We start from the raw sequence: 71,102 nt of genomic DNA on the forward strand, positions 1-71,102 counted from the left end.
TCCGATAAACCCACTGGTCGATACAGGGCGTCACTGCCCCGACTCTTTAAGGGGGGGAAAAAAATAATAGTGAATGGATGAAAGTATTTCCAGAGAGGATGATTATTTCATATACTTGGTGCGTATTTCTCCAAAGAGTGTGTGAGGCAAAAAAAGAAAAAGAAAGAAAGAAAAAGGAAAAAGAAAAAAAAGTTATATACGTATATTAAAAAAAAAATAGGGAAAAATTAATCGGAGAGAGTGGAAGTAAAATGCCTAAAAATTTAAGGAAAAAAAAAAAAAGAATATTCTTGCTACGGGGGAGTTAAATCTATGGGAAGAAAAAAAAAAAAAAAAAAAAAAAAAAAAAAAAAGCAGTGCTCGCTTTCTATGGGCTCCGGGCGGCGAGCACAGCGCTGCCGGCCCCGGGCGCGGTCTCTCCCGAGCAGCAGCGGCCGAACGCGGGGACCGATCGCTGTGCTACCGCCGACCCCAGAAGCGGTGTTTTAAAGGGTGTGTTCAGGGGTGGGGGGAGCGAGTTCACGCTCGGCACTATTTCTTATTGCTGACATTTCGACCCCACTGCAAGCCGGCACCCCGGCCACCCCCCTCCCTCCACCTCTCCTGGGTAAAACCCGCAAGGAGAAAGCTCCAGGGCAGCGAGCGGGCGGGGGGTTGCGGCCATGCGACCCCACGGTGCGGGGGTTCCTCCGGGCAGGAAAGCTGGGGCCGACCCTGCTGTCCGCATCGCAGCGAGGAGCCGCAGTCGCGCACCCCCCCGCGCACGCAGGTAAGTGGCCGCGGGGCGGGCGCCGCAGGATGCGGTGCGGGAGCCTATGGAGTACGTTTGTACGCGGCCGTGCCTTTAGGTGTGCACGGGTTTGCACGCACCCGGGGGAGAGATCGGGCTCTAACGCCGTGCTGAAGGTGAGGGCGGATTTATGCCTGCGCGCACCCAAAATGTGGGCGTAAAGTATGGAGGAGGACGTAAGTAGCCACGGGTGTGTGTAACGGATGGGGCCCGTGTGCTGCTGTGCGAGTGTGCACGACCATCTCGCTATTTGCACGCTCACGAAGTGCGCGTGTTTGTGATGCGCGCTCTGTACTCGCAGAAGGACACGCCAACATTCACCCACCTCTGCAATTCCGCGCTGAGGCGCGCTCCACGCGCAGGGCACTCACACCGTTTGCACAAGGCATCGCGTGCACGCGCGCTGTTGCAATCCGCACGTGTTCTCACACTCATCTGCGCGCACCCACCCACACGCACGAGTGTGGATTTCCCCGTGCGGGGTGCGTTCGGCTGCCCCAAAGCAGAGCAAAGAAAGCGTTGCGAAGTGCGCGGTCCTCCTTGGGCTATCGGGGAGCTATTGGGGAGCCGCCCCCTAGCAGCATCCCGATGGGGTTCGGGGTTTTGGGTTTTTTTTGTGTGTGTGTGTTTTTTGTTTGTTTGTTTTTGGCTTTGGTTTTGCAGAGTGACATGGGGCTTCTCCTCTCCGCCCCCCGTTTGCCATCCTCGCTGCTGTCTTGCGCCAAGGCCTGGCTGTCTGCAGGGCTGGGAATGGGGCAGGGAGTGGCATGGGGGGAATGGTGGAAGGCAGGCAGCAAGGGGCACCCAGCCGGGCCTGTGCCAGGGGGGAAAGCTGCCCGCAGCCCCTCGGCCGGAGCCGCCTGGGACCCTGCTGGGAACACTTACCCAGTCCTGCAGCAACTTCTCTCTCTTCCTTAGGTGATGCTCTTTCTTTCTCTCCCTATTTCTCCTCCTCCTCTTCTTCCTCCTCCTCTCTCTTTCTGTTGGAGGAAACAACGGTTGAGCATCTTTGGCGAAAACTCTGCCGCAAAACCCGCGCAAGTTGAGGGAGCAACGGGAGAGGGGAAGAGGGCGGTGGGAGCGGCGGCTCCTCTGCAGCCACTGACTGCACTCGGAGGCATTTGGGGATTTGCGGCTTTTCTTTCTTTTCTCTTATTTATTTATTTATTTATTTATTTATAACTTGTCAATCTCGTCTGGCAAATAATGGCTTCGATTTCCTACTTTCCCCCCCCCCCCCCCCCCCCCCCTTAATCAGAGCAAACAATTGGTTCCCGAAGCACACTTGAATCTGTGCAAATAACCAGGTTATCATTTACTATATATAGCCCAGAGTGTGGTTGCTTCCAGAGGCGCCTGAGCATTCATTTGACAACTTTCTTTCCAACACTGTTGTTGTTATTATTATTATTAATTGATTTCCTAAAAAATTAAGCTAAGTAGTGTCAGTACCGCTGGATTAAGCGAGTTGCTCCTGGTGAGGCGGGAGCTTTTCTACTCGTTTCCCTCTTTTCCACTCCAAGAGCGGATTTTCCCGGAGTTTCCAGCGACTCCGTGCTCTCTTTGGTGATGCACACTCGTGCAGGACACACACTCCCTCACTCCCACGTATGTACGTGTGCCTGCGTTGTGTGATGGATTCGTGTCTATACGTACACGTGCAGAGGGTGCGCGCAGCCTCGGTGTATTTTGCATAGAGCCGAATGGTTTCTTTGGAGGAAAAAAAAAAAAAAAAAAAAAAAAAAAAAGAAGAAGAAGAAGAAAAGAAAAAAAAAAAAAAGGAAAGGAAAAAAAAAAAACGAAAAAAACCCACAGGAATCTCACTGATAGGGCTTTAAAAGAGGAGAATAATACAAATTAACCTTCCATTACTGCTGCAGTCAACCATGACAGAATAGGCCAGTTGCGTGGTTGGTGACGTCTCCGTGTCCTATAGGAGCAAAGCTCGTGAGATAGCAGCTATCGCCTTGAACTCTCTTTATTTTATTGGAGTATGGCTGGTAATAAACAGTAATATTTAATTTGTCTGAGACCACAAATCGGCTTCTAGCTGGAAGGCTCCCTCGTCTTGACATTACAGTCCTAGGGAGCCTGGGCTCGAGCTCCTTTTCCCAGCTTTTTTTTTTTTTTTTTTTTTTTTTTTTTTTTTTTTTTTTTTCCTTCTTCTTCACCCCCCAACCTGCGGACGGAAATAAATTCGATTTATTTGCATCGTTTTCAACTTGTCTTCGAGGTGTTTGCGAGCCTCTTTGGCGCTGCGGAGGTGAGTGCGCGACCCGCGCCAGTAGCGCTGCCCGGGCGGCAGCCGCGCTCGAGGGCGATTCCGCAAACTTCGAGATTTCCACTTTTGCCTTCTTTTTGGCGAGGGGAGGGGAGGGTCGCGTTCTTCCTCACTACGAGCTGCGGGCAGCCTTTTTCCTCGATGCAGGCAAGCTTTTACCTCGTTGCTTGGATATATTTTAATGAAACAGTAATAATTATTAATAATAATAATTCTCCTCTGGCTTGCTTTCAGCAGGGGCGCGTTCCCAACAGTCGCGTCCCCCCGCTTCGACCCGGCTTTCCCGCAGCCCGGCCGGGCTCTGCTGCTTGTATTCCCCTCTCCGTGGCGGTGGGAGGGCAGCCGGGGCCGTGCCCGCTCTCTCCAAGGCCGAGGCCGGAGCGGCCGCGGCACCGCGCGAAAGCACGGCGCGATTTGTTCGCTCGTTTGTTTGTGTTTGGAAGGGTTCCTCGGCTCTCTCCCCTCTAAAAATAATGAAAGACGGGACAAGCTTTGTTCTGTTTGTTTAAGTAGCGCTCGCTGGCTAATTCTCCGCGGCTACAAGTGCAGTTATTTTATTATTCTGATTTGCAACAGTTTACCGTTCGCTGTTTCTCCTCGGTAGAGCGCACCGGGGGGGGGCCTTGGGAGATGCCAAGCTACACCCACACACGCCCCCCCGGCCGCTCACCCCCCGGACTTTTCGCCCGCTGCTTTCTCCTGCAACTCGCAGACGCTGCGGCGTCCCCGAGCCCCGCGGAGCTGAGCAGCGCTGTGGCTCTGCTGAAACTTCCGCGAAATGCAAAAGGAACGGCCGAGAGTCAGAAAAGGGTTGAGGTTTGGGGAGAGTTGGGGGGGGGGGGGAGTCTAGAGCAAAGGGGAGGGGGTGGAAGGAGAAGGAAGGTGGGCAGAGCAGATCTAAAACATGCCATTTATTCCGAGTCTTATCAAAAATCCGACTCGCCAATCTGGTTCTCTTCAGGCTGCAGAATGCCACAGGAAGGCTGTTTACCCTGCGCTGACCTATTCAACTTTACCCTCAAAATAATACATTAAAAAGAGAGCGAGAAGAGAGAGGAGGAAGACGCAGATAAAGCCACGTCCCCGCTCCTCGCTGACGGTTTGATTATTTGAGCAGAGCGGAGGCTGCGGGACTGCGTGCCCTGGCCGGGCAGCGAGACGAGGGGTGGGGGAGCGGATGGAGAGAGGGGCTCGGGGGGACGACATGCACTGCAGGGTCCGCCTTGGTGGGTTCAGTCCCTCTCCGCCGTGTTCCATCCCTTTTCCCTGCTTATACGGAGGGTCCACTTGAAGGGGTCTCCCCCCCCCCCCCCCCTCCGCTTCTCATAGATTTGTATTATTATTATTTTTTAAGGCCTATGTAAGCAAAGATAGAGATGGGTTCGCATCCACACCTCTGGGCAGCCTCTGAGGGCGGGGGGGGGCTGGGGGGGCGGGGGTGGTGTGAGGTTAGCGGAGCCAGCGATTTATTTAAAGGGGTGAGGGGGAAGGGGGATATTCCCAGGCGCTGAATTTTCTCTTTGGTTGGGAGAGATGGATGGAGGAGGGAGGGAAGGAGGTAAGGCAGAGGGGGAGGGCTGCTGGGGAGTTTGGCGATTGTCTTTGTGCCTTGTTCTTGTTTGCCGGCCAGAAAAATAGGCTGGAAAAGGAGGTTTGGGGGGGAGGGGGCGGGCGGGAGGGTTGGGTGAGGGAGTCTCTCCGGAGCAGGATCCCAGCTGGTTGGGCAGCGGGTCCCGGCACTTGGCGAGCGGAGCTGGACGGGCCCACGTCCCCTCCACGCTCCGCTCCGCACCCCGCGCTCGACTCTGCGCAGCCCCGCGGTAGCACCGCGCTGAGAACCTGCCCTGAGCGGTCGCCGCCAGCCCGCCCGGAACTTTTTTTCCCCATTTTCTTTTCGAAGGGGGTGCTGTTGGCTTTTTCCTCTCTTTAGCCCTCTCCCCTCCCATTTTTTTCTTTTTCTTTTTTTTTTTTTTTAATGATTGCTTTTTTTTTATTTTGAGGGGGGAGTAGAAAGATTAGGGTGGGGAAAAGTGCATCTTCCAGATCAGGCTGAGAAAAGGGTGGGGGTGGGGGCTTTATCTTGGTCTCAGGATCCTTTCTGGTGCGTCTGACAACCTGGAAGTGTTTGGAGAGAGCAGGAGAGAGAGAGAGAGAGAGAGAGAGAGAGCGAGGCAGGCAGGCGGCTTGCGTTGGATAGAGCTTTTTCTTCCAGGCTGGGTTTTCACATGCTGATCCGCAAATAAATAAATAAAAGGAAATATGCACACGAGAAGCCTGATCCCATTGTAATTTCCATTGCCAAGGGGGAAAATATACACATATATATACATATGGAGATGCATTGATTGCATGGAATTCAACAAGCAAGGTAACAGCTCTTCCATTGCCATGTATGTCCGTCGGTGTCTGTAGTGCGTGTGCGCGTGTGCGACCGAGAGAGAGCGAAAGTGGCTGTCCGGGGTCATTGTTAGACACAAACTGTCTGTGCCGAGGAGCGGCGAGGCCTCGGGAGACGCGGGATGCGGGGGGGCCGCTCCGCAGGGCTCCACGGCGGTGTGCGGGGCCGGGGGGGTCGGGGGGCGCGGGGCGCAGCGAGAGCAGCCTGGAACAAAAGGAGAGGGTGGGCTGGGTTTCCTTTTTTTTTTTTTTTCTTTATGTAGATATATATATTGCGAACCAGCTCAGTGCTACTTTAGCGAAGCGGGATGCGTTTTTCATACAGCCATCGCGGCCTGGTTCTGTCAAGCTCCATTTCTTCTCAGAAGCTCTTTAAAGGGGAAAAAAAAAAAAATCAGCAGCCGTAGCTCGCCGATTGCTCTTAGCTTAGTAGTTGGGTTCTTTTTTTTTTTTTTTTTTTTTTTTCTTTTCACCGTCACCCCTCGGTCTATTATTATTTTTAATCTGCTTAATTATTCCCTGACCCGCCGACACGGGGAGAGGGGCTCGTCCCCTGCGCTGCCATATCTGGGTCCCTCTTTGTTTTAATAAACGTGCCTTTTCTCCCCCACCCGCCTCCTAACTTTGCCGGCTCAAGGGGAGGAATAGATCCTCGCTGGAGGAAGATCGATTCGAAATTGATAGCGAGGGTTTCCGAGGCTGTAGCAAAAAGGAGAGGGGAGAAGAAAAGGAAATAATAATTATAATAAAAACCCAAACAGCTCGAAAAAAGAGGAGGAGGGGAAGAGAAACCCCTTACGGTCTATGGCTCGGCAGCTGCGGGGCTGCACTCGATGTCCGCGGGTTCCCAGCCGCGCATTTTCCGCGCAGTCCCACCGGGCGCGGTTCTCCTGCCCCGCAGTGTGGGAAGGGAGCGCAGGAGAGGGGAGGGGGGGTGGGGACCCGGGGACGGGGGCCTTTCTGTCAATGATCTTTAGCTCCGGAGGTGTGGACCCGCAGTCCCTTTGCTTTTTGTCCTCTTAAATTATATATACGTGTATGTATACGTTACCCACCACTAGCAGGGAAGAGCATTTTCTCCCCCTCCTTTCCACTCCCAATTCTCCTCTGCATTTAAAGGAGAATTGCCTTTTTTATGTTTTCTTTTAAAGGCTTTTAAATATTGTTGCAGGGAGAAGGAGGGCTCATTTCAAACCGTTCTCGTGTACTTAAGACCAATATTGTCTCCATATGGCTGGCCTTTCAAAACCGAATCCTCTTCTTTGAAACACGCGAGAGAGGTTTTTTAAAAGCTATTAAAACTCCGAACTCCTCAAAACAAACGAAAAAAAAAATACTTACAGATAATTGAACTGCTTTTATCTCTCTCTCTCTTTTTTTTTTTTTTTTTTTTTCCTGTTTGGAACTTTTACCAGTCCTGATAGAGCCCTCAAAGCTCCACCAAAACACCGCCTTTAAAACTCCTCTTGTTGCTCGCATCAGATGTAAGCGGCGGATTTCTCAGACTCTGCCGGTGCAGTTTTCCTCCCGTTAGGGCTCAGCTCACTGCATGTGCAGTCCATGCGCACGTTACTTTGCACCATATCGGACTGATTCGCACTTTTTAGATGTTTTTTAATCGTCTCGTCCGTCCAATCCGACTTGATTTGCAACTATTCGGGACAGCGTTTTGAGTTTGGGGTTTTGGAGGATGGATAAAAGACTCGTTTTATTTTACTTTGGCGGAAAGGTCGCGCTTCACAGGGGTGCACGAAGTTGAATTTTCTTTGGAATTGGGGTTATATAAACGCCGTCACGTGGCGGTGGCATTCGCTTGCTGGAAAGCGGCTCCTACCTCTCGGGGAGGACGGGGGGATCTTCCAGCCTCCCCGGCCCAGAGAGCCCGATATCGGCCCGGGGGATGGGGAGGCCCAGCCCCCCCCCGGGACACCCCCACCTCGCGGCCACGCGTGTGCTGAGCGGTTCGGTCCCGCGGCAAGGTGCCCCGTGCGCGCTGCCGGGCGGACTGCGGGAAGGCGGCTGTTTACCTTGTCCAAAAGATGCATTTAATAATACCGCCTCCCCTCTCCCCATCCCCCACCCCAAATCCTATCATCCCTTGCGGGCTGCGATAATAAATAAAAGTCTTTATTTCTCCCTCTCCAAAAGTTAAAGGGCCTCGTCCTCTCCCCGGGCTGCTGGAAGTGAGTTGCGAGCAGCGCTGCTTCGCCCTCCCGCCCTGCCCAGCGCCGGGCTCAGCGCATGTGTATCGTTAATGTATATATATTTGATTGAGCGTCAGCCTTGACTTATGTGCCTCTTATCTCTGCTCTCTCCTCGATGTGTGCCTGCAGTGGGGGATTCGGCGAAGGAAGCTCGTAACATGGCGGACACCGAGGAAGGCTTCGGGCTCCCGAGCACGCCGGCTGACTCGGAGGCCAAGGAGCTGCAGGCTGAGGCCAAGCAGGACCCCCAGCTGGGGACCACCAGCAAGGCCCCCACCTCTCCGCAGGCAGCCTTCACCCAGCAGGTAAGGATCCGGCCGCAGCTCCCCTTCTCTTTCGTCCCTCTCTCTCCTTTTTTTTTTTTTTTTTTTTTTTTTTTTTTTTTTTTGCCAATTTTCTGCGTTTTCCCCCCGATCCCAGCTGTAGTTCTACTCCCGAGCTGGGCAGGAATGAGTCACTTTAGGCCTCACGGGAAAGAAAGCTCTCACCTGATGGTCAGGGCGGTGGGCTCTTTCCTGCTTTGCTGTTCTTTGCGGTGTGTTTGAGTGCTCGGGGGGCATGCAGGGAAAAATCGCAGTGAATGTCACAGGGGGGGACCCGTTTGTGCAAGGACAGGCACACACAGCCAGTGCTTGGGCGTACAAATGCACATGCAGATGCAAGCTTAGTCAGCTGTGTATTTGCTATGTGCCTGTGTGGATTGGTTTAAGACAGGTATGAGCATATATACATATGAAAATGTACACGTGAACACACTGTGCCTGTGTACCCCGGCTACACACTACACTGCCCGCCATTGGGCTCCAGGGCACGCTGTGGGTGTCACGCGTGGGCAGCCCGCAGCCACTTGGGGGTTGGGCACAGCCGGGGTCCCCTCGCACATCCCCACCAACCCTCACCCGACGGACGCCCCCGAGTCGCGGTTACACACGTGGGCTCACCGGCAGGCCGCAGCAAACTGCTCTCCCCACGCTGCAGAGGAGGGCAGGGCCGGGCCAAGGAGCCGGGCTGCGGCAGCGCTCAGAGCTGGCCCCGGAGCTCGGTGCCGGGGTGTAGGGCTTCGCCGGGATCCTTAGGCGGCCGCAGGTAAATCCCTGGAAGGAGATCCCACGGCCGGTTTTCGGTTCTGTTATCGTTAGGGGTGTACGTGTCCTCGGTTTGGGGGTTTTGCCAGGCTGTGGGTCTCCCTCCTGCCCCGCTCAGAGCGATGCCTCCGGACTGGGCTAACAAGGCGAGGACCGAGGGGTGCGAGGATCGCAGCCATTGGGCCCCAGCCTGAAAAAGCGGGTGTAAATCACTCATCAGAAGGATGTGAATCTCCTCCGGCCGGCTCCCGACCGCAGCAGGGGGGATTTCTCCCAGCCGGCCCCGGCCGTCCCGCTCCCGCAGCACCGGGGCCCGCAGGATCCGGCGCTGCCCGGGAAGCGTTCCCCGAGCTCCGGCCCCACCGCCCGGCTGCTTCCCTCCCTGGTTTTTTCTCCTCGGGGCTCGGTGCTCATGGCTCTGCCTTTCTCCTTTGCAGGGCATGGAGGGGATCAAAGTGTTTTTGCACGAGCGGGAGCTGTGGCTGAAATTTCACGAGGTGGGGACGGAGATGATCATAACAAAGGCTGGAAGGTAAGAAGCAGCCCCAGTGCAACGGGGGGAGGCGGCCGCACGCCCGTTGTGTCCGTGGGGCCGAATCCTCCTCCTCCGTCGGTGTTTGCGGGGAGAATTTTGCACAAATACACACCCTGAGCTTCTCCACGCGTGCTCGTGTGCGTGGGGAGTGCGTGCCCACGGCGGAATGGAGGTGCCCGGCCTCAGCCCCGCTGCTGCCCCGGGTCTCCGTGACACCCCTGCGAGGATGGATTGAGAAGAAATTGTTTCTTCTGGCTCCTTTCTTAACCAGAACAGTTGGATCGTTAATCCCAATTTCAAGGCCTTTGGAAGCTTTCCAGTCAAGAGCCGAATTGCAGCCACTTGGCCAAAAGCTGACCTTGTTTAGAGCCGTTCGCTGGGCGATCTCGTTAATATTACCATTATTTTTAACTAAAGGAGCAGCTCTGTCCTTCCGCGATTTTGGAACGCCTTCCTTTTTTTTTTTTTTTTTTTTTTTTTTTTTTTTTTTTTTTCTTCCAGACCCTTCTAATTTCTTACGCGCTCATTGAGGCCAATATACGCGGAACACCCACACCATCCCATTTAAAAGTATATGTGGTCTTAAGCTACTGTTTATATACCGATAGCGTAACGGTTTAGATGCATAAATAGATGTGCCCGCAAATAAATAGCATGCGTGTCTAACCGCGTCCAGATACACATTTCTATATGTGTGCTCTCGCCTGCGTGGGTGTGTAGAAAAATATACAGCCTCGCAAATCCAACTTTATTGGGACTGTGCGTAATGGATTCCATGGCCGGCTCAGCAAACCCGATCCACAGATATTTGTGTGTGTACGCGGATGTACTGCAGTGCGTTTGAGGTTATTCAGCTTTATCCTTAATAGTAGCGTCTTTGAGGGTTGCTCAAGGGAGATCCAGCGCAACGATCACCTGCGAGCTCGGGGCTCTTTTCGCTACGGTTTGAAACGAACTGCCGTACCTGGCGCTGCCCGAGGCTCGGTCTGAAAAGGGAAACCCCTCCCGCAAAGAGAGAATGGCAGCGTTAGGAGGCGAGGGCACAGTAAGCAACGCCAAGTCAGACTTTCATTTTGCTCTGTCATCTGGTATTTGTTGTGGTCTTCCAAAATTTGCCTGGAGAGGGAGGAAAAAAAAAAAATAGAGCCGGCTGCAGACAGCGCTGCGAGTGGGTCTGTCTCAGTGCTCGCCTTGCTCTGCTGCTGGAAAGGGCGACCTGTGCGGGAAATGCGCGGCTGCGGAGCTGCTGGCAGCGCTGCCCTTCCGCCCCCAGACCCTGCGGGGACGCGGGCTGCGCGCTGCCTCCGCTCGGGGACACGGAAACTTCGCGAAGAAAAGCAGATTTTTTCTTTTTTTTTTTTTTCCCCCTCTCAGAAAGCAGCGCAAGGAGGAAGACGGACAAAAACCACCTTGCGGAGATTTCAAACAAATAGTGTAACGCATAGAAACGTCGTCTGGAGAGCTATAAAACCGACATTTATAGAGCGGGGTGTTTAGGGGAGAGCGCACGCAGCACCGGGGCAGGCACAGAATAGTTGTTCTTCATAGAATTCCTTATGCTCATTGCTGCAGAAGCCCGGGGTCGCGCCGTTGCCCATCAGGTGTTTGAGGTGGACGCGCAGATCCGTGTTCGGGTGGAATTTGGTTTCTTCTCCCTCGGTCTACCCCCGTAACCCCCATCAATCACCGGCTTCCCCCCTTCATCTCTTACCACGTGAATTTACACACCGGCCCAGATGCCCTATCGCACAGATAAGAACCCGAGCCCCGGAGAAGTGCGCAGTATTTTTAGAGGTGTGGGGCTTTTTGTTTATGCGTGTTTTAAGTCAAGGGCTACGTTTTCATCTGCTTTATTTTTAAATATTTGGAAAGCTCAAACTAAAATAACATCAGTGTTTTAAGTCCCTGCCTTGCAGTAATGGAAACTATTTCGAAAAGCCGCTGTCCTCAGTGTGTATCCGCGTGCTTCCAAGTATTTGTCAGGTGTGTTTGCTGATGTCTCTGTATGCACGTCCTCGGTGCTACACCTGAGCGCGTGTGTTCCTTCAGCTTCTGGGAGCGGAGAGGTTGATACACACGGGAGCTTTGGAGAAATGTGCACATTTAAAACGCGTACTTTTGCAGAAATATATATTTTTTTACTTTTTTTTTTTTTTTTTGGCATATTTCCTCTGCTCTTCCAGCAGTTTAAGCAAACAGGAAAGTCAGTTGCTTCCAAGGGATCTCGCGGCCAGATTTGTTTAATTTTTTATTTTATTTTATTATTATTATTTTTTAAATTGAAGCATTGGTGAAAGAAATGATAACAAATAGGCGAATTGAGGGGTAGGTGAAGAAACCAACCCGCTGGGATCGTAACTACGATTGCGCCTCTACAAGTCCCTTGTCCCCCCAGGTCCCCCTCCAGTCTCCCCCCGTACAGGATGTGCCCCCGCCTGGCTGCAGGGCCCCTCCACTTCTGATAAACCGCACACAACGCACAGATCCACCTTGGGAAACTTTCCCTTCTTCGCTTTTGTATTTACGCACTTCTTTCTTTTATAGGCGTATGTTTCCCAGTTACAAAGTGAAGGTCACTGGCCTCAATCCAAAAACGAAGTACATACTGTTGATGGATATTGTACCAGCGGATGACCACAGATACAAATTTGCAGATAATAAATGGTACGCACTAAGGGGGGGGAGTGAAGGGAGCGCTGATTCGTGTCGGGCTGCCCGATCCCGGGGCGGCATAGGGTGGGAGATGCTGCTGCTGGATGCTGGGCTGTACCGGAGGGTCTCGGGACGCACCTCTGGAGAACAACACAAAAAGAAAAAGAAAACAAACAAAAGAGAGAGCCAAATCTGTTGCAATTAGAGAACAGTGCCTGTAATCCTGCTTAACGATGAGATCGTTGGCCATCCTGGTGCCAATAGTTTAATTACCCTTCGGGCAGCAGCGTCTCCGGGCGGGGGAGATGCTGAAGGATGGATACGCGGTGTTTTCTTTGCTCCTTGTTTGGGTGTCCGCAATTAGGAAGGAGGAAGGATGGGGTTAAATGGGGAAACGGCCACCTCGACGGGAAAAGTGCCAAAGATCTCCATTAATTCTCCGCGCACTGTGTGTGTCCGTAAACGTCTTTTTTTTTTTTTTTTTTTTTTTTTTTTTTTTTTCGAAGACCGCCGGGCACCACGGTGCTGGGGGCAGGAGGGGGGACCCCACGGGTGGGAGCTCAGCGCCTCTGTCCCACGCAGGTCCGTGACCGGGAAGGCAGAGCCGGCCATGCCCGGCCGCCTCTACGTGCACCCCGACTCCCCCGCTACCGGAGCCCATTGGATGAGGCAGTTGGTTTCCTTCCAGAAGCTGAAGCTCACCAACAACCACCTCGATCCCTTCGGACATGTGAGTACCGTGCTGGGATAGGGCCGGGAGACGCGGATTTGTGCTTCACAGAGCGACCGTGGGATCCCACGCGCAATCGGGTCCCTACGAGTGGCATCGCATTGCCCAGAGCCACCGAACCTGTAGTCTAAATCCATTATCTGATTGGGGTGCCCCCCTGGTAAGACGGGATGAGCCCCAGTGATGACCTCCTCCGCCCCCCTACCCCCCCCTCCCCCCCCCAAAAAAAGGATACGTAGCCCATGCTTTAAAGATCTATTTCACAACACTGCGTGGGAATTGATTACAGACCGCAGTGCCTGGCTTCAGTGATACCTCAGCTACCTGGTTTTAACCCGAAGGGGGTCTGAAAACCTTAAAATCTGCCCGTAGCTTCCATGAATTTGGCTAACAGGTAAAAATCAATCAGGCATAATTATTGGAGGAAATAGGACCTACAACCACGTGGTTGAAAAGAAAAAAAGTAAAAGCCAAATCGTACCACCAACCATTGTTGGACCCAAGGGGCCGTGAAAGCTTGTGTGAATTCTGCAGCCAGAAGCAGCCCACCTTCGGAGGTCTCCAAAGACATGTTTTTTTTCTGAGCAAATGTATATATGCGTCTATGAATTATAAATATATATATCTATAAAAATATATATAATTACTTAAGCGAGTATATGAATCCAGATCCCACCATCCTTTTCCAAGAGCCCATTTTTCTCCAGTCTCATTTCAACACTTCGGTTTCATTTTTTTCCCCAAGCTTTTTTTTTTTCTTTTTTTCCTTCTTCTTCCTTCTGTTTTCACTTTTTAACACTGAAAACCTCGTGTTCCTAAACCCTGTCTGGTGGGGGCGGGGAGTGGGAGGAAACCAGCCGAGCCCGCAGCGCACCTGAGCGCTGAGCATCGCTGTCCGAGCCGCGCTTTCCCTCTCCAATTCAGGGTTGGTTGGTTTATTTATTTACTATTTATTTTTTTCCTTTGGGACCCGAATTAAGACGCTTTGCAAGCGCTGCTGCTTTCGCTTATTATTATTATTATTTAATATAATTTTGTTTTGGAGGGGGGAGATTTTGGGGGAGGGATCCGGCCGGGTCCCGAGGCCAGGCATCTCCCGCTGCGAGCAGGCGGCTCTGGGGAGAAGTCCCTGCAAGCAGAGTCGGGCTGCTGGGTCAATAGGGACTTCAGAGGCGGAGCTGCACCGGGAGCCTCTCAATTAGAGTCGCGGTAATGAAATTAAAAACCATTAGATCGTTCACCGTTGATGTCTACGGCTTTCCCGGATGTCAAAGCAATTTGCCTAAACCCCCGGGAAGGGGGAGGCGGCGAGGCGGTCGGGGTCTGGCGTTGGGGCGCGCTGCGTCTCGCTGTCGCCAGGGTCCGGTCATTATCGGCGCGGGTCCCCCCCTCCCCCACCGTCCCCATCCCCGCCACTGTCCCCGGAGATTAACCCGGTACGGAGCAGGGGCCGCTTTTTATCTTGAGCGCAGCGCTTCCCTCCCCACCACCCTCCTGCCCCATCCTCTGCGGGTGGCATGGTGGGGGGGGTGGACACACGAATTCCTCTGCTTCTCATCCCTTGCTTTGTTGGATTGCTGGGAAGATTGAGGTACCCTTGCTGGGGGTGCTGCAAGAGAAAGAGAGCCCCCTCCAGCTTTGGGAAATGTGTTAGGGGCCCTAATGGGCTCCTTGGCTGTGGCAGAATGCTTCTCTGGAGAGGTGTTTCCTCCTCCATCCTTTCTGAGGAGCTCTGATGCGGGAGAATCTTTTGGGGAAGGGACTGCAGTTCCCTCTCTGCCTCCTCTCTCCATGAGAAGGTTGCACGGGTTGGGAATGCGCGGAGTTGTGCCCCCTCCATTCCCATGGTCTGTCCTCTCTTTCTCCCCATGCCCAGATCATCCTGAACTCCATGCACAAGTACCAGCCCCGGCTCCACATCGTGAAGGCAGATGAGAACAACGGCTTCGGCTCCAAGAACACAGCCTTCTGCACCCATGTCTTCCCAGAGACCGCCTTCATCGCTGTTACATCTTACCAAAACCACAAGGTGAGAGCTCGGCCGGGCCTTCGCACCGGCAAACTGTGTCTCCTCTTCCTCACTCCCTCCTGACACAGTTTCTTTTCAGGTCCTTCCCACCCCACCATCATCTCTCTCACCTCCCCACTTGCCACAGTCCTGGCTCCCTTCTGTTCCCCACACCCCTCCCCATCCGTCTAGATCTGTCCTGTCCCCATCCCCTCTGTTATTCCTGGCAGTACGCACAAAGCATCCAAAGAAGGGGCTCAAGGCGCGCCAAGGGGGAATGAGCTCAAACAGGATGGCTTGCTCAGAGTGGAGGCGACCAACCGAGGAAGTTGGTTTTATCTTCTTTCCCCACATCGGTCAAAGGCTGTAATCTGGTGCTGGAGAAGGGAGCTGGGCGCTCCCCTCTGTGGCCGGGGCTCTGATAACCCCAGCTGGCTGTGCTCTGTCCCTTTGTTTGGGGACGGCTCCGTCCCCACCAACCGAGGGCAGTGAGACCCTGGCAGGAAGGGAGGCTCTGAGGCTGGAGTCAGCTCCTGCCTGAGCAGAACAAAGCAAAATGTGTGAAAATGTGTCAATTTAGGCTTCTTTGGGGTGCCCCCAAAAGGGCTCCCCTAATGGCATTGAAAGCAGGGTCTTTGCTTGGATTTGTGGGCAGGTAGAATGTCCCTCTTATGCTCAACTGAGTGAAAGCATTCTGTTATTTTTTCAGATGGAGAAAGGTCAGATAAGACCTTAGTTGAATTCTGGATGCTTTCCTGGAGATGTAACAGGGAAGCTCCTAAATGTGCGTGAAACGGTTGTGTTTCCTCCATCCGTTGGTTGGACAGGGAGCTGCAGAAAGCAGAAGCGGGCTGGAGAAGAAAGAGTGTTTCACCGTAACTAGGGAGAAAAGAAAATACTTCCCTGCCCTTTAAAATAGGAGCTGCTGGCACAGCCAGGACAAGCAGACTGGATCCAAGTTGAGCCCTCGCCAAATTATGCCTTAAATTATAACTCCGTTGTGGATGCTATAAAATCGAGTTTAACTTCTGCTTGATGGATTCGGAGAAAGAATATAATATTAATAGAACAGGGAGTTAATAAAACAGGACATACTGCTTGCTTTAAATGCATTTCCCTGTGAGAAAACAGGCCTGAATTTAATTGCTTTCCTTTGAAGAAAAATAGGACTGTTATGTAGGGGGGGGGGGAATTACCACGCAAATAAAACAAAGCAAAGCAAAAACATGTAAGTACAGTAGTTTGGGAAAACTGCCATATTAGGAGGAGCGGGGATATTTGATTGTAAATCAACAACATCTGGTTGATAAGGAATGACATCTGCGTATCCGTCTCTGTCAAAACACACGCACTGACGAGCGCATGAATCTCTACAGACGCACACGCGCTCGCATCCCTGCAGACACATGCACATGCACACAGACACCACTACATATTTTACACACCCCCTACACATTTTACATGCTCTCACATCCCTCCCCCCCCAGCACACGCATTCCTCTCCTTGCTTGCCTTGAGTCATTGGGGGAACAAGAAAAAGAATGGCTGTAGCCCCAAGATAAAGCCCCAATTGAGAAAGATAGGGCCGTAAAAATAAACCAGGGAGTGATCTACCCTAAATGGCATCTCCCTCCAGGGAAGGGAATAAAATCTGCAGCTTGCCCCTGTGTCGAGGAGGCGCAGCACCAGGGTGCAGCTGGTGCTGGCAGTGTGGAATGGTGACGTCCGTTGCGTGTAGGGCTGCTCTGTGGGCACAAGCCCCAGTTCTGCTGTCACAGTGGGATGTTTTTGGGGCCAAGAGTGTTTTTGGGTTGTGCTTCCTATTGCCATAAGTGATCGCAGGCTGTGTCTGTGGAGCTCAGCAAGGAGCTTTGGTCTGGTTGTCCATCCTCGTGTGTCTCTGCACACTACCTATTCTTACCCACTTACTGCCACCTCTCTCACTTCCATCCATCAGCCGTAGAGCACCCTTCACGCAGATCCTCCTGTCCGTGCAATTACACACCATTATTACGCAGTGATTCCTTTTACATGCACAGTTTCATGCACAGGTGCACACACTAGCTTACACACGTGTGTGCTTTCGAAAACTATGTTGTGCTTGCATGATGTTGCAGCATGTAGTATTCCCTGCACGACTCATCCATAACTGCATGTGACTCGATGCTTACACAGCCCACAGAAATACCTGTCTGATTGCGGATCAGTCCGTTCATTTCAAGAGCACAGCTGCAATCCCAATACAGGCCTTGTGCTTATTTCCCCTGATATTTTAGGCAGCCTGCAAAGATATTTAAGCCCACTGGGCTCTCCCTCTCCCCAGCCTGCTCCCCAAAAGGAGGGCTCAGCTACGAGGAACGTTTTTGTTAATTTTTCAGTGGACTTGTCAGCAGCTGGCTCGGCCACCTCCCCCGTCACTGCAGCCCTGAAAAAAGACCCCAGAAATATTGAGGTGTTAAAATAGGTCACATGCGCATTTCATTTCCTTGCCATTTACACAATGGGTGCTTGCAATCAGGTTGATTCCCAAATATTAACTTCCCCTACAGTTAAGTACCATTTTGCTGTAGCTTAAATCATTGTGTTACTTGTTATTAAGTACTAGGTCTCTACTTAGGACCAGGAAATGAACCCTAATAGACAGAAATAATTAAGGTTCTGCCCTCTCGAGGGTTCTTTCAAAAGCAAGAATTCACAACAATTATTCTCATTAATTTTTACAACCTACTTTCCCTGTTAGCTGGACTTGGGCTTTATATTAGTTTTCCCTCCCTCAGGATATCCGGTTTTATGCTGATTTTTTTCCCCCAAGTTATTCATCATTCTCAGGAGCCCAAATTCCTTTTGGGTAACATCAGCACTAACTGGGATGCTGCAGGCACCACAGTGATGTGGACAACCAGGGAAGGCTCTCTGTTCTTTTGAGGAGGGCAGCTGCTGGGGCTCAGGATGCTTTATTTCAGAGATCGGCTCTCCTGGTTGGATTGCAGGGAACTATATCCATCTCTTCAGGATGCCGGAGGCTATGGATAGGTGGTGGTCCAGCTGGCATTCCATGGAGTGCCTCAGTGTAGGGGCTGGGCCCACTCCTGTCCCCCAGTCTGTCCCTGCTCAGCCTGGGGCCCTTAGGGTTGTGCCTTCCCTCTCTGAGGGGACCCTGGGCACTACAGCTCTCCCCACTCTCACCCTCTCCCACCTCCTGACCCACCTCCTCCCCACCCAAGCACTGTGCAGGGTCTGTCTCTTCTTCTGTCTTCTGTCCTTGCCTCCCAGTTCAGCCAGCAGCCTCCTCAATGGGCCCCTCTGTCTCATACCAGTAGCTCTGACCAGTCACTGGCTCACAGTCCCTCCTATTTCCTTCACTGCCCTCTGGGTTCAGCATTCTCTCCCCCCTGCCAGCCTTTCCCTTGGGCTCTGAGTCCCCGTTCCCCATCCAGCTGCTCTGCCTGCCCCAGCCAGATGCACACAGCCTCAGCAGCCACCTTGTCTTCATCCAGTCCTTTCCTTCACACCACTCTGGTTTGGCTTTCTCCTCCATGCTGAGTTGGTTCCCACCTGGGGTACGTGACAGCACAGAAGAAAAAGGCTCTGTGCTTTCAAGCCTGGAGCCCAGCCTCCTGGTTACTCCCAGCACCTGTGGGGATTTTCCAAAGTGTCCGGCTTTGGGATGGCTTTGCAATAGCCTCCAGAGGGTCAGAGCGGTGTGCTTCCCTTTGGCTATGGTGCTCAAAAAATATGGGACTGGTTTGATTGATAGGAAAAGAACATAAACAGAAAGGAGACCAGAACGAACTGCTGGTGTGGGACACCTCAGCCCTAACAAAGTTTAATGGTTAGAAATAATGGAGAGAAACCTTATCAATACAGAGTGGTAATTTGACCCTTGCTGCTCGTGAATCTAGAGACATAAACCCGTGTAAATACAAGGCTGGGCAAGAACAAAAAATGCAAAGATGGTGCATTTCTTCCACCTAACTAGATGCAAAGCTCAATTTTATCTTGCTGGAGTGAGAGATGCCGTTGGAAATGTCTCAGCAGACATGCTTTGTGGTCAGTTAGCCCAGAGAAAGGCGCGGAGGAGCGGCGCTGAGATTTCATTGGGAACTGTCTCTTCCCGTTAAAGTGAAGATGAACCCATAGGTCAGACAGGCACAGAGAAGTGCAGATTGGGAAGGCTGCACTGGGAAAGCGCTTGACACTCAGGGGTCTGCAACAGCACCAGCAATCAGAGGCTAGAACATAACTTTGCCATCAATTTCTTCTAGTAACAAATCAAGAAACAAAACCCCATGTTTTTGTTGAATCCGTGCTGTGTGATTTAGCCCCAAGTGTTCCATCTTAGTGACCTTGTGGGACGTGGCATTCATTTATTTATTTATTTTAAAATGATGTCACTGTCATTTGACTTTCTGACAGCTTTTTTGTCCCCACCCCCAACGAATTGCAGTCAATTAAACAGAGTTTTGCTGTGGCAAAACCGATCCAGAAGAAGGCAATTTCCACCCATTTGTTTGCTTTTCCACTTCTGAATAGTTTTGAAGTCAGACAAAAAGCAGCCAAACAAAATACCTTCCAGAGGCTGTTTTCTAAAGCAAATGCTCACCAGCTTGCTCTCTATTTTCTAATTTGTTGCACTTTTTTTTTTTTTTCCTTAAACTGTCTTAGACTCAATGCTAGGGCTGATGCCCCTAAGTGTTATCCAGAGAAACCAGTTGGAAACCCATCTAAAGACTGCCCACTACCGAGCTCAGACCTAACTTGGAGCCTTCTGTACCCAGAGCTCTTAGACCCCTCCAACGCAGCAGATCCTTTGTTTTAAGGTGTTCTCATTTCCAGGTGATCTACTTGGGGCTTTCTGCTAGCAATACGTACATTCATCCCATTGTTTCTAAGCATTCCCAAAGAGAGTTAGGAGGTTTCTCTACTAGTAAAGCAAAGTTTTTGCAAGATGGAGGTCTTGCATGATATTTTGCCAACATTCTGTGGGGACTGAAGGTTTGATTTGTCAAAAAGAGCAGTTAGCTGAGATGCTTAACTAAAGGGCTCCCATGTTGGCCTCTCCTTCTTCAGTGAACAGAGTGAATTTGGGCAATGCTGCCCACCCCAGAGCCCGCCTGCCCTCTAGCACTCCCCATCTCCTCCCTTGATTCCAGCAGGAACACTGGGAGCTGAGGTCCTCTGTGCAGGCTCCTTGGTTAAAGAGCCTTCGGTTAGGTTGGGATGAATCCGCGCCTTTGTACGGTTGTGTGCTGGTGCCAATACTGTAAATCCTCACTCCATGAAGGACTTCTCTTATGCAAGCAAATATTGCCATTGGGTTCGGCAAGTGAGGACAACCCGTACATTTAGTGCATTTCAGAATGCAGATTAAATGGAACCTTCCACAAGTTGAATAATGCCTATTATTCACTACTGAAGTGCCACCACCTCAGCGGTGGAAACTGATAGGCAGTTACTTTGCAACGTACACAGCTGCTTTCTAACAGTTTGGGGCTTTTAATTATGAAATATATCACTGGTTTACTGCTAGACAACAGCTCAAATGGCAGGTTGGTCCAAATGGGTTGTTTGTTCAGCCTCTGCTTTGAAATCGGAAATGCGTGACAAAAAAAAGCAGCGCCTGTTTATGTGGTGAATTAGGTCCTGACTTAATGTGAGTGCCTGTGGGGATGTGCATACGTGGGTGATGGGGGCTGTGTGAGATTTGGGATCAAATTAGGCAAAAAAAGTCAAGTAAACAACTAGCCTTTGGAAAAAATATGCTATACGATGAGAAAAAAACAAAATGAGCTGGTCGTGCAGACACCTGGCGGTGCTTGTTATTGACACTGGCCAGGCCAGATTTCTCTCTTTGAATTTTGGCAAAGAGATGGGTCCAGTTGTGCGTGCTCGACTTGGTGAGCATGAACCTCTCTCTGTTCTCCCGCCATCAATCCCAAGCGCTTCCCTTCCCTTTGGCCCACCGGCAGTGTGAAGGAAGGATGGTGAGTGCACGAAGCTGCTCCAAGCTCAGGGCTCTCCTTGCTTCTGTCCCTGTGCTCGGACTGCCTGGCAGTGATGGAGAAAGGGAAGAAGGGAAACTGCAGCCTTTGCTGCCTATGTATTTGATATAACATAAGCTGAAGGTTGGTATGGGGCTTTGAACAGAGGCTGGCCCTCTCCTCTCCCTGCAAGGCTGGTGCTCCCTGGTTGCTGACCCTGGCTGCGTGCTGCAGACAGATTTGTTTCATACAGCAGTGAATTTATGGCTGTATTTCTGTCAAGTGAGCCAAAACTCATGCTGCCTTCACTTTGCCATGCCAGCTCTGGAGGAGCAGCTGGTGCAGGCTGGCTTTCAGGGCAGCGCACACCTGATCCAGCCTGAGCTCTGCTCTGCAGAGCCACCAAAGCACTTGTGGCAAATGTGGCACAGCAATGGGAGCTCGTAAAAGATCAGCAGTGTGGTGGGGAGTGTTGCTGGCCAGATGATATCTGCTTTAACATCAGCCTGAGGGTGAGAAAACCTGTATATTTGCCTAAGTCCTCAGGGGAGGTATCAGTAGGAGAGGACTGCATCTCTGTGAGCAACAGAGCTCGCTTGGATAGAGGGACATTCTCTATAGGTGATGCTTTAAATGTTTAAGTTTGGTGTTGCAGGAGGACTGAAGTTAGGTGATTGAGGAAGATTCATGCTAGCTAACTTCAGATTCTCATAGTAGCCAACTAGTAGAGCAAAGCAGTCCCCCTTAATTCATTCTATAGTTAACTGGGAGATAAACATTCCTAATCTGTTGCTGCAAGTGTGCATCTGGCAGGGGAAGCATGTCAACTGCAGTGCTCTTGGAGTGCGAATAGCTGCTCGCTACCAGACAGAGTAACCAGACAGGGTGAACCTTGGCTGAGTGGGCTCTAGGATTTAAGAGTTTTTGGTTATAGTTATGCACAGGTGAGATAATATCTGTTGGTGTCAGTGAAATTTGTTCGGGTAATGCCACCTTCATCACCAGCCCCTCTGCTCAGTGCAGCCCTTTCTATCTCAGCTGTAAAAAGACAGTATGGATCTTTCAGAAAGCAGCTTTCCTCCAGTGAGAGTTGTGTGTGTTAGGTATGGGGCGAGCCTGAGGGAAGTGAAAGGCAGGAGATACTATTCCAGTGGAGAGAGCTGGAGGACGCCCTATCTAGAGTGCTCAGAGCTTGAGCTGAAGGATGACTTGAGTTCCCAAAAGTGTCTTTCCCCCACCATCTTAACTGGCCTGGGTTTAATAAACAAAATCCCCTCTCCCCCTGACCATGCCTTGGACTTGCAATGAACCCATTGCTCTTCTTCCCTTTCAGATCACTCAGCTGAAGATTGAGAACAACCCCTTTGCAAAAGGTTTCCGCGGCAGCGATGACATGGAGCTCCACAGGATGTCCAGGATGCAGAGGTAATGCATGCCACCATCATGGGTATCTCCAGCCCCATGAGAGCTCTGGGCTCTGTTTTGTGTGTCACTGGTGGGTGAGCGAACAAGGATGTGGTGACAGTCCCTTCTCTGGCATCTTCTTGTGCCTTTTACCTCAAATTGGTGAACTACCATTCCAACGTGAGGCCAACATCCACAACTTTCCACTCCAGTTTTAATGCTTGTGTTGCAGAGGCAGGGTTTGGGCCACGGGAACACAGAGCTATTGCAGAAGAGTTGGAAGATATCTTCTTCCCAGCTGGTAGTTCTGTAGAGCCAAAGGCCTCAGCCCTGTTCTGAGAGCAGTTTTGTTAAGAGTTCTCCAGATGCCTCTGGAGACTTGGTGCATTGTGTTGGTTTCTGACGTTCAGAGGGTCTTAGGCAGAAAGGATGTGTTTTCCTGGTCAGCCCTGGATTCTCGAAGCAGGGGTATAGATATGGTGACTTCAGGGTGAAACAGGAAGCTGTTAGAAAATGTTGGGATCTTCAGGGCCAGGTGGTGGCTGAAGAGGTCTTTTTGGATCTCCGTTTTGGATGTAAATACGTAGGCTGAAACTTATGCCTAAATCCTGTTTAAAAATCCTGTTTAAAGTCCTTTTCTAAATGTCAGGCTCTGCTGGTAATTAACTTCATGCCTTTCACTTGACTTGGAACTTCATACATGTGTCAAGTTACTTCCTGGTGCAAATGTTTTGCAGGAACTTTGCCATACCCGTGATTACACCTAAGACAGATGTAGAGGCTCAATATAGCATTTTCCATCCAGGAGAGCAGGAGTGCTTTAGATCCCTTATTCTCTGGAAACAGCAAAGCTGGCTTTGAGCGGAGGGCTGTAGGGGCCATGCTGTCGCCTTCTGGAGGCATCCACCCACGGGCAGCCCAGGAACCTGGAGCTGATCCCTCCAGGCTGTAAGTGGTTGCTGCTGCCTTGGGAGCTGATGTTTATGCAGATCCACAAGTCGTACAGTTGCTGTATTTGGTGTCCTATAGATCTTACAGCCATGCAAAAGGAGGGCACCCGATGATGCCTGTAATCCTGCAAACCCAGAACCTTATTCAATACACCCATAAGCTTACCCAAATGGAGTGGGCAAGTGTCTGCTTGCGTGCAACCATTCTCAGGATCAGATCAGAAAAAGCCTCTGTGTATATATATATAAAGCACTTACTCTTCTAATTCCATGCCATCCCTGAAGGTGATGTTCCCTCTGCCCACCCTCTGCACAGATCCTACTGGCACAATGTCTCAATGTCTCAATTCATTTATTTATTTATTATTCTGGGGGGTGCACTCAGTTGAAATAACTTTGCTCCCTCCCCCAGTGCCAGCCTTCCAACTTTTACTGGAACTTGAGTAATGATGTCCCGGCACCTTTTTTTTTTTTTTTTTTTTGCTGCTAAACTACCCTTTCATTATGGCCAATGGGAAGATTTGAAGGTTTACATTCATTGTGGGGTTTCTGAAGGGAGGAGGGAGGAGGCAAAACAGTGAGGACTATTAGAAGGGCTTCATGACATATGAAGAGCATGGCACCTAGCCATGCTGAGCTTGTGCTAAAAATGGCTTGGCATTTTTCTGTGGGGCCTGTGGTCATACTCTGATACAGTGAACAGAAGCACTTGGAATATATAAACACACATGCCCAGACCTGACATGGTGGAAAGGGTTAAAATCCACAGCCTTGACTTAGTAGGACAATTTCTGATGCTTGTTTCCTTAATAACTTATCCTCTATACGGATTACACAGAAATGATTTTGTACCATTACAAAGATATCATTTTTTTAACAAGAGAGCAGGATTGGGTCATTCTATTATGATGAAGACACACCCAGGGTTGTAAATACAGACAAATCAGAACTCACGTTTGTGGGCTTTTTCTGTATCGCAACCCATACAAAATATATTAATATATAAAGACATGTAAGTGATGTATACATGAGATAAATAGCCATTCAGCACTGGGTATGTTAGAGAAGCTCAACCTACGTTTGTGGTTTTATGTTTCATATATAAATATATATTTAAGTACAATGTATGTGTGTATGCACACGTGTAGTGAGGCTGTTTTCTCCACTGGCTGGCAGATGTTGGTACATGGGCTTTGAGGGAGTGATGGCTGCGTGTGCTCCCAGAGAACATACTTTTAGGGCAGTTTCTTCATTACAGAGAAAAGAAGGTAGCTGGAAAAAAAACCACGCTTTTACAAAACAGTGCACAGCCTTTAGTACTGGGAAGCGGTGACCTGACATTCATCAGGTCACTGATCATCTCATTAGGGGGTGTAGCCATGGAGGGAATGAATTTTTCATGCTGAGGAAAGCCTAAGCACCTTTGTTGTCTTAACTGTGTCCTAACTTCAGTGCAGAGGGACATTTCATAGCCAAAGGCAGAGCTGAGAACCATGCCAGCAGGCTGTGTGGGTTTGAGGAAAGCCATTCCAGCATGGTTGGAGTGGTCCCCTTCTCACCCCCATCACCTGCATGCCTTGGGGCAGTGTTGGAGAGAGGCCTGAGCCCTGAGATGTGCTCCCAGCACAGATCCTACTGTGTCTCTTGGGGCATGGACCCAGTGGCAGCTGAAGATGCCATCCAGAAGCAGAGACCCCTGGCTGGGTTTCTGGGCTTTCTCTGTGCAAAAGGGGCTTCCAGAGAGCAGAACTGCTTTTGAGAAGGTGGTGAGATGAGTGTCGTGAGTGATATGGGTGTAGGTTGGGCTGAGGAACCCTTCCTGCCTTGCTTGTAGTCTGAACAATGTGCTTAGAGTAAACGTCTGCCTTTCAATAGCTGCAGTTATGAGAGAGGAGCTCCACCTGGACCTGAAGAGCTGTGGCTGTCAGCAAATGTGAGCACAGGACAAAGGCTGGCTTGCTGGGTCCAACATTATTTTGCTCAGCTAAGGTCTTGCAGTGGTGTATAGCAGCTCTCAGTGATGGCAATTCCTCTGCTGAACACCTCCCTTTGGCAGACGGCAAGGGCTGGGGGAAGGAAGACAAAGTGAGGAAGGAAGACAACTTATAGAGCCAAGTGTGAGCTCAGAGCAAGGTCTCAGGTGCCTTGTTGAGGGCTCTCCCTCCATCTCCATCTGCGCTGTGGCCAAGAAAGAGCAGCACGTTGTCCTGAGCCCCCCAGGGATGGGCGTTCTGCGGGGCGGATGTGGATGTGTGTGAGCCCAGCCCTCTCCATGGCTCCTTTTTGCAAGACCTCCGTGGTGATTTTTCCCCCTCTGGTTTCCTAGAAGAAAAGTTAATAAGTCGGTGTAGGTAGAAAACTTCATTCAGGAGTGTTATTGAGCCTTTCAGCAGCAGATGATTTAATTCAGAACAAATAGCCTGGAGCTTGAGAGATCCCAATTCCAGCGCAAACAGACTCCTGACACAAGTTCACTTCCCCCCTTTCTTTCCTGAGGCACGTGGGACCCCATAGCTGTTTCTCTGATGGGATAAGTGCGCTGGGACAACATTCTTTTTTTAACTCTCGATTTTTTTTTTCCAAGCATGAAGTCAGGTTGTTTTTTTTTTTTTTTTTCTTTCCTGATTATTTTAGGAAAAAAAAAAACCAAACCAAACCAAAACAAAACAAAACATACTACAGGAAAATGCATAGGGAATATGTTCTACTACATCTGCATCCTGTGGTCGTGCTGCAATTGAAAGGCATAAATCAGGTGAATAGAACCACGTGGTTGTGGTGCTGGGAATATCAGGCGAACTAGTTCTTTCAGATCTGTTGCTGTACTGCAGAAATCCCTTCTGGCTAGTCTGCCTGTGCCAAAGGGAATTTGGTGCGGGAAGAAAGAGCAAAATGCACAGCAGAAATCCTCTCAGATGATGAGGTCTGCATTGCAGATGCCAGCGTGGGGCTTCACCCTTAACAATTTTCCATGCATGGCAGTCAGAGGAGCTGTGCTAATAGATTGTGGCTACAGAATGAGCTGGGAGATTGCATGCAAGTTGTGGCTTTTATTTATCTTTTTAATCTGTAATTGCCAAGAGACAGAGGGGGAGAAGTGTCAGTGGGTCTGGGACTAGGGCACTGTGACAGAGCAATTCCGTTCAACCCTTTAGCCAACTTTGCTGATCATTTGCAATTCCTGTTGTCTGCTGTGATTGCTACGGGTGCTGAAGAGCTTCTGGAAATCTCAACCCCTTGTTACCGTTCATTGGAATTGCTGCAATTAGTCCTGGAAGCTCCTCATTGGGAAAGCTTTTGAGTGGAAAGACAGTGAGGTGGAAGGGTGGCTCTCAGCCCCCGTGGTGGCTGCCCTGAGCCTTTTCTGAGTGAGGCCCAGAGCAATGTGCTCAGCGAAGGGCAGAGCGGCAGCGTGATTCACAGATGTGGCTCAGTGCTAAGGATGTCTTTTCTCCATCAAGGACCTTGAGCCATAGCTTGCTTCCTTTGGCATCAATCGACAGTAATCTTTGGAACTATTCCAAATATTTCCTGGTGTAACTGAGAACAGAAACTGGGCGAGACTCACAGGATATACAAACAGTGCCATGATTCAGAACTGGTACAGCAGAGAAGATGCCTGCCTGTAGAGGAAATGGATGAGCCTTTAGGCTCTAAAAATGTGATATACCCCAACTTGCTGACATCGTGTTGGACTGATGGGCCCTGTTCTGTCTCCTGCAAGTAGGTCTCAGTCCACCACAAACAACCTCGCTCTCCTTGCATCTTCTCCTTGCATCTTTACATCCACTTTCATTTCCCATCTTCCATCACTGAAATCTCCCAAGGGCAACATACTGTCTGAAGCATTTTCTGTGCAAGGTTTAGGGTTGTAACATCTGTTGGAGAGATGATGTTTTCCTCCAGCAAATGTCCCTGAGGAAAGTTTCCTGGTCAAAACCCCGGTGGAAACCATAGTCTTGAGCTGAATTCTGCAGAATTTGATGAGATTCAGATGAAATCCAGAATAAGACTCTGTGGATTTCACTGGAGGGTATCCACCGTTCTTTTAAAGTGAGATATTCACAGGGTACTGCAATTTCTCCCACTGCTGGATCTGTTCAGCAGGACCCAATCTGCAGAAGTTCTGCCCAGCATCGATGTCTGCTGATGCTGCCTCTGGTCAACGTCCATTTTCCTTACCCTCCCGAGTTCCTATTACACGAACAGCAGTATTTGTCTGTGGCACGCCAGCTTTTCATCTGCCTGAAGATGAGAGCTCTGGATTTCTAGCAATTTTATCTGTTGGTTCTTTGGGTTCATTGCAATGGGCTCTTTGTGCTTCCCTGCTCACTGAGTGACAGGGGCATTGGTATCTAACACAGATGTGCCCCCAAAACAGCTGTGTTGGTCCGCTTCACAAGTTGGTGAGGAGGTCAGGACGTCTGATGTGTTGGTGGAGGCTGTTGCTGTGAACAGCCTTCCATATTTCTCTGGATATTTGGACTTATTCTAGTATATTCTGGTATAGTCTAGCTTTCTGTGAGGCTGGCCTGCAGTCCCCCTGCAGGGAGAGCTCATATTTGATCTGCGCTAAGACTGAAGGAAGTACTCAGTAGTCCCCCTCCCTCTAAGTCTGTCCTCTCACGCTGTAGATTATCCACCTCAGACTCTCCAGACAGTCTCCTGAGAGAGGTTTGGTTTTATTACAGCGTGTTGGAAATAAGCTGAAATGAATGCACAGTGACAATTGGCAATTGTTTGCTGGTATTTTTTTTTTCCTGGGAGATGTTATACTTATTGCAGTCACTTATGTTCTCTTCCTCTCTGTATCTTCTGTGGCTTACTTTCATTTCTTTCCTACTCTCAAATCTCAGCAGGAAGGACAAAAATTGGTGGCCTGGGTAATACAAAATCAAATAACTTCGAGTTGTATTTGCACATCTGGAGTAAGGATCTGATCCTGCATCACCGCATCCATCGGTGCTGAGTGGGTGACTTAAATTTTATGATGCTTTAGAAAGAGAGAAGAGGGATCCAGTATTGGCCACTGATACACCACAGGTCAGCCTAGAGGGTAGGAGCTGCCATCACAAAGAAGTTGTAGATGGTGCTGAGCCTACAGGCTCCAAAGGATAATATGAAAACATGGCAGCAAACCATAGGGAAATCCTCTTCCATCTCATGTCTCATCCTGACCTCGAAGAGATATTGTAAAATCTTTGGGACCTGGTACTTAATGGCTATTTTGTGTTCTCATTACTGTTACTACAACAGCTCTGAAAAGCCTGGTACCCATTGCTTTGTGGCAGAAATATCAGAAGAGCCATAGTAGAACTGTTTGCTTAGGGCCACCAGGGACTGGATGTTGCAACACAGAAGATTCCAAGTTATAAACTGAATTTACGGAGAGATTTTAAACTTCTTGTTTTTGTCTGCTAGCTATGTTTACTATGCAATTACTTATAAATTAGGGAACTCCAAGTCTGCACATAAAAATATGTTGAAAATTCACTATTCTTTTGCAACACAGTGATAAGCAGGAAAGTGAACTGGAAGATATACAGTTATCATTTTCTGTGAAGATATACATTTATCATTTTCCACAGGTTTTATTAGTGTGCGGAGGCCACGCAGGTTTATGACTCTAAGATTACAAAACCTCCTTGAACTTCCTCCTCTGAATCCTTTCTAGATACGAATTGGTGGCGTAAGTGACCTCATCGTGTCCTGGTGAGGGTGTCATTTGGCCAGGGAAGGGGGAAGATGCCATGAGATGTGACAGTGGGAAGGATTTTGCTAATCTCACCTGGCAGAGCTCGTTTTGTGCCCCGCACAGCACTCCTGCTTCCTCCCAGTCCTTCTCTGCTGTTGTAATACACGAGCTTTGGTAGCCAAGCGTTCATTAGCACTAACTCGAACTCAAAGTGTATCAATCACATCTCTTCCCTTGCAAATTCTTTCCCGAACCAAAGTTTTTTGTTCTTCTATTTTTTTTTTTTCTTCACTAAAATGTAGTTCATTAATGATCCCATATAGAACTGTTGCTCATGCTTGTTCAGGAACAGCAATCTCTCCCTTGCTGTGCAGACAACCTCCTGTCTCGCCACAGCAGTCAGTCTTCCCAACTTCTCAGCCATTTTTTTGGACAGCAATAATTCTGGACACAGCAAGCATTGTGTGCCAGCAGTGAATGAAACCTTTAATTCTATTAAACTGCGGCCCAGGATTGCAACTGGCTATTCTGGGATTAGTGACTTTTAAGTATTCACTGGGGAAAAGAAGGAAGGAAGGAAGGAAGGAAGGAAGGAAGGAAGGAAGGAAGGAAGGAAGGAAGGAAGGAAGGAAGGAAGGAAGGAAGGAAGGAAGGAAGGAAGGAAGGAAGGAAGGAAGGAAGGAAGGAAGGAAGGAAGGAAGGAAGGAAGGAAGGAAGGAAGGAAGGAAGGAAGGAAGGAAGGGAGGAAGGGAGGGAGGAAGGGAGGAAGGGAGGAAGGGAGGAAGGGAGGAAGGAAGGAAGGAAGGAAGGGAGGGAGGGAGGGAGGGAGGGAGGAAAAGAAGGAAAGGAAGGGAGGAAAAGAAGGAAAAGAAGGAAAAGAAAGAAAAGAAGGAAAAGAAGGAAAGGAAGAAAGAAAGAAGGAAAGGAAGAAAAAAGAAGGAAAGAAAGAAAGGAAGGAAAGGAAGAAAGAAAGAAGGAAAGAAGGAAAGAAAGAAAGAAGGATAGAAGGAAAGAAAGGATGGATTTTTAAAGACCAAAAGGCAGTCTATAGTTGTGGCTGTGTATACTGTGTATTGTGTTCTTGGGAAATAGTACAAATGTTTCAAGATGACTGTAGTGCACCAAAGCAATTTCTTTCTTAGAACTCAGAGCTTGCAAGGAACAGAGAAATAGAAATACAGAGAGAATTGCCTTCGACAGTAGGGGAAAAAAAAAAGTGAAAGGAAGAGAATATTTTTGATATTTAGTTTCCTGTCTCTCACTCCTCAAATCGTTAATTTTGGGGGCAAAAATAACACCCAGTGTGTTTGACTGAAATGGAAATATTTCTGTCTGAAGAGAAGTCCCTGTCTCCTGGGAAGAGAAATGTGGTGTTTCCAACTGCTCTCCCTCCAGCACATGTCCTGCTATGCTATGGAGCACCACGCTCCTCTGGCAGCCACAGAAGCTGTGGTTTCCCTGGGAAAAGCAGTTGGAAAGGAACCAGCGCTTAACAGGGGTGTGGGACCCTGACACCACCTGTGCTGGGTACTTTGGGGTAAAAATATTGCAGCTTAAGGCACATAGCTCCTTTAGAGATAGGAAATACCTTTTATTAATAAAAAACTATCAGCTCTCTGTAGTGACAGGGAAAACGTTATAGGTGAGCAGCATCAGGGTGAGGGCTGCTTCTCTGTGTTATATGATCCTTTGCACAGCAAGAGCATGATGCAAGCGGAGGTGCCTGTGAACTCCTGTGAGAGGTTACTGGAAGAAACACCTGCAAAAGGGCATCCAATGGAGGCATCCAATACCTCCACCCCAGAAGAAGGGAGAAACTGTGGCAGCATTCAGCTTTGCTGTCCTCCAAAAGAGCCACAGTAAACATGGTATGACATCAGGCCACAGTGTGTCCCTCCTCTGTGGCAGCTCATAGGCACTCCATTGGGGAAACAAAAGGAGAACTGTGTAATTTTAGTCTGGGGAAGAGGAGGCTGAGAGGAGACCTTATTGCCCTCCTCAAATAGCTAAAAGGTGATTGTGGGGAGAGCGGAGTTTGTCTCTTCTTGCTGGTGACAGGTGACAGGACAAGGGGAAATGGCCTCAAGCTGTGCCAGGGGAGATTTAGGTTGGGTATCAGAAAGGGTGATTAAGCATTGGAATAGGCTCCCCAGGGAGGTAGTTGAGTCACTGTCACTGGATGTGTTTTAATACCATCTGCATGTGGTGCTCAGGGTCATGATTTAGCAGAGGGTTGTTAGAGTTAGGGTAGTATGGTCAGGTTGTGGTTGGACTCAATGATCTCTAAGATCTTTCCCAACCTGAGCAAGTCTGTGATTCTATGTTTCTATGATGTTTGGGAGAGGTTTGTGAGCTGACGAAGAACGAATCAGTCAGTCCACATAGCAGTCTGATCAGGAAGCAGAGTCAGCTTTGGGCATCTTGTCTCCCTAAGGGAAATGTGAGGATGGCAGCTTTGGGCATTGTGCTGGTACCATTTCCATGAAGACCCATTTGTGAAGGTGGAGCATGGCAGAAGCAGACAGCTCAAAGCTATAATCTGGTAGGGCTGAGAGGCACAGTACTTAGGGGGTTTATCTGAAGGGAGGTCTGAAGGTAATAGCTCTTGACCTTCCAGCAGGAGCTCATGCAATGGAATCATGGGCGCTAGCTGCCCACTGGTGAAGAGGTCTCCTGAAGCACACAGCACCTCCTGGCACCCATTACTGCCTTGTGTGCGCAAAGAATGAGTCCCCACTTCCTCCCACATTCCTACCAGCCCACTTCTCTTTTTGTTCACCATGCACAGCCTGAAATTCACTTTTAGCAAAAAGCTGCATGATTGGTCAGCTGTGGGAAGGAGCTGCAGGGCTGGTGGAGTAAGAACCCCACCTTTGGTGTAGGCTTGGCAAGTCACCAGCGCCCGGGGTTTGGAAAACATTTGTGGCACAATGAGAAACACATTCACTTGGTTTTGAGCTCCTGGGTGAGTTTCCCCTCTATAACAGCTCTGTTGCTAATGGTTCTGGAAGTCACCACAGCAGTGGTTTGGATGAAAGCTCCCTGCTGAGAGTAGGTTTATATAATTGGTATTGTTAAATGTTGTAAATAAGTTCTGAGTTGTTGCTATGATAGGTCCTCTCTAAAAGGCCTAAGAGGAGATTCAGGGCTCCTCCTCCACACATATGTGGCCAGGCGAGCCCGTTCAAGATGGGATTGGAGGATCTACCCTTGGGCAGGTGAGCAGGGCACCTCTAAGCCATCTTGCTGCAGAGGTTGTGGCTGCAAAGAGCAAAGTTGTATTGTGATCTGGGCTCTGGTTCAGACTGCTCTGAGCCCAGCAAGTCTTTGGATTCAGCAAGTGCCTGGTCATTGTGGAAGTGGAGGAGGTTAGTGTTTCACCTGAGGTCTCTGGTCTCTGAGCCCCCTACTCCTTCCTGTGAGAATAATCTTGTCCTGCCACATGTTGCCAATGTGCTTGGAGAAATGTCTCTAAAACATTGTATGCTCTTGTAGGAGAGGGATTTGGAGCCACTGTTGGCAAAGCACCACTGCTTCAAACCGGATTTCAAAACAAGGAAACAAGCCACACTTTCCATCAGTGCTCACCCTCCTGGAGTGGCTCTGCTCAGGCAAATGGCTCCTCGTGATATTTTATTTCTCCGAGCACTCTGGGAGGGAGCTTGTTCTCTGGTCCAGAGATCCCCATTCAGGACAACCAGGCTGGAGGAGCCTGGGGAAAAAAGAATGGGGGCAGCAACCACACAGGAAAAAAGTAGACCTAAATATTTAATCCACCATCACATCAGCTTGATTCCCTGTAAGCAACTTGATGGAAATGAGCTTTTTATTTACATACATGCTCATATATATGATATAAATAGGAAGTGATTCATAAATGCCATCATATTGTGTACATATAAATCTTATGTATTTTGCTATGACTTCATATATCTATCTTAAGTGTAGGTAAAATAAAAGTGGTGAAGAGGCAAGAATACAAGGAGAAAGATACCGAAAGGAGAGCAAGAGGGGAGAGAATGCTGCAGTGACAACATGTGATGGGGCTGCAGTCTCCTGGGAGGGGCGCCTCTATTTCTCTGAAAGTCTCATCAACACCATGACGCTAATGTGCTGCCTTCATTTATTAATTCACCAATTCTTTTTATTAATTGATTGCTTTTCTGCTTTTCTTTTTTGTTTGTTTGTTTGTTTGCTTTTAGTAAAGAGTACCCAGTTGTTCCCAGGAGCACAGTGAGACAGAAAGTGTCCTCCAATCACAGCCCCTTCAGTGGTGAGACCAGGGTCCTTTCCACCTCCTCCAACCTGGGCTCCCAGTACCAGTGTGAGAACGGGGTGTCAAGCACCTCCCAGGACCTGCTGCCACCTGCCAACCCCTACCCAATCTCCCAGGAGCACAGCCAGATCTACCACTGCACCAAGAGAAAAGGTCAGGCCTTCAATACTGCTGCTTGTGACTTTCCCCCTCCCTAGCATGACTTTGGCCATTACTTTGTAGCACTCTCTCACTGTGGGATGGGAGGCTCTGGCTTGCTTTGTGGTGCCTCTTGAAGATGGGCAAGGGCTGAGTGCTGTGCAATAGAAGTGGGGAGCAGCACGGAGTAGGGCTAGAAAACTCTTCTCACCTGTGGGAGCCTGGATTCTTTCCTCTGCCCTGGGCTGGGAGCAGCTGCTGGCACCTTCCATCCGTGCTGAATCCACATTTGGCAAGATAGCTGGTGCCGGAGATAAAGTTGACTTATCTGTCTCTGTAGCCCTCAGTTAGGGTTAATCTCTGAGTGTAGATACCTTGACAGCTTGGATTTTGTGGTTTTTGTCTAAAAGTCTCACGGCTGGAAGACATTTGCCCATATGCAGAAAGCATTTCCACTTAAATGCTCAGTCTAATGAGCGGGGCATGGGATTGAAAATCATGATATCCATGTTCATTCCCCTCTGGCGTGACTGACCTGCTTTGACAGAGCTTGAGGGATCACACTGTGAGTACTTTACACTGACTGCTCAGCTCGTCCTGGCGTGAAGAGCCCGGGGTACCAGCAGGATAATTGTTCTCAGGCAGGAGCAGGCACTTTGTGGGCTCTCCCTTCCCCTCCCAGAGCAGTGGGTGTGCCCAGATGCAGAAATGCTTCAGGACTGGGAAATCAAAAACATGAGATCAGGCCTGGACCCTCAGAGGAAAATAGGGAATTTTCAGGGCAGTGTTATGGGACAGGCAGGAGGTTGTGGCTGCCTACCCGGTTCACTTTTCTCCAGGATTTGGACTTGGTGCAAAGGAAAAGCCAAAAGGAGACAGCACGCACCACAGCATTTGGCTGCACGAAGTACTGCTCCAGCCTGGTAGCTTCTTCCTACAGCAGATATCTTCCTGCTTCCCTGCAGGGTCCTATCAGCAAGCCACATGCCATTATTTTTAGCATCCTAACCCCGGGGCACTGGGATGTGCAGTGCAGACTCAGGGTGAAAGTGGCAGATGCCAGGAAGTGCTGGCAGATGGGACAGCAGGGCAGTGGAAATAGAGGTCTCACCCTTGGTAAGTCCTCCAAGTATTGTAGCATTGCATCTGTGGACATACATGTATATATGCAAAACAAAAATTGTTGAGAAATCTTAATATTTTCATGTTGTGGAGCTGAGCCAAAGAGAGAGAAATGGAGGCATAATTTTCTGAGTCTTCCAGCTGGTGGGGTGACCCCGGTTCTCATACAGCCAATATCCAAGCTGTGGTGGGTAGAGAGTAAGGAACAGCAGTGCACTTCCAGAGTGTCCGAGGTCCGGGTGAGCTGTATCACCCTTGCTCCCCCCATCCTGGTGTAGAATGATGGGTGCAAGCTGCTGGGACACGGGGGGACTGCCACTAAGCCTTATGGTGGAAATGGGATAAGAGGTCACAGTGGCCCTTGGTGTCTCAGCCTGAGATCCAGCCTCGGTGCCCTGGGAGCTGAGCTTTTGACGTTCCTCTTCCCCTCCACTGAACATGAATAAAACAAGCTGGCCCAAATGGCAGCGGCCCTTCGGACAATCTGCATGTCTCTGCACCGCAGGGCAATTCATCATTTGCCTCCACATTGTAAAGTGATAAGGAATCAGCTGAGGTTTCCTTCCAGTTTTGGGATTCCCACTAAGTGGTGTCTCCATGGGTGGTTTCCCTCAATCCCTCAATTATCTCACTTCCTCTTATTGTCACAAAAGAGACGACTATCTGCCCCATAATAAGCTCCCCAGCCCCTTCTGGCCTGCATGGCCCTTGCAGAAGTGCAGGAGACTGGCCAAGCGCGTCCTTGTCTGTAGGGCCGACGGCTCCTCATTATCTCCACGATGGCTTGAGTGGCACAAGCAGTTAAGGGCCTTTTATCAAAGCCGCCAAATGCTTTAATCAAAGAGAAGCAGCGTCCTGTCCGACACCACCGCCTTCTTCCCCAAGCTGTGTGTCTCAGGAGCCTGAGCCTCTGCTCCCCTTGCTGTGCTTTTTCCCCTCCCATGCATGCAGCAAATCGAAAACAGTCATGGGGCTTAAAGGAAAGAAACACAAAGTTAATGGGAAACAGAGAGCCAACATCAGCTGCCAAGCAGCGCTTTGCAAAGTGAAATTAATTAAAACAACAACAACAACAACAAAAACTGAGGGATGAGCAATTCTTCTCAGATAAATCAGAATGTGATCCAAGGTTTCATCTCAAACTCAGGCTGAGTGTGGCACTTTCTTCTAGCGCTGAACAGGATCTGCATTAAACTAGGGGAACTAATCGTATCTATTATATTTATCTTTCTCTTGCAACATCTCCTCCTTCAGCGAAATACCAAACTCTTCCTCACACCTCTCCTGCTTTCCTACTGCAGTCTCTCTGCATATATTTTAATAAGTCTTCTCATCGGAGAAAAAGTGTAGGTAGGAGTGTGTGCAGTTCCAATCAACTCCTCAAGCACTGGCTCTTCTTCAGTCAGGTTAGGATTTGTCTCCAGCAGATGATTTCCTTCTCATGAGGCTATGGTTATGGATAAGTGCTCCTAGGGCAGAGGGCAATCTGGCTGTGTTCAAGACCAGCTGGTGTCTGTATCTTCTGCAGCAAATACCAGCCCTGCCTTCCAAGATAGGCTCTCGAATAGTGCTCAATCCAGCTTTGACATCTCATGGTGTTTCTTTGGAGCCCTTCTAATCAGGAGGGTGACTCTTCGTTTAGGCTTGGTAAAGAATGGGTCTGTTTGAGCAGCTAAATGGCACCTTATTCAACTTCTCCTTTCTCGGTGACTTGAGACCAAGATTTCACTCTGTGGTTGACAGTGTTGTTCTTAGCTGTCAAGTCAAGATGGATTCACTCTGTAGATCTGATATGGAGTTGCATTAGGGGAGAGCAGCAGGGATGTTATCTCTGAAGACTCCTCTGTCTCAGGGAGCAGATCCCCTTCTGGGTGAGGAAGGAAGGACACATCCCAGAGCACCAATGTGGCAATTCCTGGTGCCTGGGTGGGAACGCGGGGTCAAGGCATTGGGAATGACCCCAGTATGATGTGACAGGTTGCTGCTCCAAGCACTTTTTGACCATGCTGAGTGCTAGGAATAGCAGTCCTGAAGGCTTGAATTGTCCTGCATTGAATCCTAGCTCCAGACTGACATTGCCTATGGCATTTCACCTGGACTGCTCTGGGATGGATGGATGAACTCCACAACTGTGTCCTCCTAAGCAGTGGCCTCATCTCTTGATGTGGATTTTTAGGTTGCAACAAAGATCTGTTAAATCTTTGCCTTTTCTCTAGTTTTTCTCCACTTCTTCCTGTCTCACTGCTGTGCTTGAGAAGCCCAAAAAGACTTGCCAGCAGGCAGCTGGCTTTCTGACTTTCATTTTAGCCCCACATCCCAACTAGGGCATCAGGGCTTGTTTTCCCTTGTGTTATCCTCTCTCTCAGACTTCCTGTGAACTAAAAAGTCATCCCTCTAAACCTCTGCTCCCTCCCAGCCTTACACAATCCCAACCACTTGGCAGATTTCTGGGATGCTTGTGATGCTGAACAGGAGGCGACTGGAACAGCTTCTCCCGGGGGAGGTTATAAAAGTTGTCATGTTGGCACTCTGAGGGAGAAGAGGGATGCGGCAGAATCCACCGGCTCCAACCAGCAAGAACTGTGTCGTTCAGCCACTCAGCTTGGATGTGACCCTGCCCATGGGGAAGTATATATCACTCATCTTCTTCTTGTTCTGCTGAGGTTGGTGGAGATGCAGCAGTGCCTTTCTCCCTTTTCCTCAAGAACAGGCACTGTTAGGGTAGGCTGATCTTTTACCAAGCTGATTTCTCCCTCATCACAGGGAGATGGGATTTCTTTCTCTTGGAGAAGCCGTAGGAACAGGGCTGAATAAAAGCCAGCTGTAGGATGACCTTCTTCTCATCCTGCCAGCATTTTAGGAGTTGCAATGAGTTGGTCAAGGCCTGAGCTACCTCACAGCCGGAGGTGTCTGCAGCCTGCGAGGATGCAGCAGATGTAGCTCGAAGCCTGGAGCAATGGGCTGCAGAGGATCCTGCCTCCAGGGCAGGAGGTGTTCACGAGGCCAGTGGTGCTTCATGCAGATACTCAACTGCTTCACCAGGCAGTGCTTTCTGTGCCTCTGCAGGCAGTACCAGCCATTTACTGCCTCCAGCTTCTGGTGCTGTTTTTCTTTCTTTCTGCCCTGTATCCTTTTCTGTGTTCCCCTGCAGTGCAATGCAGCCAATGCAAGCAGTGTGACTGCTAAAATAACTGCCACGGCCACAACACATCTTAGGTTTCATGTCCCAGGAAATATGACTTGTCTGCCCTTTAGGGATGCACATTTTGGTTGAGTCCATCCTTCTCTTCTTTGACAGCCCTAGTTGGCTTTGTACATTTTGATTGGCTGTTCCCACTCATGTTAGATTCAGATGAGAAACCAGAACGGGCAAAACAACAGCATTAATGATAATCAGCCATTGTCTGTCCCTCATAAAGTTGGGACAAACCTACTGTAATGTCTGGGAAGTGCGAGTGAGCTTTAAAAACTGAAACATTTGGGTCCCATTCTTCATTGTCCTTTATCCCATGGAGATGAGTGTCATGAATTAGAAAGGAGCTCTCCTTTGCAGGGGATTTGCACAAGGAGAAGAGGTGGGCCCTGGGTACCCTGAAGTCCAGAGATTTTACATATTTGCATTTCATTTTGGATAGGTCTAATCCTGGAATTGGGAAAATTCTATTTAAAAAGTCATTTGTGTGGTATTTACAATCCAGCTGGAAGTAGTAAATACCGGAAATCTTGGAACTGCTTATGCTCTCATTCAAACTCCTTCATTAGATAGATCATCTAAGAGGGAGCCAGTTTCCACACATTCTGCAGGCTCCATTTTCCTTGGATCCACTTCTGGCAGCTTCCCCTGCTTGGCAGAACCTTCTGCAGTTGGAGATTTGTGCAGTATCAAGGGGATGCTCACGAGAGCTGGTTGCCACCGTAGGCTTCCAAGAACAGCAATGAACACAGAGGATGGCCAGCATCTCCCAGAGGTGTGCCACTGGGAAAAGGACAAGAGGGGCTGTTAGGGAACCAGCATCAAGAAGTAAAGGCAGAGCAGAGCAGGTTTCTCCACTATGCCCTGCTGAGAATGTGAGAGAACCTTCAGGAAGAGGGTTGTGGCCTGGGGATCCACTGTCCAGGCTCCAGAGCAGTTGGGTTGGCTCTGAGCTGCCCAGAATGGGGATGGCTCTTTTTTTAGCGCTGTGAGAGGTGGAAAAGCAGCAGGAGGAAAAGCTGGAGGGCAGGCAGGCACTGTTAGGATGGGCTGTGATCCTCTGTTAACATCCTCTTTGGAGATAGGTGCAGTCCCCTCGAAGTCCTTAAGAACTAGAATACCAGTGTCCCTCCCATATCTGATATCAGTGAGCACGGGTCTAGAAAGAACAGCAGAGCACTTGCTGGAGCTCATAAAGAAGAGGTGGCAGCTGTAGGACTTCCACTCATGTGCTGGTTGTTTTTGTTTTCTTCTTTCCACCTGCAATGCATTCTGGAAGCAGACCTGTGGCTCTGCAGCCCTGCCTGGCTGTGCTGCAGCAGGGAGTGGAACGTCTGGGTTCAGTGGAAAAATCAGCAGCCTCAGGTTGTAAGTCAGGCACACTTCAGCACAATGGAAAAACAGGGTTTGACTGTTTTGAGCTTCATACTTAAAAAAATAAAATAAAATAAACAGTCAAACCCCAAGCCAGCGGCTTCTAATGCCAGCAGAGTAGTGCGGTTTAATGCTGAAAATTTTATTAGCAGAACAATGCTTCATTTTACAAGACATTGTTTTTCCACTCCAGCGTTCTTATTACTCAGTGGTGGGTTAAGGATCCAAAGCTTTTAGGCTGTGTGTAGAAGCTAGCACTCCGGCTGGTACTGCAGATGTGCCTTTTGTGATGGACCACATTCAGAACCAGGACTCGCAGCTTTTGTCACCTTCACCTATGCAACAAACCCCATCAGAAGTGAGCGCAGTGATACACTGCTGCACCCACTTACCATTTTGGCTGTTTCAATGCCTGGCTCTCCTGCCCTTTGGTGCCTATATGTGCTGGCTGCACTGGGCGGGCACCTGAGTGAGGTGATGGGTTATATTACAAGCAGAGCAGGTGCAGCTTCCAAGAGGAACATATGGCTGCTTACAGCAGTAAGGGTCAATTCTTGGTGGTATTCTTTCCAATTGTTATGCCTTTAGATGGAGTGCCATGTTTTGCCCGCACCAGGAATCCTGCTCTTAGAGCAGGAGCATCAAGCTAACGTGGGTCAGAACAAGCTCTCCTCTCCTTGCCTCACTGACCTTAAAATCTCTCGGTGAAGCTCTTGTTCCTGGGAACTCTGCCATTCATTCCAGCAGAGCTGGATTTCGTTTGATGACCCTGTGAATGAATAAATAAGTGCATATTCGTTTATTCATTTTACTCCCCCTAGAGATTTCACCTACATTGTTTATCTCCTTCCTGCTGTTGGCACAAAGATGCTGCAGGAAACAAAGGGCTCTGCAAGCTGTGCCTTGTTTGGAGAAAAATTCACTTTTTCATTTTGCTTGGCCCCAGCACGCAGCCCTGCATGGATTTATGTTCCCCTTGGCACAGCTGAAGGCTGGGGCTGTTAAATCTGATTGCCTCACCTCTGTCATAGCTGGTGCTCTCACAGTGGAATTTTTATTGTGTCACTTATCACAGAAGTGTATAATTGTATAAGCTTTTAATTAACAGTATCAGCTCTGGGAATGGGGATGTCTGTTAGGGTGCTGTGTCTGCAGGCAGGAGATGTGCTGGCAGCCAACAGAGATGAGTCTGGTGTCATGGGGTATCACCAGAAATAATACTTCTCAAGATCCGTTCTGCAAATTACATTGCTTCTCCTCCCGGAGCTCCCAGCTAATCCCTCTCTCCCCAGCCCAGCAGGCACGATGAGCCGCTTCAGTGGGATCTGTTCAGAACAGTCCCAAGGAAGGGCTGTGACAGCACTGGGAGATGTGTCTGCAGCAGAGGGACTGGAGCTAGATGGCCGTTAGGGCATGTCTGCCTCAGCCTTGCGTGGGCTGTGCCCTTGGTAGAAGGAGGATGGTCCTGGCAGCCTGCAGAGAGGGAGGTTCAGCTGAGGGCATGGCATTGTTGTTTGCTAACAGGAGTTTTCTCTCCCAACAGATGAGGAATGTTCCACCACCGAGCATCCCTACAAGAAGCCCTACATGGAAACTTCACCGGCGGAAGAGGATCCTTTCTACAGGTCCAGTTACCCCCAGCAACAGGGACTGAACACTTCGTACAGGACTGAATCAGCCCAGCGCCAGGCATGTATGTACGCCAGCTCTGCTCCCCCCACGGACCCCGTGCCCAGCCTGGAAGACATCAGCTGTAACACATGGCCCAGCGTGCCATCCTACAGCAGTTGCACAGTGTCTGCCATGCAACCCATGGACAGGTTACCCTACCAGCATTTCTCTGCCCACTTCACCTCAGGGCCTCTGATGCCCCGGCTCAGCAGCGTGGCCAACCACACGTCCCCCCAGATAGGAGACACCCATAGCATGTTCCAGCACCAGACCTCGGTTTCTCACCAGCCCATCGTGCGGCAGTGCGGACCTCAGACCGGCATCCAGTCTCCCCCCAGCAGCTTGCAGCCTGCAGAGTTCCTCTATTCCCATGGTGTGCCTCGAACCCTCTCGCCCCACCAGTACCACTCGGTGCACGGCGTGGGCATGGTGCCAGAGTGGAGCGAGAACAGCTAACGAGGCAGTCGATGGAAATGGGAAAAAAAAATAAAATAAAATAAAATAAGATAAAATAAAATAAATAAAAAAGCGGAGGGGAAAATAAAAAAAAAAAAAAAAAGGGGAAAAAAAATCCAACACACCATCGTTAACAAAAATGAGAGCGTTTTGCAAGACTGCTTTAAGCGAATGTTCACCACCAGCACTCGAGAGGGACAGACGCTGACCGTGCCAACGGTTGGAAGCACACATGGAGCACTCATTGGCCATGGCACGATGTGCCCCCCCCGGTGCTTTGGTTCAGAAGGCAAACCCAGGGGAGTAGAGCACTGACCCCACATACCCCCAGTCCGTGTCTCTGCCACAGCCCTCCCCTGCCCGGCCCTCCCCTGCTCCTCTCCTTCCCAAAGGGACGTGTGACTCCTGCTGCCTTTCTCAACACGGCCAGAGTGCTGGGATGAAAACAACTATGATGTTACTTTTTTTTTTTTTTTTTTTTTTTTTTTTTTTTTTTTTTGTGGTGTTGATGTTGACAATGTTATATAATAAATAATAATATATATATACATTTTCTTTCCATTTTCTCAAAAAAAAAAAAAAAGACAAAAAGACAAAAAGAATGAAAGAAAAAAAGACACCAGCCCTTTTTTTCTTTTCTTTTCTTTTCTTTTTTTTTTTTTTTTTTTAACCAAGGGTGGAATTTATAGCGGTGTTCTTTTTATTTTTTTCCATTGATATGGTCATCATCACTCTTCAATGGCAAAAAGGTGCTTTTATCCCACAAATAAGAAAGCCAGGCTACCTACCTCAGCTGGTGATTTACTGTGAGTGGGACCCTACTCCCCCAAAACATCACATCCCCAACACACAGCCAATGAGCAGCACCTCCCCATCACTGCCAATCCCTCATCCCTCTCACCTTCCCCATCATCTCCCATCTTCCATCTCCCATCTGCCCATCTCCCGGTCTCTCAGCCCACCAGCTGCCCCACAGACACCCTGGATGGGTTTGGAAGGGCCCACAGCCTGGCTGCTGCCGGCGCTCTGCAGCTCATGGGAATGGGAGGAGGGGGAGGAGGGAAGGAGAGTGTGCAGGCAGAGAGAGGAGAAACAGCATTTGGAAAATCAATAGCCATGATTATTTTATCAGAAATTCTTTCTCATCCTGTCTCTCTCTCAAAAAAAAAGAAAAAAAAAAAAAGAAAAAAAAAAAAAGAGAAGAGCTACATGGCTGGGTATGCTGAGCTATTGAGTGTGTTTTAACAAAGCAAGAAATGGACATGGCAGGCCGAGGGGGATGGAGGCAAGAACAGGAAGAGCAAATTCATGTAATGTCTGTGCAGGGCTCTTCAGGTGTAACATTTCCTGGTACAGTTTATTTATGGAGGTTGGAGTAAGTCCTCCTGTGTTACAAAGCCAGTAAAGCGGCTGACTCATAGGATTCAGTTTATTGAAACTGAAGTTTGCTTTCTCTTCTTTTCTTCTTTTTCCTCTTCCTCTCCAAGTTGTGCCCACACTCTATAATTCATATATACTTTTGATTAAAAGTAATTCTAACCAACAAAAGAGCTATACCTGTGTGTCAGCAAAGCAGAACATGGGTATGAGTGCACAGAAAGGCGTGTGTGTGCGGGAGGGACCCCAGACAGATACCCTCACCGTGCATCCTGACTTAGCTATGCTCTCCTACTCTTTTGTGGAAGTTTATATCTAATAAACACCACATGCTACAAAGTACAAGGGACCTGCCCACCTTTTTTTTTTTTTTCCTTTTCTTTTCTTTTTTTTTTCCCCCTATTCTTTTTGCTTGATACTCAGAAGTTTGATTTTCATTTCTTTCTGGTGGACCAGCTACACCACCCCAATGCCTTTAGGCAGCAGAGGGCTGAACTTGCTGGGTCCAGGGCAGTGTGGTTTGCCTCTACAGCTCTGTGTGGGTCTGTGGGCCTTTCCCACCCAACAATCTCCCCTTGTCAGCCCTAAGGCTCTCAGGGTTGCTTTCCAAGCAAGGAAGATTAGGAGCAGCCTTGGAAACCCAGCTGGGTGTGTGGACCTTATGGAGGTGGAGCTGAACCTCTTCCCATGCAGGTGGGGATATCTGGCCTGGGGGAGGCATTTGGGGCTGCCTCCCAACTTCAGCAAAAAAGGGGAGGTTACTGTGTACTTCATGAGTGGGAGAAAGATGAGATAACAGCCAGAGAAAGAGATTGCACTGAAATAGGCTGCACACAAAAGGTCCAGCTGTGCCCACACCAGCAGGATTGTTGGTCAGGTACTGGGGACACCTTGCTGAGGGGCAGAATGTGAGCAGGGACAGATGGTGCTCCCACCCAGTTATCCCCACTGCAGGCAGGACTTGGGGAACGGCACCCATTGGGGCTGCCCTGGTGATGGCTGCAGTGCACCTCTACCTGCTCTCTGCTTTCACTGACTCTGCGTACAAGAAGTGAGTGGCACACGTTGGTGTTGATGGGGCATGCAGAGTCAATAAGCAGTGCTATGCCCCCGTGGGAGCTTGCACTGGGCAGCAGCAGAAGGAGATGCAAGTATTGCATAGTCTGAGCATGGCTGGGATCTGGAGCTACACACAGAGCTGCTTGTCTCCATGGGGCCACCCTCAGGGAACTGCTCAAATGTTGCGCTGCTCCGTAAATCATAAGCTGTTCCTCCAGAATTTGCAGTTACCCAAGATTAATGATGGAGTAAATTGAATTTTGAGTTAAGGAATAAGAAATTGCACCATATTTAGCTGTCAATTACATTGTACTTTCCTGGCTTCATCATCCCACTGCTAATCATGTAATCATCTTATCACTTTATGGCAATTTACATGTAATTAAATGGCCAGTGGTTACGAAGTAAGGAGAGAGGTCTTACCAGAAACGTGTGCCATGCATCTCAAAGAATGCTAAGGAAACTGAACCCATATGGTAAAATATTTCTCAGACTTTGGAGGAAAAGCTTTCAGCTTTACTAACTCCTCCACATCCCGAGTTACCTTTTCGGCTCTTCAGGGAGCTGCGTGGGTATGAGGAGCAAGGGTCATCCATGGGAACAATCACAGTGGCAAAACCAGAAATCTGGGGTGGGTGGGAGGACACAGCACTGCTTTCTGCTCCTCTTGAGTAGGTTACTGGGCGAAGCTCAGTACAGCACAGCATGGAGCAGGCTCAGTGGCACCACAAGAGCACAGCCTGCTAATTCAATCTGAGTGAGTAGGGCTGCAATGGTGAGACTGTGTAAAAGAAAAAAAGTGATGCCTGAAAGTCTTGCCGTGAGTCCCAGAGTAGGTGTGAACATGCCTTGCTTGTGCTGGGCCTGGAGAAATGAATGTCCTCCCAGCTCATTAGCTGAAGGGATTTCCCTCGTTTCTCTTCTTAAGGACTTAATCTTCAGCAGAATCATGGCAATGATGATACAAGAGCTAGGGAGAAATTACACACAAGTGAATGTCATTGAAAGAACTAAACTCTAACCAGAGCTAAGCTGACAATTCAGCAACATTGAAACATACCCTAGTGCGGTATGGGGGAGTGTGTACAGCCATCACAAGCCAATCTCTTGTAGGCAGGGTGGAGCTAGATGATCCTTAAGGTCCCTTCCCATCCAAGCCATTCCATGATTCTACAGTTCCAGAATTCCCTTTTTGCCTACAAGTTCCAGCTGCCATCAAACAGTCTTCAGAGCTGCCTTGTGGCTTCGCCATAAGCACTACTGAGGGTACCTCTGCTGAGGGCTTGGGGACAGAGAGGGTGGAATATGGCCATAAGGTTTAGTGGGCATAGCTGTGGTAAGTTGATGGTTGGATTACATGATCTTAGTGCTCTTTTCCAACCTTAATGATTCTATGATTCTCTGAAGAGCCCTGGAGATCTGGACTTGCTGGTGCCTCTTCCTGGCAAAGCACCCAGATGGTGCCCCCAATGGTGTCTCCAAGAGAGGAGGGCCCTGGGCACTGAGAGTGGTGTGATGGGTGCAGGAGGTGGTGGTGCCCATAACCATGTTGGGACGATGGCCTTCAGGCTGCCTTGGCAGCACGGAAAGCAGCCATGAAACATTCCTAGGCAGAAGAACAGAGCTTTCTGTATGAACCATAATAAATAAATGCAGGGTGTGCAATTCCTTCAACCAGAGGAAGAGAGAGAGAAACCCAACCTCTGCTCAAAACATCTTTTAAGGAGCGAACGCCAACGTGCAGGCTGTGGTCACAGACACTGTTTTTGCAGCTGCCTGCCTCGGCTAAACCACTCTGCAGTCACCGTCGTTTTTACCTAGGGAAGCTGCAGATGCCCTGAGTAGGCTAATAGAGACCTCTTTGTTTGCCCCTATCAGCTTGTTTCAACTTTGGGCAGCAAGGACAAGGGCTGTTAGCAGGAGCTGGCTTTTCATGTGGAACTTGCAGGTCCTGGCAGCCTGACATGGTTGAGGTTCCTGCTGGGGGTGAGGCCACCTGAGTGGGGCAGAGGCACTGTGAGGCCTTTCCCACCGCCCCAGACAGAAAACAGCCCTGTGCCTCTGGGCTGGGCGAAGAAAACAGTCCAAAGCCTCAGGATTCTTGCCCATAAATCCAACCCACAATACCATAGATTTGTATGGTTCTGCCAACTTCGACAATTTTATGCTGAGTCCTGTGTGATTTGCAGTGTTTTTTATTTTATTTTTTTTCTCTTTTTTAGTTTCCAGTTCCTGGAGCCCTGTGATTATATGAAATTCTCAAGAGATGCCGAGGGCTATTTTATTTTTTTTCCCCCTTTCTCTGCTCAGTTTTAGGCTGCATAATAATAATGGAAATTTTACCGGGGAGGAAAGTGAGGCAGAAAAGAAGCAGCTTGTCTGGAGGTGGGATGAGGATTCATCACCAGACAAAAATATTTTGCTTTCTATTTTTTTGGTACGTGCTCTCCCTGGAAAAGTGAATGCTTTTGCTGCATTTTTTTGGGTGTTTTTTTTTTTTTTTTTTTTTTTTCTGGACTAATAAAGTCTTTAAAGCTTGAAGTGAATGGAAAATGTTCAGAAAGTGGCCTGAATAAATTTCTGCCCTAGGAAAAAAAAAAAAAAAGAAAGAAAAAAAAAAAGAGAAGAATATTTTGTTTATATTTAGGACCTTTTACTCTTCTGAAATTCCAATGGAAATTTTTTCCACCCACATTCCATTCAGAATGAAACTGTGACGTAATTCAGCAGGAAGCCCCATGCTCAGCAGCACTCATCCTTCCTTTGGCGAATCATAGAATCAGAATCATAGAATCACAGAATCCTAGAATGGCCTGGGTTGAAAAGGAGCACAGTGCTCATCCAGCTCCAACCCCGTGCTGTGTGCAGGTCACCAGCCAGCAGCCCAGGCTGCCCAGAGCCACATCCAGCCTGGCCTTGAATGCCTGCAGGGATGGTGCATCCACAGCCTCCTTGGCAACCTGTTCCAGTGCCTCACCACCCTCTGGGTGAAAAACTTCCTCCTAATATCCAACCTAAGCCTCCCCTGTCTCAGTTTAAAACCATTCCCCCTTGTCCTATCACCATCCACCCTTGTAAACAACTGTTCCCCCTCCTGTTTGTATTCTCCCTTCAAGTATTGGAAGGCCTCTGCCTTCATGGCTGCTGCTGCCCGTGCATCTCCTGCCCTGCTGAGATCCATCACATGGGCAAGCCGTTGTGCCACGGTGGTGGAGGGCAGAGGCGCTGCTGGGAAGCACACTTCCAGGCTGAGTAAAGCAACAAGGCTGCAATATGGAGATGGAAATCAATCCCTACGAAGGGGGTCCAAGCAACCTCCCTGGGGCTATGTGACTGTGTGTGGGAAGAAGCTGGCCTCTGCTTCAGCCCTAAAAAATGGCTAGTAACCTGCCTTGAAGCCAAACAAAAACACTGCCTGAATTATGGATGGAAAGTGCAGACCTAGAGTGGAGGGGGAGCACATGGCACGCTCTTTAATAGCAAGGGACTGAGAGCTCCAGTAGTACAGTTGTAAATGCTGGTGTTTGAGATGCTTCTGTTGCCTAAGGCTGAACATGTATATTATTATTTTTATTATCATGATAATAATAACATACTGCAGCTCTTCATCTGCTTTGTGTGATCTGGCACATGGAGAACAAGTTTAGAGTGCATGTCTGTAGCACAGAGAGGCTCTGTGCAGTTCCAATATCCCCATCTTTATCCCAGGGTACTGCAAGTCTCCAGCTTTGCACTTCAGCTCCTTCACAGCGTTGGGCTGCAATGAATCTGGAACTTATTTTTGTACTTGGGGTTTTTGGTGTAATGTTCTTGTTGAGAGGAAACCAGGTGATCACAATGGAGTATTATTTCCTCTTTCTGTTGTCTAGACTTGTGGTTTATCCCTATGACCAGTGAGACTGGAGGCAGCACTGTAGGCAGTACATGAGTGCTGTGCAGAGGAAAGGAGTCACTCCCCTGGATGTACTGCTGAGGGTGCAGATAATCCTTGCTGTGAGGGCACATAGCTGGCTCTGTTTGAGTTCTTTGCCAGACTGCCCAGGTTGTTGTCTGCAAAGCTGCTTGCCCTTTCTCATGGGCAGCTCATCCCAGAGGCCAGGCTTCACTTCTGCCTTTGTCGAGCTGCATAAGATTCCTGCCACCCCAGTTTTCTAGTGGGAACCCTCTGAGCAGCTGCCCTGCTGCTCCCATGGATTGCTTGCTCCCTCTTTCACATAATCTGGGAGCTCTGCCCCATTTTTCTGGTCATCAGTAGTGGTGCCCACAAACTCTGGTGCCAGTTCTGGCCCTCAAAGGATGCCAACATCTGGACTTCTTGCATCATTTGCACCTGATGACACAGCCACTTTTCTACCCACCTTGCTGCCCACTTATCCAGTCCATAACTTGTCAATTGAGCTCAGAGAATACTATAGGAGACTTCCAAAGCCTTAGATAAGCCAGGATTTGTGTGCACTTCTCCAATGTTTCTTTGCCTATAGGAGGGCAGATCCCTCTATCCCATCTCTCTTGAGATCATCAGTTGCAGGTCCTTACATTCATCAGAAGCATGGTCTGGGAGATCACCCAAGGGTTTCCATCTCAACATCTCTGTAAACCTTAAGGCATCTGCATGCACCTTCTTTATCAGAGCTTTTAATTAGAAACACAGCAGCCTGCTGCAGCACAGCCTGGCTTTTGTGGGGTGCATACCTGGGGAAAGGAAGCCTAGCTGGTTGAAAAGCTGGACTAGCATGATGTATTTGCTGCTGTTCAAATTGTGCTGGCTACCCTGCCTGAGTCTGGTGCTTGGCGTGCCCAGGCAGGGATTGAGAGGTGATTCCAGACTTGGAGAGCTTTTAATTTAAGGCAATGGGTCAATGGACCACGGCCGGTCCACAATGCTGTAAGGCAGTCTGGAGCTGGTCAGTGAGTTATGAGTGTGTGTGTGAACCCAGACGCTTTAACAGCCTCGCTGAGTGATAGGCACCAGTATTGCTATTGGGCTGATGCCAGTCAAGGTGGTGATGACAAACCCAGCTTGGCAGTGACTTCAGCACTTGCCTGTGTGGGGAGCAAATAATAAAACCCTGTTCTGGGTCGTTTCCAAGTATCTTCCATGGAGATTGTGCAGCTGGGAAGGAGGCAGCAGCACACAGCAATGGCATGGCCTGCAGATCTGGCTGCTCTGCATTGCTGGGTGACCTTCAAACATTTCAGAAAGGAAATTAAGTAGCACTACTGGACCCATGCAGATAATTTCTTTCTTTTTTTTTTTTTTTTGGTGTACTAAATCAGCACCAAAGCACTGCTTATGCATGGGTGACATCATCTGCTTAGCTTCCAGAGAAATAATTGTACTTTCTCCTCCATTTTTAAACATCTCACCTGAAACAATAAAATATGTTCCTATGCTTTATTAAGCATCACCTTGAATAGGAGACATCCAGGCTTGTTAAACATGGACATAGTTTTTTGCTGCTGGGATGGGAGAGGAGGGCAGCTCTTATAGCAGTTGCTCAATGCTTTTTTTAGAATTTGATCTAATCTGCCTTTTTGAGGGGATAAAAGGCACCCCCAAAATATTGCTCAGCTCCAATCAGTACTCAAAAGAAGAATGAAGTACTGCAAAGTCAGCACCAGTAACAAAAAAGGCCACCTCATTCCTAGTTCTAAGGCTGTGACACTAAAATGAAAATCCAAAACAAGCTTTAAATGTTTTCCTAATGCACATCTTCCAGCCAGCACTTCCAATCATGACAACATTTGAAGATGTGCACTGGTGAGGAAGCGAGCTCTTGGACTGAGCAGGCTCTTCACTCAGGGCATCGCTGATCCTCATGGGGAATTATTTGTAATGGCAGTTTGCTCAGATTTTACATAGCTGTTAATAAAGTCTGGGAAATCTGTGCATGGTATCTCCTTTCTCATCTGACTGGGGCAGCTTTTAGGACAACTTTAACAACCTGATCAGTTGTTGATGGATAGGGTAAGAGCCCCTCAGTTCATTTACTGTGTTCAGCCCATGGGCACACGACTGTGTCTCTTCCCAGGGAATGGACTTCCAAGGGCAGAAGTGGCCCCACATCTGAGAGGAGCAGGTAGCTATATATAACCTACACCAGAGCTTCAGCCAAAGCCAAGTCTGGAGACTTCGTGAGCCAGGAAAAGTTGAACAGGTACTACAGAAAAAGTGAAACAGTTTGAGGCAGTTTTCAAGCTCAGTGCCTTCTTCCTGGGGACCCTCAGCAGCAACCCACCTGAATTTTTCAGTCATATCTTTGTTGAAAGTGGTTCGATTTGGTTGAAGGAGTTGAAAGGTTCCCAGGAGGCAGCATCTATTGCTTGGTTTGGCACATTTCATTGGGAAATTCAGCTGCAGAATATTGTCTGGACCAGCTGACACCAACCAAAAGCCTTTACCCCAGCAGTGGGGTTACTGTTGAGGATCCAGTGGGGATATTCCCATGGGCAGGGTATGTGTGTGCCCTTGTAGGGTCAGGCTGGAAGTGTGTATTTTGAACTTAAGCCATCCTGGTGAAATCTGGTCTTCTGGAACTGTACTGCTGAGATCTTACGCTGTTGAGAGTCCATCCTCAGGGAGGACACATGGGGTAACCGGGAGGTGAGTTATTTCCCTATTAATTCATTATAATGAAGTACAGTCGTGCCCCAGACATGATTTGTGCCATCCATTGCCCACACTGTTTGGAACTCAATCAAAGATGCAATGCTTGCCATATGACAAAAATAGAGGCTCCCCTAATCCCCCCCCTTCCCTTCCCTTCCCTTCCCGCCCAGCTCCCCCCCACACCTTGTACTTTATTAATGAAAATCAAATGTTTTCTTCACTTCAGAATGACCCCAGCACCTGGCAATACAGGTGGGGAGATGTTCCCTGGTATCTCAACCTTTCCAAAGTGCTGCTGTTTGGGACAAGTAGGTAGCTTCTGGGTGATATGGCCCTGAGCTGTCCTCTGCTCCAATTGCTCGTGCTAGTGCCAAAGTGTCTCTTTAATAGTGTCAGTGATGGCCATGACCTTTTGGTTGAGACAGTGCTGGAGTTAAGCAGTGCTCTTCCACACCAGGAATAATGGGGCTGGGAGATTTGACAGTGCTCCCTCTCCATTCTCCTCCTCCCTTCTGCCTTTAGATGGGACGGAAAAATCTTCAGGCTACCTGCCTCCATTTCTTGAAGCAAGCGAGATGAGGGGGAAATGGAGGAAAGCCCCTTACATCGCTGTAACTTTTTGAGACATAAAAGCTTTTCTTTGAGAGCAAATCTTTTTTTCCTTGTGGCATTAGGGCTAAAGAAATTCCTAGGAAAATAATTTGTCAAGGCCCTGACTGATCAAAGACACATATAAAAGGACCCTTTTTTTAAAGGGGAAAAAATCCCCCTCCAAGCTCAGAATGAATTGGCAATTCATTTACCGACTGTCAGATAAAGTAGCTCAATCCCTATCACGTCTTTAGCTGGAGCTGTGGCCAGAAGGAAGCAATTCTCGGCCCACTGTGTGTACATGTTCGGGGGTATGTTAGTGATTAGGGTATTCCTGCCTGGGGGATGCAGAAAGATATGACTCAGATTTGCAAAAGAGCCATAAATCTCCCTCTTTTTATTCAAAATGTGTGTTTTATGGCCGTTTCCTGGCCAATTTCTGCCTTGAATAAATATGTAACATATCTCTGTGTGTATAGTTTTTAGGTCCAAACGTTGGGCTTCCTCTCAAGAGTGAACCGTCTGCTAAGGAACAGTTTGAACACAATTCTGTGCTGTTCCTTCCTTCCCAGAAAAATCCTTCATTGAGTTTTAACAAGCTGAAAGTTGTCCCTGTGGCACCTGCACCTGCTTGTCTATGGTGACCTGGGATAGGACTGGAAGGGAAGACCCCAAAGGACCCCAAAAGGTGATCCAGCTCCCAAGACTGGATCAGTGAGACTGAAAACAGGGATTTGAACCCAAAGGCTCAGAAGGATTTTGGTAATCCCAGGCATGAGCTCTCCCTCACACAGCAGTGCATTTGGATGTCAGCAGCAAGTGAAGCTCCAAAGCTCAGTAGATGCTGTGCTCACACCCCATAGCTGCGCTGATGCTCACCAGGAGCTGGGCTTGCTGTTCTGCAGGAGTCCACTTGTCTCTGCAGCTGGAATTACATCTGGCTCCTGGTCTGTAGGGGACACTGTGCTTTCAGCTGATGGTTTCTGTGGGACTGCACCCATCTCAAGAACAGCATCATCCGCATGCTCTCCACTACTTATCCCCCCATCCCACATCCTTTCCAACCACCGTGGTGTGTCCCAGTTTACTGCTCCCACATGCTCTTTTCCACCTCTGTTTCCAGTGTCATGTCTGGATGATATCAAAAGTACAGCATGGTGCTGGAGAAAAAGGCAGGAGCAGATGGACAGCAACACAGGAGGAAGCAGGTAGGGATATTCCTCGGATCTTGGGTCCTGAGTGTGGGCTGCACAAGTAGGAATGCCCAATTGCTTTCATCATGTTGTCTTTTGGCATTGATGGATTGTAATTTTTTTTTAATTGAAGTGTGTTGATGCATATGAGAAATGGAACAGGAAGAGGCTGTGTCATCTGCTCTTCTCCACATTTAGTGAGCCTGAGACCCAGGAAGAAGGAAGAACAACAGGAACAGCTCTGATCTTGGAGGGAAATATCAAAGCTTTCCATCAGCGTTCTGTTCTTGTGCGTCACACAGAAAGCAGATTCCTCTCAGTAAAACAACAGGAAAAACCATCCTTTTGCAAGGAAAGCAGTAAAAGTTTAGGGTCTGGAATTGTTGGTATTTTATTTTTAGCTCTTCCTTCTAATCCCTTAAGCCTGTAGTTCCTTTCTGCTTCCTTTTCCCCAAAACCAGAAGCTGCAATCATTTGGCCCTGCTTCAAAGTCTCAAAGCCAACGGCACAGCTCCCAGATCCCATGCCAGAGAAGTCTGGTAGGGGCCTGAAGTTTATCTCACAGAAGGCAGTTGTTGCACTTGGTGGGAATCATGCCACTAACCCCGAGGAGCCTTTTTTTTACCGTGCCCTTAAACATGCCAGCAGTGTACCCTGAGCCTACATGTTGTGTAAAAATAACACGAGATGTTGCAAGGAACAACCTCCAAAAGTTTCCTAAACTTTGGTCCAAGATTAAAATTGATCTCACATACACAAAAGCAGTGTGATACCTTGAGTAAAGAATCGAGCAAGGAAAAGGTGGCAGAGGGGTGGCTGGAGGTCCTGGGAATTTCTCCTGAAGGCAGATGGCATGGGGCAGAATCATCCATGGGAGTGGAAGCCACGTGTGTGCTTTTGCTTTGGATGTTTTTCAGGGGAAAGTCACTGCCCATTGCAATTTCTCAGTGGTCTCTTTTGAGTGAACATGGCTTTCTCGTAGCCACAGAACCATTCCTGAGGTGTGACTCCCAGTGCCAGGTTGCATTTATTCCCTTGGATTATCTCTTCACCATTGCTACTATATCTGCACCAGGCAGCAACATTACTGGTGACATTTATTAGTGAAGGAAATACATCTGGGGATTTCCCAGGTGCAGAGGATAGGAATTCTGTACCTGGGAGGTTTCCATTCAAGCAGTGACAGCTCTGAAGCCCTCCAGACAAGTGTCTTTTACTCAATTGCAGTGCAGCTTTGTTTCTTCCCCCTGCTGTGGTATCTCTATTTAAGGCCCAGTCGTGTAAACATTTATAAGCACATGATGGGTTTAACAATGATTCATCCTATTAAAGTCAAAGTGGCTACTTAACGGATAGTTTCCAGAACTAGGCAATAGATATAAAAAGGGCAGGGACCATGACATCTCTGTGCTATCTGAAGTGGCTAACACTTCAGGCACAACAGCCTCCATCTCAGCAGAGCTGGCCTCCTTCTGACTATATTCAAAAGCTGCCTAGAAACAAAATTTTGTTTTCTGTCTGGGAAATCTTTTGTTTGAGAACGCCCCAAACAGACTCAGGGGCTCTGGGAATGGTTCAGAGCAGCAGTGCCAAGTGAATGGTCCTGCAAGGAGGGGGAGGTCACTTTCTCTGGTGGTTAGTGGGCATAGTGGTGGTGGGTTGGTGGTTGGACTAGATGATCTTTGAGATCTTTTCCAACCTTAATAATTCCTTAATGATCCTATGATTGTATTATCAGCCAGAATAAAACAAAATCAGGTTGAGAACACCCAAATCTTCCCTTTAAACCCACACAAAGGACTTCAGAGCAATAATGCAGAGTGAACATTTTGAGGTTTTGCCTGCCTTGTGACAGTAGTTGCATCTCACCAGATCCCAAAATGCTACTGTGGCTAGAGAGGGAAGCATCTTGTCCTCAGCTGACTGCAGGCACGGGGATGCTGCTGGTGTAGACAGGAAGCACCTCTATGTGGGGACCACCCAGAGCAGCTCTGGAGGAGCTACTTGGCTTCCCAGCCGTGCTTCAGCACTTTGAACACCTCTTTGAAGTGGTCTGTGTTCCACCAGAGATCGCAACTCAGTCTCAGGAAGCCCAGTGCTTGCTGCATGCTGCTGCAGGGATGCTGGGGTTACCATACCTGCTGGCAGTGCACCCCCATGCACCTCTGTGTGCCTTCAAGCAAAGAACCTGCCAGGAATTTCAGGGGTCTACAAGCTCTCTGGCATGCCAAACATGACCTTCTCCACCTGCACCCTCAGCTGGGTGTCAGCCAGCTCCGTGCTAGGAGGCATGTAGCTCTGTCAGCCTGGTGCTAAGCCTCCGCTGTTACCAAAAATAGGACTTAACAGTATGTTCAATGCCTTCTATTACCATTACTGTTATTTCATTATTATTATTTTCCAATGAAAAGTAGAAGAGGGTTCATCTGCAGACAGCATATTTTTTGTTAAAGGCCCAGATGAAAGCAATAAATAGATAAATAAATAGATAAGTAAATGTGTCCAAAACAAAAGCTATGGCAAAACTCAGCTTTTTCATTACAAGATGATTCAGTGCTAAGAAATCTTTGAAATTTTTAGATGATTTATTGGCTGCTTTAAATATGTCAGGCAGCTTAAGATAAAAACAATCATACTGCTGAAAAACTACATTCTCCCTTGAAGAAAAGCTTCAGGAGGAAAAACTTCCTCTGGGTACCACTGAAGAGCTTTTGGAGATATGTAGCTGCATGCCATGATGATAGGAAAAAAGAATTAAGTGGGATGATAAATATTTTAGGGACACCTTACAAATACCTTATAGATTTAATCTACTAGATTGGTGGACAGCTAAACACTGAGGCAAAGATGCCAACTTAATATCTTGGTGGGAGTAATGACCTCACTGGGCATTTGAAGGTTTGCATGGACCATTGAGACTTCAGCAAAGCGGTAAAGCGGGATGTTATCAGGGAGGAGCACAAAAACCAAAGGCCCTGAGCATGGCCAGGCGGCTGATTGAGAAAGAAAAAAAAAGCAAAAAAAAACATTCTGAGTTGCCAGGAAAATCCTGCAGATGATGATGGTAAGGTTGAGTGAGGGAACACCTGGGGAAGATTGATTAACAGACAGCCAGTGTGAGTGTGTGATTTACGAGGAGTGGTCCTGGCTTTAGTAGGAGTTCTTTGGAGATATTGCTGTTATGGTACAGGACAAAATACTCCTGGATGCAATATAGTTACTGGGTTGTCAAACATCACTTGATACAGTTCCACAAGTGAGATTATTAGCTTAAGCGAGGAGAAACTGAATATGAGGTTGAATGGGCTATGGGACAGAAACTGCCTTCAAGACACTGCAATTCTCTGTACATCCAACCCAGTGTGTGCATGTGCACCTATCCATCTGCCCGTCCGCCTGTCCTTCTGCCTATTCACTCAGCTTTCTTCATCTAGGAGATTTGTCAGGGACTCCCAAGATGCCCTGTTGGAGTTCAGCCTTCCCATGTGAGCAGAAGGAAGGGTCTCCGTTGTGTTAGGTGGTGAAGCTGCAATGAGGAGGTGGTGTTTTGAGATGCAGCAGGCGGTGAGCTGCCCTTTGGGTAGTTGGCATGCTGGAAACAAGAAGCAAAGCTGGATGCAACCTGGAGGCCTGGCCCTAGGGGAAGTTTAGAGCAGTGAGAACTGAAGAAAAGGCTTCAACTGCTGTGGCTTTGTAGGTCTGCTAAGGTGCCCCTACAGGCTGGTTCTCTGTGGAGGAAATGCAGACATTCTGATGGAAATGAAAGAAAATGCAGCTGGGATGCACTCTTTTCCCATTTCTGCTCCTGTCTATGTCTACTATTGACATATTAACAATATATTGACATAATAGACAATATGACTATTGACTACTGAGTGTCTTCTATTGCCCTCTTTTTTCTCTTCCACTACCATTATTTTGATCACCTTTCTTTCTGGAGTCTCTGCAAAGTTTTGTGCAGTCCTGAACTTCAGACCCACCAGCATCAGCCCTCCCTCTGAAAGTGAGCCATAAAGCCCCAGGGATTGAAGGCCACATGTGGAAAACCACAGCTCCAATACATCCAGCCTTCCTCTCCCAAGTGTTCAGAGCTCCAAGGCACTGGTGCCTCCACTTCATGATTTGATTAATAGTTAGACAAAGTCTGAAAGACAGCAAAATGAATACACGATGTCTCTCAGATGAGTAAAGACAGGAGAACAGATAAGAGAAATTGGATGGCTTTGGCTTTTGGTGTGAGAAGTGGCCTCAAGTTATGTTTTATAAATGTTGGCAAAACAGAGGAGATTGAGCATCCCTGGAGTGTGCAATACCCATGTGTCTGGAAAATGCAGGCTTGGATATATTCTGTCTTCCAAACACATTAGGACAGATTTCTGTAGTGTAATCTTTGAGTTTCTTGTTTTCATGCCATTCTGAATTCTCTGGAGGCAGGTGGTGGCCAAGCAGTGTTCCCTCTCCTTCAATAAGTCTGTAGCTTTTGGAATTTCTCTCTCTGAACTGACGCTTTGAAAGATGTGTTCAAAAGGGAGTGAGGCAGGCAGACAGCTTTCTAGCCTCTGCTCTTACTCAAGACAAGGTACTAACCTGCTTCTGGCATTTGGACTAGATGATCTTTGAAGGTTCCTTCTAACTTAAATGCTCTTCAGAGCTGAAATAACAAGATTTCTTTATTCCTGGTCAATAATCATGCTTCTCAGCATAAAAATGTGTACATCTGAAAACATGTGATGAGACATCAGAATGCTTTCTATCAAGAAGGTGGACTATTAGAATGAAAAGGAAAGGAGAAAGGCACAAAGCTTTTGCATAAGTTGCAAATATTTTGATGCCTTCAGCTCTAAGGCTGCAGTGGGTGGGAAAAAAAACAACAAACAAAACAGGCTGAAAAAGCATGTGGGACATTGGGATTCTCTTTAGCAAGGGATTAACTGGGAACTTAAAGATGAGATATGGGTATGGCATCATTTTGGGAGAGAATTTGAGTTGAGCACACCTGAAATAATGGCTACATGTGTGTGGCTGTGTGAATGGATGCTACTGACCTACGGATGGGGCAATCAGGATGAGTCCAGGGCCAAAGGATTCTCTTGTAGGGGACTTAGAGGTTTTCCAAATTAGGAAAGGAATGAAAAAGATAAATGGCTCACACTGGTAATGAGGAGGAGGTTCACAGTCTTTGGGGCCACGGCTGTAAGTAAAAAAGGAACTGCAGCCACACTTCTTCCTGGCAAAGAGGTAAAATGATGGAGGCTGTTGCCAACAAGGACACAAAGGCATGATGTGCGTGTAAAACCCATTTTTATAGAAAAACAGCTGTGTGTGGGGAGCTTGGAAGGAAATGAGTGGAAGTGTAAGAAAGGAACAGGGCACAATAATGTGGAACAGGGGTATGCTTTGGGGCTTGCAGCTCTGTTTGAGAACTGCCTGTATGTCTGTCAGCTGTCATCTGTGTCCTGACCTCCCTCATGCCACCTAGAAGGAAATTTCACAGCAAACTTCCATTCTGGATTGTTGTGTATGAGGCTGAACTTGAACCAAGACCCGAGGAGGGCAGGTCCATGTGGAGCAGATTTTGTGGGGTGCCTGCCTGCAAGCTTCATCTTGAACTGGCATCCAGGCAATGCATATTCCCATATGCACTGTAATCACCAAGGATTTGGGAGCTGGGTATAACCCAGCTTATACCAGCAATTGCAGTCCACTGTTGAGCACAGCATCACATGTGCTCAGCCACCTGTATCTGCTGGGACAGCAAGGGGTTGCTGGCCATGTAATCTCATTTGAGATATTCTTTTTTGCACAAGAAAGCTCTGCCTCCCAGAGGGATCAACTGTCCTTGCAATTGGAGCTGGAAGTCTTTGTCATCTAACTTCAGCCATCTAAAATGTAGATGTGGAATCTAAACTACTCATTCAGCTTTTCTTTTAGCAAAGTGCATGTCTTTTAGTTCTTAGAGACACCACAGATTCATTCTGCACAAACATATGGATAAAGTGCATGCCTATGGGGTTGCCCTAGAAGTGCAAGGCAAAGTACTGGCTTTGGGTGATCACAAGGCATTGGCACAGAGTCAGACCTCTGTGCTGAGTCTCTCCTAAGCCTAGACAGAAAGATAAAGAGGAATGAGAAACAGCAGTTGAATCAACAGAAAGAACAGCTTCTATTCTGATATTTGCACTTGGTGGTACTTACGTTCTTTTAAAGCTGAGACAAAGTTGACCATGAACTATAATAATCACAACAACAACAACACCAAATCCACACTGGGCCTGTTTCCTAACTCATGTTTTGGCATGGGATGTCTGCTGCTCTCTTCTTGTGCTACAGCACTGCTTGGAGCGATAAGGAGCACACAGCCTCCTGTACTTTAAAGTGCACTAGAAATAGAAAGAGAGATATGGTGCCACAAAAGGAAATCGGTTGGCTTCAGGCTTTCCCCAGGGCTGACTGGTTCAACATCCAGGAGTTCGATGTACCATTGCAAACCAAGGGCAGATTTTCCATTCTCCCTGACTGTCAGAAGCTCAATTTGCTAGTCGTGATTCAAACATCTCTGCTTTAACCAGATGTGCTGGGATCGAGGCATCATGAAGTAAATGGCACACACAGCATTGGCACAACTGTGTTTTGGCTAACCCTATTTGTTCATTTTAGGTATAAGGCAGTTGTAGACTTAACGGTATTAGAAAAACAGCAGAGCCCTTAAGAAAAAGTCCTGACAAACTTGATTTTGTGTAGCAGGAAGCTTTACAGGTCACTCAGGTATGATGATAAACAAAAGGTAAGACAATCTCCTGTTTGGAAAGTAGGAGATTTGTGTAGCTTGTGGCTCATCAGATACAGCCCCACTTGGGCTACAGCTCCCACTGCTGCCATTTTCTTTCTGTTAATCCCTCTGAGGGCAAATCCCTTCCAAACCAACATCTATTGAGACCGGCAAGTGTGCTAGGTGATAGGGTGGAGGAAGTTTCCAGCAGCTGTGGGCTTGGACCAGCATAGCTATGGAGAGCGCCAGACTCTCTGATTTCCCTGCATTTGGCAAGGCATGCAGAAGAGGGAGATGGCCTCTGTACAGCCAAGAACTCTGCCCAAAGACTGGCCTTAGGGAGCACTTTTGTTTCACCAAGCCTTAGGCCAATAAAAAATGCTAATAATTTTTATCAAACATTTGTTTAAATCCATTGGCCTCAAGGGACCATCCTGCTCTTGGCCAAGAAGTAAGTGAAGGTGAGATCACTGCATTCGCTTGCACAAGCTGGCAATTAGTGCAAACAGTCCCTGATTTGGGTACACATAGGGTCTATGCTACTACATCTCCACCAGTGTTGTTTTCATGCTTGATCTAGAATGTCTCACCATGCACCTCCATTTTCCTGCTGTAAATATAGTTATGCACCTGCTTAACTCTTTCAAAAAGGTGAATGCTGGGGATAAATAGCTGTATGTGAAGAGCTAATCCCCTTTTTCCACCCAACTGACACAAGTTTCTCTACCATCCAAAGCAAACATTTTAGCATGCAATAAAAGGACCACTTTCCAGGAATAGTTTCTCTGTCTTCTTAGAGAAGAGACGTAAGAAAATCTTTGGAAACTTTCTTGCTGGCCCAAGTGAGTTGAAAGAAATTTTGCTTCACGGAATCAAGATGAGAAATGTTTTGGTTTTGTTTGCCTTCAGAGATGAACATGAAAGGCAATTCATGGGAGAAAAAGAGGATGGCTGCCTGTAGAAACCACAAAAATCTTTCTAGGATCTGGTTCCCAATTTTGCTGCACTTGAACTAACCATTAGTACTCAACCTGGATATCAGCAAGAGTCATGCACAATCAGATCTCCTGCAAAACGGGCCGTATACTATGTGAAAGGAGAAGAAGGTCTGGCTGTTGGATAGGCCAATAAATAGGAAGCTGATGTTTGAGCAGAATCAGTTCTGTCTGGATCTGAGGTTGATAATCTGTGCTAAAATCCCAATGTTTTTCTTCCTCTCATGCTCCTCTCCAACTCAAAAAGAAGGAAAATAAGTAAATGATTAAATAAAAAAGAAGTGATTTAAACTGTCTTTAAAGAAGGAATTTTTGTTTAATTTTAGGTCATGCTAGTGGTTCCACACAGGGGGATAGTAGAATCTACCACGAGTGGAAAAGGCACTGATCATTTTGAATCCATCAGTAAAGACTTCCTGTCATTTGGCAGCAAAAAGAGAGAATAGAGCAGCCATTTTGTGCATAGAGAGGGTGGCTTGTTAGACAGGAGGAATAGTGCCCTGGCTGCCTGGGGAAGCAGGATGTCAAGCTCGGAGGGCTAAGCATTTATTTTGGAAAGCCAAGCTCCCGCTTTCTCATCTACACATGGATGTGCTTCCCTTCCCACTCCTTCTCCAGGCTCATTTCTTTCATGCCTTTCCAGCCCTCATTCCTGGGTGGCTGAAGAGCTGTGTTTCCAGCAGCCCAGTTCCCCCACCCCAGGGTGCTGCTGTCACTGTCACCTGCTGGCAAGAAGGTTCCTGGCAGAGGGCAGTGAGGCTAGAGGCTGGTTTCCTTTACCAGCTCATTGCAGTGCTGCCCTGCTGTGAAGCCTTGGCTCTGCCAGTTTCCCACACTTCAACTCGCTTGTTCCTTCCATGAGTTTCTGCAGTGTTTTGTGAGAAGCCAAAACACCTGCTCAGTGAACATAGATGTCTGAGGGAAGTTGGCAGAGATGATCCTCCTTTTATTTTTTTTTAATTGCAGGTAAACATGATCCTTTCTTTCCTAAAGCACCTGATGTGATGCCATATTTCTTATCTTTTCCTCCCCCCTTGGCAACTGCATCTCTCCCCATGCTGCATTGTAACTGCTGAAGGGGCAGTAGTTTATCTGTGCTGGGTAAGTTAACGTCAGCCCTGTCCTCATTCCATGAATGTTGCAGCTCACAGCTACCGGTCACATCCTGCCTCCAAGAGGTGCCTGCTCAGTACCAGCCAATGTCACTTCCAGAGGTCTGCTGTTCCTGCTGGATGAATTGCAGCATCACTTGTCTACACCACCTCTTATTTCTGCCTAATGCAGCTGTCTGAAGTTAGTCCAGGAGTTTGATCTTGAAATAGAGAATGACAGTAAGGACTTAATCTCTTGTATGTTTAGTGGTCAAGACTCAACTCTAGAGATACAAGTGAAGAGGCTCCTTTTTTTTCAGCAACAGTCCAACAGTTGTCCAAATCCAAGCTTTGGATTGATCCACTATTAATTTGGAAAGGGGAGAAAAGTTACAAAACTAAGCCCACTGCAGCCCCTTGAAGTGGACTCAAATAGAAATAAAAGCCCTTTGCAGAGTGAGCTTTGGATTGATTTCTCATTTCATGTCCAAAAATTACTTGGAAAGATCATGTCGGCCAAAGGCCAGGGTCTAGTCTGCATACCTGTGCTGCTGTCCAGATGGTGAAGAAAAAGAACAGATGCATTGAGATGAAGAGAAGGATTTTAGAATGTGTTTTCAAAACCTCCTGTTCGTTGAAAGGGCTGGAAAGCGATTTAGAAAACACATCTAGGGTTTCCTTTGAACATAAGGAAAAAATTGACTTGGACATTGCTAACGTAGTGCCTTTCCAAGCTTACCGCAGTGGGGAAATGTCATTTGCTTGCTAGGAACTCAACCCAAACCCTCCCTTGGGTCAGCTTCCTCCCTGTATTGAGCAGGCTGGTGTGGGAGGAGACAAGCTCATGAGAAGCTGAATGAGACTTTTAAAATACTTGGCCGTCCTATAATGGAGGCCGAAAGCTGGCAAATGATTTGGTATTTTATTTCCTATGACTTTGCCCACGCGCCCAAAATCGTTCACGACTGTAGTGCTCTCACAGGTTCCTTAGTTATAAACAAAAAGAAGGAAAATTATTTGGCCAGCTCAGATTTGGCTATTTTCAGGCAGTGTTGGCTGTAGCTCCAATTCAGATGGGGAAGCAGAGTAATTGCATCTGCATTGGGTGGTGTAGATGCTCCACTGGTACAAGCGTGCTCTTACTTTCTAAACCCTCAGTGAGCCTACACCACTCCATCCCATCTGTCCTCTGCCAGCAATCTCAGAGTTCCCTTGGTTGTGAGATCTTCCTTCTACTGCAGAGGATATGATGCTGCATACTAACTGTAAGCACGCAAAGAAAAAGAAGCAGACAGGTAGACTAGTATCAACAATGATTTCTGTGGAAACAATTTTTTAACAACTTCAGAGATTGATGGTGCTCAGGAAAGGTGGAATTCTGGCAGTTGGAATTTGTGGTGCTGATGCTGAAACCAGGGGATCTGACATGGAAATCAGCATGGGATGAACACTGATCTTGATGGAAAAACTTGGTGCTCACATTGAAATGCTCTAAGGCCATCCATACGATTAGGTAAAGCCAATATGGAAGAAAACGTTGAATTTGACCAAGAATAACCAAATGGAGGGCTAATATCCAACTTCAGATGTATGGACGCCAGACCCTGCTTTCCATTTATAATAACATTGTTTTACAATCTCCTGGCAGCCTTCCTTACAACCTTAAATTTGTATTCAATTCCCTTCCCTCTGAAGGCCTATGCATTCTTACCACTGCAGACTAAGTTTTGTGGGATAACGAATCAGTCTTATCATGTCCAGAAATCACAATGAGAGAAGTAGAATTGACAAGAGGAAAAGTTTGCTCTTACAGAGTCCAAAGATGAATTTGAGCTGCAGCAAGCTGTAAAACGCAATGCAGACTCACTTGATCTAGACTTTAGCCTTTGTAGTGGGAATCTGCAGAACTTCCTTACTTCTTTGACAGAGATGTTCAAGAACAAGCACCGAGGTGTAAATCTAGCAATGACACAGATCTTGCAGCATATTTTGATTTGCTGTGTTTTTTCTTTGAATGTGAATTTAGGGACTTCGTCCTACCCAAGATGTGTAACTTAGTATTTGCCCAGAGCTTTTAGGCTCAGATATCTAACACAGAAAGCCCAGGTCTTGTCTGTAAGCAACAGCTTAAAGAGTGAATGAGGCTGTGCCTTCTTATCCCTCCTCTGTGCTGAATCAGCCAGGCCTTTGCCCCTTCTGTGCTTTGATTCTGTCTTGGATGGGTCACACACTCTATATCCTATGAACATGCCAACTGGCTGCCCATGCTAAAAAGGGAGCTGGAATAAATCCTGAGCGCAAGGTGTGTCCTTGCAGGAGGAGAGAAAAAATCTCTCAGCTAGCTATGTAGCAGTGGTAGACTTATGCATGGAAGATCTGTGTTTGAAAAATTGTCTGTCTTCAGCTGTCATCTAACTTAATAAAGGCAGGATGGAGAGGGAATAGCTCTTCTTACCTCCTTAGACTATCACTGTAACAACAGCCCTACAGCAGAACTGGAGCAGTATACAGAAAGGGAGACAAAGTTTTCTCTTTAGAGAGACAAGCAGACAGACAAATAGACAGCTAGCCAGATTTTTCTGTGTTATACGCATGGAACTCCAAAACTATTAAAGGAACTATTCGTAACCAGGAACAGAATCAAACTGCTGGCGTAGTCCACTGTTAAAGATTTTCAGTTCAATCTTTGATGGCATTTTAATAGGAACAGCTACTCATCAGCAATGTCAGGGTTAAATACTCCCAGCATGTATGCAATTGCAGAAATACCCTGAGAAGAATCAAGGAAATATTTCCATCTTAAACTCTGATAAGGAGTGAAAACGTGCAACTCGTTCCATATGGTGGCTGAGAGCCCTGAGCCAAACGGAAAGCCGTGCAGTCTGCCAATGCATAAGAACTTGCAAGGCTGATAAATGAGCATGTTGCTTTGGGAAAGCCAGAGATGAAGTTGCACTGGAAAGAAGAAAACTGAAAAGTGAGGAGGAATCTTTTTTTTTTTTTTTTTTTTTTAAGAGGGGGGAAAAAAGCGCCAAGTCCTACCCATTTTTCTTGTTGGATGGCAGCAAGAATTTCTGGAAATGTTTTACATGTCAAGGATTTAAACAAGCTGGGATGTTTGTGGACAAGCCATTATGCAATGAATAAATAAATCAGCAAAAGAAAGGGAAAGAGTCTATCTTCTCTCCTGCTGTACAAAAATGATCCTGGCCCGAGACAGCTGCTTTTTTCTGGGGTACTCAATGCAAGATAGAATACGAGTTGTCACAATGTGGAGAAGGAAAATTTTGGGGTTTCTTTAGTATTGACCACACCATGCCCAGATATGCAGCAAGGAGAGACCCATGCACATCACGTAAGGTGGGGAAAGGGCACTAGAGGAGAGCTTTGGTCATGGAAGTTTCTGCGCATCAGGCATCCTGGAGCAGCAGAGAGAAGGGCTCCAGCACAGCACCAGGCATGGGTGCTTGGTCAAACAGAATTGGGCTGTGTCTGGCAATGGGGTCACGGGGCAGGGGCAAGGGTGGGAGAGCAGGGCTGTGCTGGAAGGGAGCAGAGGGTCAGAGCAGATTGCATGTCTCCAGCTTGGTGCCTGAGATTTGACAGGTCTGCATTCTTGGCTGAAGGGATCTGGCTGTGCAATCGATTTTGGGAGAGGAGTGGGTAAATTCATGGCTGGGCTGCCTGGGGGAAAGGCCGTTCCTTTGAAAAAGTCTTTCTGTGGCTAAAAAAAGTCACCTCTGACAAACTGAGCTTGCTTCCATGTTCAATCAGATCAGAAGCAGGGGAGGAAATCCACCACACAAACAAAATAATCTTTCCCGTTCCTTCTCCAAGCAGGGATTTTTCATCCAGGATCTTCTATGAAGCTATGGCTATAGAAGCACTATGATTCCCAGCAGTGGACAGCAATAGGAAATCTTTGCTGGCTCATTTGCCTGAGCATATTTCTAATAATGAAATCAGTGCTGCTACTCAGACATCAGCACCTCTGCACGGGCAGAGGGTGGATTGACCCATGCCAGCTCTGTAACTTCACTCGAATGAGGCATGCAAAGACAAGAGCATTTTGTTAGGCTAAAAAAAGCAAGTAAAAGAGCAGACTGTGGGGTTGTAAATCGCTGGCCAAGGTGATAAATGGTATGTGAACTGGCCAATATAATCTGCAAACTCTGGGAGGCTGAAGAGAAACCCTCCTTCTCATGAGCCCAAAATATTTCTCTTCCTAGAGTACTACAGTTTCCAGCTATGTGCCACAGACGTTCACTTCCCAAAATATTTGTTCTCAAGTCTGAGCTTCTGTCTTGCAGCTGCTGACAAAAGCGGCCTCTCCAAATATCCCCGGCAAAAGGAAAATGGAAGTTCCCCATCTTTGCTAAGCAGTTCTCCAGCAGCTGTGTGCTTCCAGCAGTGTCTGCCTCCCAGGCCATACCATGCACAGATAGGGTGGGTTGTGCTGAGATCTATTTGGGTAAAAGGAGGCTGCTTTGCTGGGACTGGGGGTACTGGTGTGGAGTACTGTGGCTGTGGCAGGCTGGACACAGGTCTTCAGTAGGAGACATCTGGGCACGGGAAGGTGAGATGTGACAGAGAGGGGGATGTGGAGCAAGGATATGCAGGGAGCTTGAATTCATGGATGGTGTCCCAGATCACGTAGGGATTCTCAGGTCTGTTACATCTCATGCTCCTGAGTGGGTCCCATCCACTTTGCCAGCCCCTACATCAGCCCACCTAACTCATGCCACTGCTTCCTACCAGATGCTTCACTTTGGCTGTGGCTCCACTGCTGCCCATCCTCTCACCCAGCCAACTTCCCCTGCCACCTTCTGCTGCAGCTCTCCAGCACTGTCAGCTCCCCTTTGGTGTTGCCTAATGTGATGTGCATGCTCCCGGGCTCATGGCAAGGAGGTGCTGTGGAATCCCATCCCTCCATACCCACAAGTTTGACATTTATTATTTGTTAAGCCTTTCTCTGGCTAGCCCAAGACTCTGTGGGGAAGTCCTCTCTAAGCCTGAGCTGGCCAAAAAAAATCAGTGGGTGGGTGGAAAATCTTCAGAGACTGAATGTTGAGCCTTCTCAACATTACCCCTTTGATTTCCATTTAAGAACAAGATGAGGAGCTAATTTTGATTATGACATCTCTGTCCTTGCAAAATGCCCCACCACTAAAAGTCATAGTCCTGAATCTTAGGGTCGGATTTTCCTTTGTACTTTGTTTTGTGCTATCATTTACAGCTCTGAAAAACATCTGTAAATATGCTTGGTTTCACACTCCATTGTCCTACACAATGTCTACATAGCTGAACAGATCCTGTCAAAGAGCTCAAGGGTTTCTAGACACCTCATTTTCACCAACGTCAGATGCCTGTGCACAAATAGATTTCTATCTATCTTGTGCAAGAGAGTATCTGCAGTGTCTGGAGAACTCCTTGAGCCTGGGAAATTCCAGATGTGTTTTTCCCCAGCTATGGTTGGACCTCCACATTGGTTTTGTGCTGTGACAAGGAACAAGCAAGAGATCTGTGCTTCTTTCTGTATCAACAGCGATGTTAATCCATTCAGAGGTGGCTGAAGAGCAATCAGCCTCATTTTCTATCCAGTTATTTCAAGCAGATGAAGTTCTAGGCTGCTTAAGCACTTTGATAGGTCACCTAGAGCTCCTCTGGCTGTGAACAGCTGCTGCCTCACCCAGCAGTAAGATAGCTGTCAGCCCTGCCTAAATGCATAACCTTGGTGTAAGGTAAGCCTTTGCTCCCTGCTGCCAGCCAGCTCTCATACTAAGCTTGTTCCCAGCACAATTCTTGTTGCCATATGGACACATCTCCTTCGTGGGAATATGGATCTAGCTGAGTTTCCCTTGTCACCCTATAAAGATTTGAGCTCTTTGAACAGGAATCTTTTTGACTCTATGAAGTTCTATGAATTACTGCTCCACTTGAAAAACAATGCTTAGGCTTTCTCCCTTATTGCCCTTTGCAGTGACTCTTCAGTACCAGTGTCAGTGTTTCAGGTCACCTAGGAGAGCAGGAGAGGGGGCTCCATCACTTGGTACTGTGTGCCCCTGCAGAGGCAACCTACATTTTCACCATGCTATGGGGGCTTCCTGGTGAGTCACTGCTCACTGGGAGGTGGGTCTGGAGTTTTACCCTATCGTCAGTGTCACCTCCAGGCCAGATGCTAAGCAACAGATGCCCCAGAGACAGATTTTCATCTGGTATGAAAAAGCGTAGTTTCTTTGATTTATTCCTGTCTGAATCGATCTAGTGCAGCAAAGGGCTTGGCTGTATTGTTCTTTAGTAACTTCGTTTAGAATTAAAGAGGTTTTCCTCCAGTGCTACACCAAGTCAATGAGCAGCTCCATTGAAGGGGCAACTTTTGTCACCTTGTCTGTCTGAGACAACACAAAGTGACCATCAGGATTTAAGACTGAGGATCCATCAAGCTCTCCCTTGAAGGGGAACTGTTTGATGAATGCTGCAAAACAGGAGATGTATGTAGGAAGGTGTCTCCCCAGGCTGAAGCTCCTACCCTGCCCTTCTGGCTTTGCTGACCGCTGTGATCACCACAGTCATGGGAAATCAGCTGTGCATTTTGTGAGCCAGGCTGATGTTCACACTCTCCCCTGATACTTACTTTTCTTTAAATCATTGCCAACTCAGGGAATCAGAGAACTGTAACTAGCATTGCAACATTTGTTTCTCGAGGTTTTCTCCCCAGCCAATGAAAATTCATTTAGTGAGAGCTCCCCTTCTGTAGGCCTTCCTAGTCTGAATCTTGGAAGCTGTTCCAGTCTCCTGAACTGGGGTTCTGGCACAGCCTCCTAGATGGAGAAGATACAGCTTCTAAGTCAGGTATGTATCTTTCAGACCTAACAACAACCTAAGCTTGTTTTGGCCTGTTTGTCTTTCGGAAGGAGTGGATCTGTCAGAGGCCTTGCTATGCTTACATCAGGGCAGACATGCTGGTTCAGGCTAAAGCTGCATCTAGCCCAGTATTCTGTCTCTTATGGAGCCAGCAGCAAATGCTGAGGGCAAGATATAAGCTCGTTGCAAGTCCCATGTGCTGCTTCCTATGGCCCTTCCAACTCATGGCAATTTGGAGCTGAAGGACTTCCTGACATATTTGCATCCCTCTGTTTAACTGCCCTTGATGGATCTTTCAACTTCTTTAATTTCTATTTGAACCCATTTTAAGCTTTTGGCTTCCACAACTTTGTACGACAATGAATTCTGCCACTTAATTATGTGCAGTTTAAAAACATAACCACAAATCATACCAATCTTCAATTATAATAAAAGCCTTGCATCTGGACGAGATTGCCAACATGGATAAAGCCTACATAATTACATTTGTGCATTATGCCTGCAGAAGTGAGAGCCTGATAGCAAAGTGCAGGAGATATGTGCAATGAGTTGATGGCGAGGCCTTCAGAAGAGGTTTGCTGTCCAGGATTCTTCATCTCTCAGCTGCCCCATGGCATGTGCTTCGTCAGGGTCTGGCTTACGCAGAGCTGTCAGTTTGTTTTCTCTTCCCTGGGGCAGTTGGTAGGAAAAGTTTATTCGTTGTTGCAAGGCTGCTGTGGTCTCTTGTGCTTAAGGGGAAAGGTCGTAATGGATACTTTTCCTGTGACATTTGTATCCTCGTGAATCTGCAGGCTTGAGGAGCAGTTCTGCAGCTGTTCCAAACCTGCCTGTGGATTCCCCAGTTTCGGCTCAGCCTGAGAGAACTTCCTCACCAAAGCAAGTCTAGCCTAGGGCTTGTTACTCCAGGACCGTGCAGGAAAGCCTTGCTCTGCTGGAGAACTCTGCTGGGAAATTAATAGCCTGCTCTTTTCTGTGAGGTGAGGAGGAGCTCATCCTGCTTTGAGGAACAGCCCTGTGGTTTCCCATCTATTGGAGCAATGTGATGGGATGATCTGCCTCTGGAGTTTAGTTTTCAGAGAGCAGGGCACATGTCCTGTGACACCAGTGCTGCTCTGAGAGCTGGATCCTATCTGCTTCTTGGCACTCCCTTCCGAGGCAGTTATTTCTGTGGTGACAGTGGCAAAATGCAGGTGAGAGCTCACCTCAGCCACTTTCTGCCACAAGACTTGGGGAGAAGAAAGGGGTTTGCCTTAATCCTTCTAGCTAAGTAAAATCATCTGCACTGGCAAATTCTCCAGGAGATGTACAGTTCACTGCTTGTCAGGCCAGGGTATTAAATTAAGCATTTTTCATCAGGTAATGCATCTTCTGGTTCGTGTAAAACGTCCAGCAAAGCACTATGCTCATAGTTCAGCCTGACTGAAAGCAAGCTGCTAATCCACGTCACTTTGGGGATGCACTGTAGTGGGGAGACCCCTGCTGCAGCCATATACGTGGGTGTGCTTCCTTGGGGACTTGTCCCCTCCCTGTGTCCCTCTACAAGGTTGGGTAGATGATGATGCAGGTCTGTGTTGAGCCTTTTCTTGCTGCATGGTGCGGCCTTAGTTAGCTGCCTCCTGGTAGGTGTGAATGGTGGATGAGATTTGCAGCCCTGAGCTCCTGCTCCATCCAGAGCTTTGCTGTGGCTGCCAGCCCACGGCAAAGTCCCAGCACTGCCAGCACTACCACTGCAGCCAAACTGGGAACAAAACATTACTGGACGTTGGACTAAGTAGCCTTTAATGGTCCCTTCCAACTCAAACAATTCTTGGATTCTATGATTTTGTTTGCTGAAGCTTTATAGACTCAAATTATTCCAACCACTCCTAACAGGAGGCTGGAAATCATTCCCCAGGGTCAGTCTGTTTCCAAAGGGGCCTTTCTCCTGATAAACATCAGACAAGCAATTTCAGCTACACAAATCAGGTATTTTGATGTTCTGGACATTTGAGGCCTGTTGGGGACATAGTGCTGTTCTCCTGCACAACCACCTGGGCACAGGTAGTGGCTGTGCACCACAAGTAGCCTAACCCACCTCATTTTCCTTCAGCTAGGATGGAAAATGTCCATCCCCAAAGCCAGATCTGGGATCTGGAGGCAGCTCCACACCTCCCCAACACAATTAGCAAACTGAACAACCCTGGGCAACAGAACCATTATTAAAGACCCAGGAAATCCTACAGCCAGGCAGAGCGGTGATGGTCCCCTCCCCCTGCAGAGCTTCCATCTTCAAACCCTGCTGACCTTCTGCTCACTTGCTCTCCAGCTCCTGCTGCTTCCCTGCCAGCTGAATGCCCCGTGTGATGCCATGCGGGCACCGGGCTCCGGTGCCTCCATCCCCACTGCAGGAGGCTGCCCATTTTCAAAGCCCAGCTTCCTGTGGCCAGCCCTGCCCATTTGTACAAAGGACTTGGAGGAAACCAAAATGACAGGTGAACAATCCCACGTGTCTGTCGCCTGTCCAGATGGGAGGGCTGGGGCTTGGTAATGAGCAGCCTGGCTTGTCCTAGGCAGGCTGTGGGCGGGAGCCACAATTAGGCATACTGCTCCTTCTTGGTCTATGTACTGCAGATGAAAATGTGTATGTCTGTACCAAGTCATTCCCTACGTTGTTATGGCACTGCCATAATGCCATGCGTTTCCATGCGTTACCAAACGTTGACTGTTACATTTATAAGTAATGGTGTTTGTTTCCTCATTTAGATTGGAGTGCCCCATCAGTGTTCTCAGTCATTCCAAGATCTCCACCTTGGCTCTATCCCTCACCTCTCACCAGCACATCCACCCTCCTTCCTGCTGACTGGTGACTTCACTCTCTGCTGCTTGGGAAAGCCTTGCCCCAACTCATCTCTGGTTCCCAGTACCTTAAGCTCTCCTTAAAAGGTGACTTATTTGCTCAGCTGTGCCAGAGCTGGTACACATAAGAGGAGCTAAATATCATTTTCAAGTATCAGAGTCTCATATTTTAGAATCTAGGGGTTTTGTCTCAATAAAATGGGATTTAACCTGTTGTCTTCTTAACTGCTCTGGAAAGAAAATCAGGTTGAAACAGCCAGATGTTTGGCAGAGGTTCCCTCCCTCTCCTTGCTCCATCTCTGCCGGCAGTGACATCCTGCTGCTTTGGTCCCTGTTAAATGTGTGTGGCTTTGCAGGCCAGTGACTACTAATTGCAGAGCAAATCAACCTTCTTCAGAACATATGTTGCTACTATTAAGTATGCAAATATGTTATTATTTTCTGCTAAAAAAATGAAAACAAAAGCACAGTTGGACTTGTATCATTGCCAAGAGATAAAAAGCCAATGTTTGAAAAATTGGCAGTATTTCCACAGCAGGACTTTTGTCACATAATGCTGTATCTACTGGGATTATTCTTTTAAAAAATTGGCACTGTGCTTAGAAAGCAGAGCCTCTAGCTTATGATTTTTCTCTTATCTATTTTTCTGGCAGCTGCTTGAAGAAATCTCCTTGCCATTTCCAGACCAGAGACCTTTTGTTTTCATTCAGCAAAGTACCAGCTCTGTAAGCAGCAGATTTCTCCACTCAAAGTTTTTGGGACACCCATCAATCAAT

The 71,102-nt window shown here is 48.1% G+C and overlaps 1 protein-coding gene across 1 annotated transcript; it reads left to right on the forward strand.

Moving 5' to 3' along the window:
- Nucleotides 1-5,408: 5,408 nt before the first annotated feature.
- TBX5 (T-box transcription factor 5) lies at nucleotides 5,409-40,942 on the forward strand (the record flags this gene model as incomplete). Its single annotated transcript, XM_079544030.1, has 9 exons — nucleotides 5,409-5,439; nucleotides 7,802-7,977; nucleotides 9,195-9,289; nucleotides 11,837-11,956; nucleotides 12,527-12,674; nucleotides 14,551-14,703; nucleotides 21,997-22,088; nucleotides 32,915-33,141; nucleotides 40,359-40,942. The coding sequence occupies exons 1-9, from the start codon at nucleotides 5,421-5,423 to the stop codon at nucleotides 40,940-40,942; spliced, it is 1,614 nt and encodes a 537-aa protein (XP_079400156.1). The 5' UTR covers nucleotides 5,409-5,420.
- Nucleotides 40,943-71,102: the final 30,160 nt, after the last annotated feature.

Source organism: Tetrao urogallus (genome assembly GCF_951394365.1).
Source record: "Tetrao urogallus genome assembly, chromosome: 17".
NCBI lineage: Eukaryota > Metazoa > Chordata > Aves > Galliformes > Phasianidae > Tetrao > Tetrao urogallus.